Source organism: Cicer arietinum, chromosome 6 (assembly GCF_000331145.2).
Source record: "Cicer arietinum cultivar CDC Frontier isolate Library 1 chromosome 6, Cicar.CDCFrontier_v2.0, whole genome shotgun sequence".
NCBI classification, from domain to species: Eukaryota; Viridiplantae; Streptophyta; class Magnoliopsida; order Fabales; family Fabaceae; genus Cicer; species Cicer arietinum.
In genome coordinates this window covers 18,234,268-18,305,568 of record NC_021165.2, presented here as the reverse complement: position 1 = coordinate 18,305,568, position 71,301 = coordinate 18,234,268, and the positions used below count along the sequence as shown (strand labels likewise).

The following is a 71,301-nucleotide window of genomic DNA, read 5'->3' as shown; positions in this document are numbered from 1 at the left end:
ACACCTATTCTTCAAAATGGACCTTGTTTTCAACCAAACACTGTGAAAGATCACTGTAACTATGCTGTTAATAGCTATTACCAAAGAAAGGGTAATGTTCAAGGAAGTTGTGATTTTGCTGGAGCTGCAGCACCTTCTCAAACACCACCTAGTAACTATTCTCTTCTCTATATCCATCACACATTTTTTGTAGGCTTTTTTTCACTCTTCCAATTTATTTAATTTTTAATTTTTTTTTTCTACAGCTACATCATCTGGATGTGTTTACCCTTCAATTCCGGGGTATGTTTCTTGACAATGAATTTTGTTATAGAATTTTATGTTAATGTTGTTTTATTTTTTATGCATCCAATGAATTGAGTGAGTTATTTTGCAATTCAATTAATTTTGTGTCTTTTGAGTGTGAAATGAGAATGTTGTAGAAAATTACTATTTCTCATAAGCATTTTATAGATAGATGTAAAGGTGATTTCACCCAGTTTTTCTATTCTTGAAGTTTTTGTTAGGGTGATTGGAAGCATTGATTAGTTTTACCATGACGGTCTATTTATTTGCTTCATCTCAATTTTCAATTAGTATACTCTAAAAATGCATTGCTATAAACTTGGTTTTCTTAAATATATTTTAATACTATAGTCAAATGTAGCTCTGGAATTAGTTTACTTTGCACATTAGCCAAAAGCCCTTTTTTGGGTTCATGCATTCACCTTCATAAATCAGAATTCTGAACTACATTCTTGCAAATAAGTTATCTTTACCATCCATGTCATCTTTTTTCTTGAAATAAGAACTAGCATGCTATCAAAGTTTGACAATTATTTCCAAGGTTTATAACCAAGTGAAACGTATAATAATTAAGCTAGTTAATAAAAGTCTAGTTAAAGGTAAATCATTTGGAAGAACCCAAATTTGAATTTTAGCTCGAACAATCTTCATATCAGGACCCCTTTCCCTAGGAACGGAAAAACAATGAAATATGTTGATTATTATGCATCTTATATCACTTTAAGATCTATGCTGATATATTTATCTTGGCTCTTTTGCAGCAGTGCTGGAACAACACCATCCACCGGTTCACCAGGTTCAACTCCAGGAACCGGAACCGGCACCGGCACAGGAACAACTGCGGGTAGTCCTAATGTATTTGGAATGAGTCCAACATCTACAATTGGTGGAAATGGTGATCCTTCTTCAGCTAATATGAAAAGCACCAACACTATATTGCTATTGTCCCTTGTTCTTACCATGTGTTTAGCCTTCATGGTCTAAACTATAAGGTACAACAATGCTACTACTTGGAGGGTTTGATTTGTGGATGAGATTTTATCATAATGTTAATTTCACTTTATGAGAATCATCCACAACCAAACCCAAATTTTGTTTTCTTCCTCCCAAGTGGAAAATTAAAAGTAGAGAATTTGGTTCTTTGTTTATATGGGGTACAAGTATAACTTCATCGGTTTTCTTTTAGCTTTCTTTTTCTTTCTTATTTGTATATTTAAGAGTATGACTGGTACTATTTTTTTTAATTAACTTAATGGAATCTTGCTGCCCCATTAATTTATTATTATAATTCAATTTCATGCTAGCTGGCTGCTCTGTCTTTCTTGAACCGTTTTATTCCTCGGTTTGTCTTTGACATTCCTTGGAAATTCATAGGTGATTGATGCAATCTCAAAATAATTACTTAAAAATGGGTTAACTAAATTAAATCTATTAAACCTTAATAGATCCATTAAATCTATTTAGATATTATTCATTTCATAATTTGAGCTTTTTATATTTTCTTGGGTTAAATAAGATTTGTTTCTATAAAAATAATTGTCAACTTTTAGTCTTTTTATTTTTCATTTTATTTTTTGTCCCTGATTTTAAATCATCTCGTGTGTTTAAGAATTTTTGAATGATTTTTTGCTTTAGGATATTATCATATATTTCTCTCAAAAAAATTTAATTTTTTTTCACAAACGATAAATTAAATATGAATTTTAAGCGTCAAAGTTTGAAAATTTATATTTAATTCATTTTCTTATTAAAAATTCTAAATTTTTGGAAAAAAATTTGTTAAATATGTCATAAATATTACTGTAAAAAATTATTTAAAAATTTAAATGATACACGATAATTGATTTAAAATCTGGGATAAAAAAAAATTTAAAAATTAGAGATTAAAAATTAACTAGATTTTTTATAAAAACTAAAATCAAAATAGTAGGATTTTATAGAGAGAAAAAAAAAGCTTATTTAATTTTATTTTTAAAAAATAATTGCGTGGTTTTTTCTTTCTATTCTACTTTTCTTGAAAATTGTTATGAAACTGTAATAATCTGGAAGAAAAAAAATAGGAGAAGTGAATTAAGATACTCTTTTTAAAATTGGTTGAAAATATAGCACTAGAGGCAGAGCATGCTATTAATGAATAGTAAATGAAAAGTAAAAGTTGTTGAAAGGTCTCTTGGACGCAATACAAGACGAGAGCATTTGTGAATTTTCTTTCTGTTTTGGTGTTACTTTCATGCCATTGGAACAATTTTTCTCTTGGACGTAATTGCTCCTAGATGTCAATAACGACCCTGAATAATTTTGTTTGACATAATTTTGTGAATAAATATTTATTTGACATCATGACAGCATAGCCAAACAAATCTTAAATAAATAGTAATAGTAGATGCTTTTCACCAGCACTTTCGTAGTTGAAAACAGCCAAAATTGAGTTTTGTGATATACAAAATTATTTTCTCAACTTAATCCGTCAAATTAGTTCACCAGTTAATTGTATCAGTGAAGTGGTTAAATTGAATTTTGATGAGTTAAATTGTTGTTGTTTTATAATAATTTGGAGACTGTTTTAAGATATTTTTATAGTTTAAGGACTCATACGGTCACCTAACAAATGAATTAACTTAATGGATAGAGAAATAATTTTAGGAATATGTTTATTAGTTTTAATAATTTAAAAACTAAATTAGTGAAAGAATGTTAGTTTAGAGATTAAATTCTATTAAATTAGTTTAGAAAAGACAGTTTGAGTTGTTTTTACTAGAAGACAATTTGAGTTTTAATGTACTAGTTTTCTTTAAAAAGATTCGAAAAACTAAAAAAATGAGATTCTCGAGAGAAAAAAGAAATCTTAGAAAACTCATGATATAAGCTTTTTGGGCAAAATGTGTTTTATAAAGCTCAAGTTTTAGTTTATTTTTTTTCTGAAATAATATTTATACTACAGAAAATTAAAAAATCTGGAATTTTAAAAAAAACTTATTGGGAGATATATTTGGATTTGGTGAAAGGGTTAGACTTAAATCTTGATTTTAAATTTCAGTTAAGAGAATTATTTACCTCTAATGATGGACCTCAAATAACATTAACTCTAATGGAGAGAACATTTAAAAAATATACTTTTTCCCCCAAAGGATGTGTGCACAATTCCTTCAAATTTTCAACATGACAAGTCCATAAGATTTAATTTAGTTGACAAATGTTAAAATTATTAAATTCAACATCTTCAATCAAATATAAATTCAAAAATTTGCAGTTGTATTTATAAGTTTTCAATACTTGTCACTTCATCTACGGGTGTGAATTTTCAATTGTACTTATCACTTTGTCTAAGAAAGAACAAGAAGAAAAATAAATGCATGACATCAAGCCTGTCTTGCATTGCAGGCTTGCAGCGATTATTATTTTTTAAAACCATCACTAATCAATACTCATAATTGACAACATCACAAACATTATCAATGATGCATTGCTTTCAAATTGCATAAAACGTGGAAGTTTCGTCCACAACAAAATCTTGATGACGCTACTAACAAAATCACTAAACAATACATATATCTATGAACTGAAAATTGATGTTCAATATGACAAACTAAGATTTTCGTAACATTCAAAGGAAAGGACCAATGGATAAACGACAGAGGATTGGGCATTCAACTAACTTTATTAGGCTATCATCATCTTCTATAACTTCACTTACAAAGCTGTTAATAAATGCCAGCATAATTGGGTCTAGTGATTCCTTGTTCTCATTAACTGATAAATAATTATAACTGATGTTCTATATTAAAATCAATTAAAAAAGTAAGCTTGCGAATGTCAATTAAAAAGAATATGAATTTAAAATATATGATGTGGATTTTTTTAGTATGTTTAAAAATGAATTTTCACAAATTTATTTTTTTATCTTGTACTATATATTATATACTCAATGATTCCACGTAGGTGAACAGCAGCCCCAATAAATTTATAACCATTAAGAACTCTATCAATCACTACTGGCTCCTTTTTTTTTTTTTTTTTAAATGTCAAATGTTCTGTTTCTTTCTCTGTTAGAAAGGCAAAATGGTATTCAACCTTCATAATGATGGAACACATTGATTTACTGTCTTGGTATCCTTTTGAACAAATTCTTCAATCAATTTGACAACGGAATCCGGTCTTTCAACATGAGGAAGATGACCACAATCGGGTATTTGGCGTATAATTGACTCAGGTAATTCACAGTGCAGTCGCTGAAGAGTAAAAATCAAAAGTTAATTAGAGCAATAGTATTGGCAGGGAATATCATCTCCTAGCAGTGAAACTAACTGAAACAAAATTTAAAGGTGTTAATATATCGAGGTGTCTATATTATTTTTTCAATCCCTACTGGCTTCTTTTTTTTTTTTTTTTTAAATGTCAAATGTTCTGTTTCTTTCTCTGTTAGAAAGGCAAAATGGTATTCAACCTTCATAATGATGGAACACATTGATTTACTGTCTTGGTATCCTTTTGAACAAATTCTTCAATCAATTTGACAACGGAATCCGGTCTTTCAACATGAGGAAGATGACCACAATCGGGTATTTGGCGTATAATTGACTCAGGTAATTCACAGTGCAGTCGCTGAAGAGTAAAAATCAAAAGTTAATTAGAGCAATAGTATTGGCAGGGAATATCATCTCCTAGCAGTGAAACTAACTGAAACAAAATTTAAAGGTGTTAATATATCGAGGTGTCTATATTATATATCAAGACCGTGATTTTCCAGCTTGTCATATAATATAGAGGTGTACTAACTTACCACTGCAAGCTTATTGCTGATTATTTGGTCATTCTCCCCCCAAATTATGAGTGTTTTCTGCTTTACCTGTTAAACAAATTTGAATGCCACATCTTTTTAGTGAGTATGAAGTCAAGCTTCTGGAAATAAGATAATTGCTTCATTCAAGAATAAGAAACTATGAATAATTTTGTACTGATTTGAGGATCTTTTTCAACCATTACTTCAAACAAAAATAGAATATAACAAGTAACAATGATAAACTTGTAATGCTGGGAAATACCATTTTTATCTGGGAAGCAACATTGTAGCCACCACTAATCATAAAATTAACCGCGGCATCCTCCCACCAAGGCAATAAACAATGCAAGCGGCCAATCTATATAAGATTATATACAAATACCATGTTATCTAAATTTGTTTTGTAAAACAAAAAGATGACAAAGTATAAAATAATAAAAGTGTCAAATGTCAATTAGTATCATGTTGCTTAGGTGAATCCTTTGTCAGAAATTAGATGCTTAGGAAGGATGTTTGGATACTTGGCTATCATAAATAAGCAGACAATGCTTCAACCTGTAGTGTTGAGGTCTCAAAGTGTGCATGTTTCAAACTTCAAAGTATGGATGTGCCAAATGGTTCACTATGAACTAGAAAATATATACAATATATGTACATCATATCATCTTAACAACGTGGTAGTTTTAGGATCATGCAACTTACATTTGTCCAATCAAGGCTGGTGCTGAAAGATATGTTAGTGAATGACAAATAGTTTGCATATATGCGTATAGGGATGCTCTTTAATAAATATACCTGATTCAAAACAGAGCCAGTGGTGAGTATAACTTGCACATTCAAAACATTAACATACTCATCATCTCATTCTCATCTCTCCCTATGAATGTAAAAATTCTAGTGAAGAGATTAATCATGCATTACTGAATAAGATTATTGCAGGTATAGGGTCTAGGTAGGAAAAGGAATGGCATACACAAGATAAGTTCTAGCTGCACTGTTATAAAATAAAAATTCAACAAAACTGCTGAAAATACTCAGACAGAAGAGCTGGTTGGAACAATGCATGGCCAAGGAGGATAGACATCACTAGAAAGGTACATGGCGGTGATTCCTTGGTATGAAATAATGCACCGAAGGACTCAATCTTCACCAAAATCATATAAAAACAACAAACTTTGAAGCTTTATATTGTGAAAGTTCAAAGAACAACTTCACAGTTGAATCTAGGAGACCTAAAAACCTTGCAAATTACGGCTTCAATATGGCCCATATGCAAATGATTATGAGCTAGGAATCAGTAAGTAATTGCTCATTCCAAGAGGCCATGAGCCATCCAAGATAAATTCATTATATATTATGTAAGACTTCCAGGAAAAGACTAACTGATGTCAAAGAAACAGATGTGCTTTCCAAAATATTTATTGAGAATGTAGTTTCTTAAAGGTATCATGAAGAGGGCAGACCCAAAATAATGAAGAAAAAAATCATTTTAGTAGAGGAATCAATCCAGCTCCACCTAGGAAACGTTGCCATAGATATAGACAGCGTATGATATAACTTTCTAGATAATTGCCAGTGATGTGTGGCTGAGGGATCAAGACTTTTTTAATTTGGAGATATACTCACCCCAGCATAGGCTATCGCTCTTGGTAAGGTTGCTAGGTTTCCTGTTCCTTCAGCATATACACTAGCATCAATCAAAACAAGCTTTTCCACCTGAAAAAGGACCAGATAATGCCGGAGTCACTTGATAAAAGTTTCTTTTAATAAAGAATTTCCTCAAGAATTTGGTCATTGTAAATATTTAAAAGTTTAATTTTTTGATACACATACAGCTTCTGGATAATTGACTGCAAAGTCGATGGCAACAGCAGAACCAAGGCTTGGACCAACCAATATCATCGCCCTTTTGATGTAGGACTTCCAAAACTAGCAGAGAAACCAATTCACTCTCAACACAGAGTGAAACAAATGAAAGTAAAATAAATAGGTGCTGAAAGAAATTGGTCAATCTGTGAAGAAAAGCACTAAACATTTCTTCAGAAGGCTAATGAACAAGTTAAAGCTTAATGGCCTGTAATATATATGATTTCTTACTGCATTCCACATAATTGAATGAAAAGGGCTAAGAAACTCATAAGTATACTTTTTCAGAATTATAATTTGTATACAACTTAATAATGGACACTGCAACAACAAAGCTTTCAATGTTTCGTTACAAAATTCATGATCCAAGAGATGTATTAAATAACACACAAGTACCTGATAAAAGTGTTCACGCTTTGATACCACATCACATGAAGGAAGCTTCGCTGATGGATAGAAGAAAGCATGACTAAAATGAAGAGAGAAAGGAACACAAATAACACAGGAAATGTACTGATACAAACCTAGATCAGAGAAACCCCAACCAAGAATGTCAATGGCCCATGTCTCAAGACCAGCTTCCTCAAGCAATGGATACGTGTATCTCCATTCTAAGCATGAGCTGAACAATAAGGAGGAGTGAATCCAGGGGTTACTCGAGAAAGAAAATGCACAAACGAATACCGTCTCCTGCATATTTTGTGCACCTGTCAAAACCATGTAAAAGGACAACTGGATTTGCCTTGTTCTGCATCAGTGGCTTCACACAACTACTCATGATGGGATTTTCAGAGAACTTAACCTGATTGAATCAAATCATATGAAAATATGAAACTGATCAATACTTCATGAGCAATTAAACAAGAGTTACAGATTGAGTATTTACGAGGTACTGCTGAGTGACCTTAATCAAAGCCTACAGGATCAACATTATATTTCTCAAATACAATAACAACCTGATAGAATAGCAAATCCGATTCTAAAGTAAGAAGATAAGCACACAAGAACCCAACAATTGATTACAAAGTTCAGCCAATTGCACCTTTGTCTCCAAAAGGAGAGTGTCTTTCGCTACAATACTCTCTAGCGTCTAGTCACTTACCAGCAAATACGGGTACATATTGAACAATTTTCTTAAGTTAACCAGCTCGAATGACACAAAACCCTTACAGTTTGGTCAAGAATTTGAGAGAATTATATGTTTAAAAATCCACACACACACACACACACAAAAATAGAGAACCATTTCTGTACACATTAGTAAACAATATGTGAGTTGTATCCCATAAACTCCAAATTAGGAGGAAGAAAATTAGAAACACTGGATGAAATGAAAAGAAATAGACACCACAGTTTGCATCATATAAAATTATAATTATAAATAATAAAAATAAAGTAATAGCATTTGATTAATTCGTAACTATCCCTTTCCACCTAATTAAAGGTACCTTACACAACGCGTTGCATAGAAGAAAGGGAGAAGATGTTTATGAGTAAAAAAGAGTTGAGAAGAAAATGCAGAAATTACTTACGGATACGGGAAGTCTCTGAATCCGCGTAGCGAGGCTTCGAGCAAATGGGTCTTTGATTCTGTTGACGTCTTTGGGAAGAAAGGAAGGAAATGCGTCAGCTTCAGCGACGACCTTGAATTTCGGCAATGCCAGGGAAAACAAAGCAACCATTTTTTTTTTTTTTTTGAAGAGGAAACTAAGGTGCTAATAGCAACGGAAAGAACTGGAACTCAAGCGACGCAAATAACTGCCACTCAATCTTCATCCTCACTTTCACCAGCTCCCCTCGCGCGACTTTCGTCGCGTGAGCTTCACACGCTTCCTTTGCAAATTTAACTCATGTTATTTTATTTTATTTTATTTTTTAAGGATTTATTATAAAAAGATAATTTGAAATTAAATAATTACTACAATCTATCTTTTTTATACTTAAATAATAACTGCATTCTATCTAATATACAATTAGTATCAATAGTTAATTTAGAAGTTGAGATTTAAGAATTAGGAAGGAGTAGATGATGACATTGTACGTTCAATTTTACACTCAATAAAAATTAATAATATTAATTGTTTTCATTGATGTTGCAAAAGAAATAGAATGACTAGTCGCTATTTTAACCAACTTAGCAATCAAATGCTTCACGCATATTTTATCATTTGTCATTTTTCAAGATTTATATTTGTCACCTTCTAAAAATGTTTTATTTTCATATCTATTTTTCTATTTCATCTCAAAAAATCATTTCACATAACAAACATTATTGACGAAACAAAAATGAAAAACTTGTAAAGATGAGATATTATTATTTGCATGTTCATAGTTTGGAAAACACAATAATAAATAAAATTTATTAAATTGTCAGTACTAAATTTAAACGTTGAATCCATTAGTTTTGTACATTCGGGAATCGGGATTCACATTGCCGTTCATTGCATCAAAATTTTTTTGCTTGAAGTCCATATCCATTTACTACACGTTAACATTACTTTAAGTAATATCATCAAAATATGAAATTGATAAACTTAGATGAATTGAATTCATATGACTTAGGTAGATTGATTTCGAATGGAAACTTTAAATTATAGTAGACGTGAATTTAGTTTCTATAATTTATTTGATGTATATTTTGTGAGTTAATTTCATGTACATTAATGAACTGAATTTATATAAAATTCAAAAAAAAATTAAATTTATAGATAGTACGTGGACCAAATTAATAAGAGATTTGTGCATCTCTGCAGTTCCATTTTTTATTTCGAGTTATTTTTAGTGAATAAAATGATTATTAAATATCAAATGAACAATTTAGAATCATAAAGTGATTTGAGAATAAATTCATAGATTGAAATGATAAGAAAGGAGTAGTTTAGTAGGTTCAACTTTCTCTCTAACAAAAAAAAAACTAACAATTAACTATTAATATTAGATATTTAGACATTTATATATATATATATATATATATATATATATATATATATATATATATGAAGAATTATGATTATGATTTGTTATTTAAAATAATTGGTTGAATTAAATAATTACATAAAATATTATTATTTTTGTTTAAGTATTTTATATAAATATTAAAATAAATTATAAATGTGTATTTTTTTTAAGAATATAAATGTGTATTGTTAATAACTTATAATTGATATAATCAAAACATCATATTATAATAAATATTTGTCTTATTATTTTTTATATTTTATATATGATAAATATTTTTCTGTATTTTTTATATTTATCAGTAAAAAATATTTACCAAATTAATAAGAGATGATAAATATTTGTCTTATTAATTTGTTAATCTCTTATTGACAAATTAATAATATCTCTTATTGACAAATTAATAAGATATTTGTGCATATCTGCAGTTTCATTTTTTATTTCGAGTTGTTTTTAGTGAATAAAATAATTATTAAATATCAAATGAACAATTTAGAGTGATAAAGTGGTTTGAGAATAAATTCATAGATTGAAGTGATAAGAAAGCAGTAGTTTAGTAGGTTCAACTTTCTCTCTAACAAAAAAAAATTAACTAACAATTAACTATTAATATTGGATATTTAGAAATATATATATATATATATATATATATATGAATAATTATGATTATGATTTGCTATTTTAAATAGTTTTTGAACTAAATAATTATATAAAATATTACTTTTTTGTTTAAGTATTTTATATAAATATTAAAATAAATTATAAACCTCTATTTTTTTAAGAATATAAATGTGTAATGTTAATAGCTTATAATTGATATAATCAAAATATCATATTATGATAAATATTTGTCTCATTATTTTTTATATTTTATAGATGATAAATATTTATTCTGTGTTTTTTTATATTTATCAGTGAAAGATATTTATCAAGTGTTATTTTTATGTATCAATAATAAATATTTTTTTCAGTATATTTTTTATATTTATCAGTAACAGATATGTGTTCCGTATTTTTGGTATGTATCGATAAAAAAATATTTGTCAAGTGTTTTTTTATATCTATAAGCGATGAATTTTATCCAATGTTTTTTATATTTATCAATGACAAATGTGTGTTCCATGATTTTTTATGTACCAATATCTTATATTTGTCTCATTTTTTTATATTTATCAGTGATAAATATATATCTCGTATTTTTTTATATATATTTATCAGTAAAAATTTATATCTTGTATTTTTAATGTATCGATGATTAATATTTGTCCTATATTTTTTAATATTTATCAAAAATTTATTGTCGATGTATTATAATTATTCTTATTTGTATGTTGACGATATTGAAAAAAAATCACTATACTTACCTATTTTGGTTTTGGTATATATATATAATATATATTTGTCTCGTGAATTAAAATCACTATATTTACCTATTTATAATAAATTATATTAGTATATCATAATTATTCTCATGTTTTTAGAAGATATAAAAAAAAGTACAATTTTTAGATTTATAGATGAAGTGACAAACACAATATGAAAATTCACATGCGAATATCAATTTCAAACTCGTGTAGCGGTTGATGTCCAATCTAACAAAAATATATCTTATATATGAATACTACGTTCTAATAATTTTTTTAGTGATTTATTTATAAAAAAAATGTAAAATAATTGAAGTATGAAAAAATGATTGTTAGTATATTATATATATTTGTTCTCGTATTTATGTCAATAATATTTAAATAAAATAACGTTACCTAATTAGGGTGATATATAAACATTTGTTTAATATATATTTTTTCTAAAATAAATTATAATTAGTATATCATAATTATTCATATTTTTATTTTAAAGATATCAATAAAATAAGAAATTCAAGTAATTACATAGCTAAAAACATTTGTATTGTGCGTATTTTACGCTCCAATAGTTTTTTTAGTGGCTTATTTTCAGAAAAATAATCTAAATAAATTGGTGTGTAAAAAAATTATTCTTAATATATTATAAATTTTTTTATAATATAAAAAATTATATTTAATTAATTAGGCTGATATACAAATATTTATCTGGTGTATATTTTTACGATAAATTATAATTATTATATTATTGCTATTCTTATATTATAGAAGATATATCAAAATTAATAAATTTAATTAATTGATCAGTGATAAAATTTGTCTATAAATAAATTATACGCTGCAACAATTTTTGAATGATTAATTTTTAGAAAACAGCATAAAAACTTGTACGTGATCATAAAAGTCATGGTTAAGTATTATAATTATATTAATTTTATGTTGATAATATTAAAAAAAACATTAATTTTAATTATTTTTAGGAATAAATATTTATCTCCTATATGATTTTTATAATAATAAATTATATTATATAATTAATCTACACATTGGCAATTTCATCTTTTTGGTAAAATGACATGTGATTGTTATTAAAAAAAACAAATATATGAGTCATAAGATGTTTCTTTAATGAATTTGGAACATCATTCTCCCACTTAAATTTTATTAAGAAAAAAAAAACTTTATTTTTTTTATTGTGTCGATATGTTGACATTTAAAAGCTTCTATTTAATATAATAGATACGTGATTTTAGTAAAGCGGGTAACTTGTAGAATATGTGCTAAAAGTAAAGATTTAGCGGATAATAGAATATTGTTGTGATAATTTTTAAATATATCCTTAATAAGGATGATTTCTCAAATTGTTGACGTAGGTTAGTTGTAGACATATTTGAAATTGAAATTTGTAGGCAATATAACATTTCAATTTATAATGTTCAGATGCAGAAAAATAAATAATAAGCGCCGAGAACTAATAAAAAGATAATTTATTGATTAACTTTCCTGACAATTGAGTTTCTGTTACCATATAGTTTCCATTGGTATTTGGTACCACTTATTGGAGTTCTTTTCCTCTTATTTTCTCCCAAAATGGGGAGAAAAGTTATATCATATAATTCCCCATGAGAATAAGTTATTTTCACTAAACAAGGGAATTAATTATTTTTATATGTATGCTTTCCATCCCTGCAATTTCGGACATAACAACTCAATATTTAAATGAGGTTGAGTGGCTCTTGGATTTATTTTGGATTAGATCAATATAATTCTAAAAATATATAATCGAATGTAATATATTTGACTATATATTCTATACTTATAATTAATGCAATAGTTTCTAAATACACTCTTTACTATTTCACTATTATTATTTTATTGCACAACTCAAACATTGACAGCACGGTAGTTTATTCTTCTTCTTTTTTAATTTTATTTTATTTTCTTATTGCTTTTAGAAGTGCAATCATAATTATATTTAGTTAATTCAATCATTTTATTTAAAATATAAATATAAATTAAACAATATTATTATTTATGATTAATGTGCATTAGGGCAAATAGAAAATTGACAGACGGAGACACTAGTTTTAATAGAGTTAATTTTAATTTTTAAATCCATTATAATTTTAATCTAAAATTTGAAATCTTTACTTTGAAACATGGTTTAAATTAGAAATGTAATTAAATATAAATTACTTTATATTAACTTTAATTTTACACAACGAACGAATGAATTAATTAAAAATCAATATTCTATAGTACCGCATGATCAAAGAAATAAATAAGGAAACAAGGTGAAGTTGTTTTATACCAAACCCAAACTCAGAATCAACACACACAAAAGTTTTGTTCTACCGCCATGGATTCGCAGCAACAAACTCGAGCATCGCAACAACCCCGTGATTCCAATTCTTCAACTTCCATTGCAATTCCCTTCCTCTCTTTCATCGCCATTGCCGCTTTGGTAACTCTGTCTTTTTCTTTCCACAAATGCATTTATGAACCTTTCCAATCCTGTTTTTGTTTTTCTGTTGTCTATAATCGCCATTAAAATATCCATGTTTAGCAGTTGCACAACGAAAAACTTTATTAACTACATTGGAAGTAAAACAATCAAGCATCGGAAAGTAGTGAAATAGTACTAATCATGAAATTTGGAAATGCAATACACTCCTTAGGGCACTCGTGTGTGTAACACCTGCATGGATGATATAAACTTTCTTTTGAACCAAATATGATATGAGAATCGATTAATGCTTGGATTGGAATATCAACATTCAACTTAATCTTTTTCTATGAAGCATTTACACAAACAGGAACACCTTACACACACTAACATGTCGAAACCATAATAATAATTTGAGAAAATGAATTACTTCAATATCATATGTCGGTGTTGTGTTAGTGTCAAAAGCTTGAGTGATTGGACACATCTTCTTCGATCAGAAGTATTTTGCTATAGATTTGTTGCCTACATGTGCACTTTTTAGATAGAGGAAATCAAAATAATTTTAAATTACTAAACATTAGACGATGATAACGAATTGGCAATGGAATACGTTGTCTTAATTGTTTGTTGTTTTGACATTAATTAATCCTCGCTTGCTTTGATTTTGATAATAATGCATAATTGTTTATTTGATCTGTGGATGTAGTTGAATCACCGACCCAGGGATAAGATTTGGTTGTTGTTGTACTACTACTAAGTATTTACATCAATTGGAAATTGATTCAACTCAACATCTAATGCTTAAATATGCCTTACTGTCTACAGGTTTTGGTTCCTTCAGCATCACCGTCCTTCAAAAATACGCTGTCAATTATTCACCAAGTCCCTGAAGGCCATGTGGGGGTATATTGGATAGGAGGTGCGCTTCTGAAAACAATTACAGAGCCAGGTGCTAAACGCTTCTTCATTTTTTCAATGCTGTTCTTCAATGGTTGCTTGCACAAAGTTTTGGTTTGTGTTCTTAATATTAATTCTTCCAGGTTTCCATATGAAGATGCCATTCTTAACTCAATTTGAGCCTGTTCAAGTGACACTTCAAACAGATGAGGTAAATTCCTTAGAACAGTATTCGGAATTAGGGTTTCTGTTGACTCTATAATTTGAATTTTGATTCATGGTGACAATTTCAGGTGACAGATATACCGTGTGGTACTAAAGGAGGTGTTATGATCAGTTTTGGGAAGATTGAGGTAATAGAAAATATATTTCTTAAGTAATAACTGGTTTATAAGTTTCTACTCTTTTACACCTTTAATTGTATATGCAGTAATGTTCTTCTTTTAGGTTGTTAACAGACTGCGTAAGGAATCTGTCTATGAGACATTGCTCAACTATGGTGTACATTATGACAAGACATGGATATATGACAAGATTCATCATGAAATTAATCAGTTTTGCAGCTCTCATAGTCTTCAACAAGTATATATCGATGTGTTTGATCAGGTAATGTGATGTTTTAGAAGTATAATTTTACATCCATGGTTTATTTTATGCTGGTAACTTCCATTTATATTGTATATAGTTAATCAAACTAGCAGAATATGAAGGGTTGACATAATAGAAAATAGTTTGATCTTTGATGTATTTTTGTAAGTTGTAGCTTTTGTTGTCCTCCACTTAAAAGTAGTTGATGCAAGTCATATGTTGTTAGGATATAGATATAGGAGAACCAGTTAGTTAATTGGTTGAGGTTGTTATAAGGATAACTAGTTATTAGTTAGGCTATTCTGTTTTGTTAGTTAGGTGATTAGTAATTCTGTTTTCTTTTTATAATGGGTTAGTTGCCTTTGATCCTTTGCTCGTCTTATCCTAAGTGTACATGGAACCTATAAATAAAGGTTTCGTGCCCTTTGAAAGGATCTTTTGGCAAATCAGAGTTTCCTTAACTGATATTCTAGTTGAAGGGTGCATTTGCCCTTGAGGAACGTATTTGCTCTTGTGTATCTCGTTTTTAGAGAGATTCTCTCCTATTATTTCTTTTTTTCTTTCTTTCTAAATATTAGTGTTTTTCCTCTAAATTTGTGGAGTCCAATTCTTGGGTTCCTAAAATATGTTTTTTCCACCAAAAACTTGTGACTCTTTTGCTCCATTGTATCAGATGAGTTAAACCAAAATGTATTTGTTTTCTTCTGGCTTTTCTCCTTTCTTGTTATCTCATCTAAATATGTTAACAAGGCAATTCATTGGGGCACTTTTAGATTGACGAAAAAATGAAGGATGCCCTTCAAGTTGACTGTACCCGCTATGCTCCGGGCATTGAGATCATTGGTGTCCGTGTCACAAAGCCAAATATTCCAGAAAGCATAAGACGCAACTTTGAACAAATGGAAGAAGAGCGTACTAAGGTATATTTTACTAAAAAGAGCCTGTCATTTTCCTGTAAGTATGCCTGAAGCTAGACAGATGCAATGCTGAGTTGACAATCTCATTAAAAGAAAACAGGGTTAAACATGTGCAAAGCTCGCGTTATTTAACCTTATGATTGATTCATACTGTCATTATCTGAGATACATGTCTTGTAAATGCTTCTAGCAGGTTTTTATAAACTGGACTCTCCACCGTTCTATTTCAGTTTGAATTTTCTCTCTTCTAAATATTGATAAACACTGTGCTTTCGATGCTATTGGATAGGTCTTAATTGCCATTGAGAAACAGAAAGTTGCTGAGAAGGAGGCAGAGACTATGAAGAAGATGGCTATTAGTGAGGCTGAGAAGAACGCCAATGTTAGCAAGATCGTTATGGAACAGAAGTTGTTGGAAAAGGATAGTGCTAGAAAACAGGAAGAAATTGAAAATGAAATGTATCTAGCACGTGAAAAGAGCCTGGCAGATGCAGATTTCTACCGGTGAGATTTCCCTATCATTAATTCCTTCGATGAATGTTAAGAATATGATATTTCAATTTAGGGTATTTGAAAAAAGAAATGATCAATTTATTGTTTCTACAATTTTCAGTGTAATAAGGGAAGCTGAAGCAAACAAGTTGAAGCTTACCCCTGAGTTTCTTGAGCTAAAATTTATCGAATCCATCGCTAATAATACAAAGATTTTCTTTGGAGACAAGGTATTCCTCTCATCCCAGCTATTTTCTATTTTCGCATGTCCTTGTGCATAAGTTTGATCTTCTGGGTCTGTTTTGCAGATTCCAAATATGATTTTGGACCAAAGGCTGCTCGGAAACTTCCTTGCAGAAGAAGTTTCAAGAGGGGCCGGTACAAAAATGAAAGCAGATATATAAACTCTATCAGTGGGCTCTCTCATAGTTTTCTTCTACAGAATACAATGAAAAGAAGGATGCCATTTGTTTTAGGAACATTGTTTTTTAATGTGGAGGCAAGTAGATAATAGGTGGGCCTTTTTGATAAAGTGGAAACTAAAAAAATGGGCATATAGGAAGATTGTATCAAGTTCTCATTCTCAAGTCGTTGTTACATTTTGTCATCTTTATGTGCTGGTGTGTCAAGTTGTACTAAGTATTTTTAGGTATGAATTACAGAAGTTGTGTTCAGATTGAGAAATTTGAGGTCATGCATTTGACAGAAGTTGTGTGTTTTATTTATATATTGTCAAGGCCTCCCTATAAATAAAGTTCATTCGGAAGTTGTGTTTTTATTTTGTAAAAAACAAAATTATTTGTTTTTTGTTTTGCAAAAAACAAATCAAATTCAGTATATTTTTTATGGATCCTTTACTTTACTAGAATGGATTTGTGAGATTTTTTAGTTGATAATATATATACAATTCCTATTCAACGATCTCACCAAAATTTTGAGATTCTTTCAACAATCCTTCTCTTGCTTTCCACCATTTTTTGAATCTCTTACTTCATATGTAAGGTTTTTATTTTTCTTTCTCACCCTTACGTTGCTTTTGCATCTTGTTGGTTGTTTTTACGTTTTGATTATTTAGATTTTTGTTCTTCATCAATTTCTTTTATGTTGTTTTTGTAGGTTTTTATTATTATTTTTTTTTTGTTGTTTCTTCATCTCACATTAATACGTTTTTGTTGATTATTCATGTTATTATTGATTTTTGTTGACTTTAAGTTAATATCTTTTTTGTTGAATAAAAAAATTGATTTGAGTTCTTTATCCTGTCACATCAGTATTCCTCCTAATTAATATACTTTTTATGTTTTGACTTGTTTTAAAAGAAAAAAGAATTGATTTGTTTTGTTAAGTATGCAGTTGTCTTGTGTTATAATTTAAATAAAAAAATTAATTTGTTTTGAGGATTTAAGGTTTAGAGTTTGAGGTTATTATTTTGATTTTATTAGGACTAAAAATATTAATTTTTTTACAATTTTTATTTTAAAATAAACACTAAAACTAAATGAAAAATTATTTAGGAATTAAAATGTTAGAGAATTTTTTTAGGGGTTAAAAATAATATTTTAAAATTTTATAGGGACTAAAAGTTTATTTAACTTAGTAAAAAAAAATATTCAACCCTTATTATAATTTATTAGTAGTAGTAGGTTTTTGTTATTTTTATTATTAAATAGTTATTATTATTATTATTATTATTATTATTATTATTATTATTATTATTATTATTATTATTATTATTATTGTATTAATGATCAAATGAGAGATTTACAACAAGGAAATTCCGAAACTATTTTGTTGTTGAAAGATTTTAAAAACTGTATTAATTTTGTTTTTACTTATTCAACATTTATAATATATTTATTATATTTTGTCATTCATTATTATAAATTTATAAAATATTTCAAAATCTTGTGGTATAAATCTATTAAAGAGTTTTTAAAATCTTATAAAGAGTCTTTTAAAATCTACATATTTCTACAAAATCTTTTAAAATCTTCAAGATTTTTCCTCTCAAAATAGTCTTTTAAAATCTCAATTCTAATACACTACCCTAAAATTGGTAACCGAATATTTAGAAGGACCAAGTTTCGAAAAAAAGAATTAGAATGACTAAAAATAAAAATAGATATATTTAAAAAGATTAAAAATATATTTAATTCAATATTTTATTTCAAAAAAATGATATTTATCTTTGACATAACTACTAGTACTTGATAAAATGAGCATAATTTTTTCAGACAAATATCAATAAATTAGTGGTTGAATGAGAAGAGACATGTTGAATAACTCATATAATTCAACTACACTTCTTTATATAGATTATGAGTAATAGAAATACATATAACAATAAGGATACTTACCGATATTCTATTTATTTACATAATAATATTTTCTTTTCAATAGGTACATTAATTTTTTAAATTTGAATTAGAGATCTCTTTAAAACTTCTTCGGTGTCCATGCTCACCAACCAAACTATCATACACAAATAAGACTCACAAGAGTAATTATTTGTGATTTTCTCAAATTAGGCTACAATTCTATTTTATTATTTTTTATAAAAAAATTGTTAGATGTTAAAGCATCTACAATAATAAATTTTTCATTTAAGTATTCGAACGAGTTCTATCATTATACGTCACTCATTTATAAATTTTAATATTAATACTTAATTATATTCAACTCTTCGACTTAGTATCTTAATCATTTACTAAATGATCCTATCAAAAAATTTATATCATTGTATTTTAATAACAATTGTTTATTTATTTATTAAGATAGAATGTTAGCTGAACTGCTCCTAATAGCTACCCATTTTTAAAGACTCCTATAAGATACCTAATAAGTGTTGCAACCCCATTAGAGATGCCCTTATATGTTATATTAGTAGTTAGGGTTTGAACCTCAAACCTCTTTCTCAAACTCCTCTAAGTGTCTCTTCATAACCATTTGAGATTTTGTTCCATATTAATATGTTATCATTTGATTTTTGTTACACATATTCAGACAAATTGTAATTAATTTATCGTGTTGAAAAATATGATAGAATCATAAACCCAATAAGAAAAAGGAGAGAATAATTGAATTAACTAAAATTGATTTAATAGAAAAAAATTGATTACATTGAATGTATGATACACTATAAATATTAATTAAACTAACAAATCTTAATTAACTTATAGTCAATATTGATGAACTCCTAACAATATCTAACCAAAAGAGTAATGAAAATATTTTTCAGTTTCTTATTAAAAAAAAGTAATAAAAAAGCATAATAGAGTACAATGGATGTGGATTTAGAAGTGATGTGCATGTTACTAATTTGAATATAGAATTAGAACAAAATAGTTATCATTATATTAAAAACATAAAGCGATACATGTTTTAAAGCGTTTTTCTTTTGATGATATATAATACTACTTAATATAAGACGTAAATAGTATTTCATTATCTTGAAGTAGTTTCAAGTCTTCAACCCTAGCATATTGACTCACAAAAAGACATTGGCATTTTGTTACCTTTTGTTTGTTAGGAACAACGTTGTTGAGGTAAAAACATTTCTGAAGTATGCTTTAATAACAACAAACCTTATGGAATAAATGATTAAGTTTTATAAATAGTAGTCTACTAATGATTGCATTTGAATTTTGTTTAAGGAACATGAATTGCATAAGTGAACAAGCAAGAAGCCATTCATTTCATCAAAGTGCATAAGTATTCAATCAACAATGAAATAATCTTAAAAGGAATGTACCATATATCAATCATTCAAGAGAATGATTATTACATCTTCAAGATAACATCTTCATGAAGAAGATGGTCAAGTACATTCATACAACAATAATGATCATAAATTATACTATAAATCGGAAGCAAGATCATTTGAAAGAAGCAAGATCAAGTATGAGAAACGAAGAACATTCTTAACAACATTCTGAAAAACAAAGATTATTCATGACAGCATTCTGAAAATCCAAGAACATTCTTGTTTACAAAGAACAAGGTCTTCTTTAAATCAAGATTGATTTGGGCTACAAAAATATAACAATCTACATTGCAAATCACCAGTATTCGTTACACAGGAACATAATTATATTCTCAAGATCATTTTGGACAATTTTTTTCATAAGATCAAAGCAATGCATCAAGAATAAAAAGCAAGACTAATCCCCAAAATTGATGATTAAAGTAAGCAAGTACAAACTGGACATAAATGATAAAGTCATTGCATCACTGACACACGTACAAAACAGAAAAGTTAGGCATGCAATAGCTATCATAATTGTCAAAATCCAGCAATCACTCAAAAAAGAAAGGAAGAACGTTCTTCGTTTTCACAGCTTTAATCCAAGAAGGTTCTGGTTTGCAATGAGCAAAATATGTTGTAATTTAAAATCGATGTGGACTACAAAAATACATCTATCTACACTACAAAACATCAGTATTCATCACAGGTGAATATAATTATCTACACAAGATTGTTTTAGATAGATTTGATCAAAGAAGATCAACAAAGGCAAAGCAAAAAATCAAGATCAATCTCTAAATTGATGAGTTATGAGAAAGGACAACCATGATAGCAAATACACTCTTGTTGGGCCTTTTTGGAGAAAGCACATTATGTTTCTGAGACAAATGACTGATACACAACAGTTGCCAAAATCCAACACTCATACAAAATAGAAAACGAAGAATGTTCTTGTTTTACAAAAGAAAATTCAGGTTTTAATTCTCTTTTAAAGACAAAATGAAAACTGATAATTTTCCACAGTATAAACCACATATTAAAGAGTATCAAGACTGCTCAAATCATTGGTGAAGTCAAGAACTCGAGATCAATTATCAAAGGTGGAAAACAACCTCAAGATTGATCTCCAAAATTGATGAGTTGTGAGCAAGGACACAAGTACATTGTACTTACAATATTCTGTACAAAGTTCTACATAAACCTAACTCAAAACAATGTCAACTAACATGTGACAACTCATTCACTCACTCATTTACGTTTTCCATGAGACCCAAAAGCAAGAATGTTCTCAGTTTGTCAAGAACGTTCTAGACAGCCAATAAACACATGTTTAATTGCTTTAAAATATATCTAACACTTGGGAAGTGTGTCCAACGAATATACATTTTAAAATGAATATTCAAATTCTTTTAACATATATAAATTGAAGATCAATTGGAAGATGAAGGCAAAAGTTCAATTTACAAATCTACCAACACTTGTTCAAGTAACAAGTCAAAAAACTCTTTAAACAAACTCCAACTCTATTCACTATATATTTGGATCATTATTTACTGAGTTTGTCTTTCATTTATCTCAAACAAGTGTTGAGAAGTTTCAAGATCCCAAACACTTTTGTCATACACATTATTTGTAACTCAAGTCTTCTTTTATGTTAGATTGAGAGTGTTTGTAAAAATTATTTCAAGACTGAAAGGTGATTGTAAAAATCATTCTATGTTGAAAAGTGAAGATTGTAATAGATTAAGGTTGATCTGGACTAGTGGTGTAAAAACAAAAGAACGTTCTCCATTTTGAAAATCTCACAGTTGTGAGGACTTGAGATAACCCAAGTTGGATGAAACAAGATATATCTTTGTGTGATATCTCTTCCCTTATCTCTATTTATTTCTAATTTTTTTATTATCAAATTAAATAGATAAATTAAATTGTGTGTTTTTCACTAACCAAAAACATTCTCTATTTTCTATTTTTATAACCAAGATTAATCTTGAGTTAAATTATTTAAATTTAACAGAAAATTTTAAAAATGTGAAATTACAATTCAAACACCTTTTTCTTGTGATTGACATTGCTACTTCAGACGTTACAATTAATCGTGTTGTAAGATGGCTAGCATGATGTTGAAAACAATCTAATCTGAATTAGTTTGCCGTCAACATCAAGCGCTGCCTTCCAGGCATGTTGATATCGGCATCAAATGAAGGTCTAACCCCTTCACACGTGGTACCAAATGGTCCATATCAGTTCGCATAGAACCAAAAGGTTTAGATCTCTACCAACCGTCTTTTTAGTTTATGATCAAATATTTTATTGATGTTTTTAGATTAATTTTCATGTGGTTAATTACTTTCCCATTTGAATTATTGTTGCAAAATACTATTTTACTCTTACGAACCGGTTGCTTGTAGAACCGGTTGCTTACATGTGAATGAAACTGTCTAAGAATGAATTTTTATACTTCATAAGCAACTCCAATTTGCTGCAAGTAGCTTAGTATTTTCGTAGTATAAATTTGCTTGTAAGTTGTAATAATAAACAAACGCCCAGAAACATTATAATTTTAACAAAAATGGTATATAACTGGCCAATTCCAAAACAATCATACCAGAAAGTTAGATACAGTAGGTAACAAAATTGGAAGAGATTAAAGAAAAAAGAGGATGTAAGTAAGAAGAAACACTTTTAACCAAAGAACTCTGACTCAAAAAGATCACAGAAACTACAAAGAAAAAAGGACTCTAATCCAATTGCAAACAAAAACCGCTAGATGCCGCTATCTATTAAGAATCTCCTGTTGCCACTCAATTACCAACAAAAAGAAGCACTTTATTGAACTTTCACCGGTTGACGAGTGACTTTTCCACCATTCTGATAACTCCTAGGTGCAGCATCCCCATTGCTTCGCCCATTGTTATTGCCATTGTTATTGCCACCTCGAGGCCTGCCAGAGAACTCACCTCGCTTCTCAAAATCGTTCCTGCCGTTAAAGCCACCACCGCGGCCGCCACCAAAGTTGCCACGGCCCCTGAAGTTGTCAGTTCGGAATCCACCCCGTCCTGATGAATATCGCACCCTATCATTATTAGCTGCAGTGAACAATATACAAGTAATAGAGTGGCAGTAATATCAGCACAAACTTCTACATAATGCAATGTTTAAGAGCATCATGAGAAAGTATTATCCTTAATATCACACAGGAACTGAGCACACGATTATACTGCATATATTGATTTATTTTTGGCTTAATTGCAATATTGATCTCCTATTTTCACCAATTCACAAAACTAATCCTTCTATTTTAAAATCCAACAGTTTAGGTCCCTCTGTCAGATTTTCTAACTAAACAATGGTGATGTGACATATTTTAAACGGTGTCATATGCTACAATGTTTTGAATGATTAATACTCATAAAATTGCAATAAAATAGTCTAAAAACTTCAGTTTCAACTTCTAAAATTATTAAATTTATAATTTAATTAATAACATAAAATAATTAATGCATCTAAATAGTTATACATCATTATATCAAATTAAGACATTTAAAACAAATCACTTTTTGTTGTTAAAAAATTTAAGGGAGGGACCAAGACTGAAGTATTTAGCAATAGGAGGGACTAATTCTACGAATTGGTGAAAATAGAAGAACTAAAAGTAAAAACTGCAATTGAACCTTTATTGTTTTGAAAATTATTATACAGCATATTTAGAGCTTAAATTAGTGAAAGAGAAGGCAGTCATGGGAGAGGATCAACAAAATCTGCCAAAAGAATATTCAAATATTCAAATTTTGACAAGAGAAATAAATATGGCACACTTGCCTCGCCTTTCTTCAATTGAAAGTCTACGGTTGTCCAACATAACAGGAGGAGAGGCCTGAAATAATACATAAATTTTTTCAGATATTGCTAGCAAAAGGCATCATAACAGTTATCACGCTTTAGAAAATATATAGTTAGACATTTAAAATTTTAATAAAAAAATGCAAGAAATTTCCCCTTGAAAAATTTGAAAAAAAATTCAATTCCTGACCTTGCTGATAATGACTATTAATGAAAATACTCTATACCTCTAGGGCACTTTGCATTGAAGCAGCAGATTCAAATTCCACAAAACCAAAACATGATCCCTGTTGCTAAAGGAACAGATGTTGTATCAGTATGTGTTGTGATTGTGGGTTCAGTAAACTAGGTGTTGTAAATGTTAACAAACCTTGTTGCTTCTAACTTGAATACCATTGGGTTTAATGGGGCCAAATTTCTTGAAAACCCGATCCAATTGCTCTACTGTTGCATTCATAGGCAAATTTGCAACAAAAATTGCATGAGCCTTACCTGGAGAAGGCAAATTACAGAAGTTATGACAGAACATCCCATTTGAATGAGACTATTTATACTGAATTATATACATAATTAACCATATGAGTCATACAAAGGATAAAACAAAATCACCTGCATTCTCATTATTCTTTTCTAATGGACTGTCCGTGTTAGGGGCTGGTGCTTCAGGAGCAGGCGCACTAATAACACGGGGTTGTTGCACAGCAGGTTTTGCAGGAGAAGTCCTCAAATGGAAGGGTTTAGAGTTATCTTTCAAAGCATTCACCTGGAACAAATGATTGCCAAAATGTTATTGTCAGATACTAAAAAATAAAGATGTGGAAAGGTAAATAAATAAAACTCACAATGGATGCAAAAGACTTTTTTGGAGTATCCTCCTGTGTATTAGAAGCAACTTTCTCAGTGCTTGAGGGTTGTTCCTGATGAATTGTCTCTTTAACATGATTAACAGGAATCACATTTTCAGTAACTGATAATTTTCCATTCTCCAGCGGTAGGCTCACTTCTTTGCTGATGTTAGTGTCAGTATCAGCAACAACAGATTGTCTGGGTGGAATGTCTTCAGGAACATGATTAGGCTCTATAGTCACAATCAAAAGCAAAATTTTAAAGCCCAAACTTCCAACAATAAAAAAAAACTCCTATTAGAGGAAGAAAAAATACAATTACATTAATTGAAAGAATACATTTAGCAGTAAATAGCATAAGGAATCAATATTTAAATGCATGTATCTGTAGATTCGAGCATACAGGTTGAAGAATCCTTAAACATCATCCGGTAAATATAAGCTGTAATTATTAATCTTGTGTCTGGTTAATAAATATTAACATTATTAAGGCAATTAACTCGAGCAATTCTAAACTTTCTGCTCTAAAAAACCTCAAAATCTTTCTCTAATTACTTATAACCATAAGATGTGGATAGGAAATTTACCAGGCTCTGGAGTAAAAGCTTCCGATGGAGCACTTTCATCAGCATCATTAGATGGTACAGACTCAATATCAACCGACTTATACTCCTCAACATATCTAAACACATCATTCAAAACATAGAAGCCCTTGTCCTGTGGGGCTAGGAAAAATGACTGAGCAAACTTGCGTTTGACATTGTCAGTTCCAGTCAAGCAGCCAGTCACTACAACCATTACCCCATTATTATATGAAGGCTGAGCATCAGCACTCAAAACCTCAACTCTAAAGCTTGTGTAATCATGAGATTTTATCTTTTTATCAATTTCCTGCATCAAAATCAAGATCATTGAAGTCAGACAATGCTAAATAATGTGTCACAATGCACCATAATCATACTCAAAAGCAATTAAAATAGAACGCCCATACTTAAATTAGTGCACACAATTAAACTCGAGCTTGAACAGTAAAAAGGGAATAGTGCATTCATGATGAAATTCACAAATATCAGTCACCAACTCACGCTATAAATTATGATAACTTTAAATACTTTTTTGCTTCACAGAGAACAAAAATTATTGATAGCCAACCAAGATGATAATAAGTGATTTGTTCAGATCACGAGAAATGGCATAGATAAAATGATAATTAAGGATCAAAACTGCTAATCGTGAGGTAAATCTGCACTAATATATTTCCTGGTTAATACGGATGTAAGTCGATCGTTTGAACTTACTGCAGTGGTAGTGACAGTTATCATGGTACCATCTTCCTCAGGTCGACTCATGACACTTGAATCGTGGTAAAACCTATGAACCTGATCGGGGTTTTGGTGCAGAATAGAATAATACTGCTCCACAAAAGCATTGCCAACCATCTGAGGGGTTGGGGTTTGGGGTGCTTCAGATACAGCCATCTCTACGAAACGACAACAAACATATGTTATTTACAAATAACTACCTTCATTTCAAAACCCAAAACAACTGAATTCAACAATACACGACAAAAATTCAATCATCAACCTACTGATAAAAACAAATGTATCCAATTGAAACAATAACAATAAATCCATTCAATTACAAAATCCGTAACTTTTACAATTAAAAATAAATGAAAAACTATGACTTTAAAAAAAAATTAAAAGCCCTAAATCTCGGATAGCAGGTTGACAACGAAACCCTAATAATTAATTATAAAAAAAAAAAGATAGAAAAACGAATTAAGTGAGTTGAATCGTTGATCGATAAAAAGAGAAACCTGGAATAATAGAGAAGAGAGTACCTCCTATAGTTTGATGGAGAGATCAAAGAGAAGAAGGAGAAATGGGTTGAGTGCGGCTGATAGAGCAAGTAGAGAGTGCGATCTGTCTGCGTGCAAGGGCAACAAATATTAAATATTTATACCACTGGTTTTTTATTATTTAATAATAATAATAATAATGAATTTTTTATTATTTAATAATAATAATAATAATAATGAATGGGTTTTTTATTTTATTTTGAGCCAACACAACAACCCGGTTTACTTTGTTGACACTTGGGACCGGGACCGGGCTGGGACCAAGCCCAATGTTTTGGCTTTTTTTGTTATTCTCGTCTTGCTTGGTTCGGTTCCTTCTTTCCTCCTCTTTCTTGTTTCTCTGTGTCTACGTATGGGACCCGGCTGGAAGAAATGTCCGTTATATCAGCGTGCATTTTTTGGATTTAAAACGCACATTTATATGGCTTTGTGGTGTGATTTTATTTACTAATTTCTTTTTAATGAAGATTTGATGTACTAATTTATTGATGATTGCGTTATTTGATCTCTACATGACGTCAGTCCTTCAGACTTTCTAGACATGTTTTTTTTTGTTTAACCATCAAATTTTGAGGGGAATAGGGTAATGTATTAATATAACTATTAAAATGAGTTTCACAATGTCTTGGTGATTTGACCCACATTTTAGTACAGTTTAGTACAAGTTGGTTTTGAAAAAAATAAAATAAAAAAATAAATGAGTTTTTTTTATTTGATCCATTTGACCGATTTAAAAAATGGTTGGCCCGGTCCAGTCTAAAGGGAAGTGGATTAACCCTCTATATCTAAGAAATGGAGATAATATTTAAAAATGATTAGAGGCAAAATTGACTTAACTTAAATAATTATCTTTTTTTGTACTTGTTATATGTTATAAATTTATTTTATTATTTCTATTGTGGTAGTGGTGATTGAAAATGCTTCAGTGTTATATTTTTGTTTTAATTTTTATTAATTAAAATTAAAAAAAAATATCGGAAGAATAACATGTTCGAACTGGACCATTGGCCTAAATACCTTATATCAATTCCCGTGAATAGGACTCCGATCATAACACAACCGACAAATCTAAGACGGATTTCTATATACATATATCATCTGCTACTACGCGACCAATTAATTTTTGTATCAAAAATTATTATGGCATCATCATTCCATTCCAGGTATTTACATAAATCCCGTGAATGGTACCACAATTTGTTCGACGTACAACAATGTATTAAACCACTTCAACAAGTCTACGCGTAAGATATCCAACAGTTGATGTACGTACAACAGTATCTACAACTTTTACGGGCTCTTGGCACATGAATAGCCATTTGATCTCCATAAAAGTTTGCATTGAATCCCTTACAAACTAATGGATGTAAACAAATAGCACATTATTCTATTAAAATGGGTTTGAATGCATGTATGCCTAATCTATGCAAAGTAGGCGCTTTATTCAACAATATGGGATGTTCCTGCATAACTTCTTGAAGTATTTCCCATACAATGGGTTCTTTTCCCGAATTTTACTCTTAGTAACTCCAATGTTTGAAGCAAAATGTTTTCGAATTAACCCACGAATTAGAAATGTCACATAATGGATGTAGGGCTCCTAAAAAAAGACGCGTGTAAAAATGAAAATAGACATTAAAGAAAGATATTTCAAGAGAAATAAATTGGGGGTCCCCGTGAATTGCAACTCATTCATGTAATCGGGTCATTTAGGTCAAAGCAAGTCGGAGTAGTTCAAGCCATATGACAACTCTAGCTATTAGTAATATGAAATTTGGTAGGAAACATATAAAAAAGTTTAACCAACAATTCTTTCAATCATGATTTAAACTCGAATTATTCTAAATAATTTGTTATTAACTGAAATTCATTAATTATATGAGCTCAATAAATTAATATTCATGCATGTATGCTTAAGTGGCATCGTGAGAAAATATTTGTTTGTCAAAAGAAAAATGAGGTATAAGTGTTAGAAACTTAAAACTTTTAAATATGCATTGTTGGATAAGTTGTATCGGAGGGTGAGGAATGAAATAGAGCATTGTGGTTTAAAATATATTCCACTAAATATAGATTGATGTTTCGATGTCTCATAGGGGTATGGTAGAAAAACGGTTAGATAGAAAGATTTATCTTATGTTTAAGAATAGATAGGGAGTGAGGTTGGTAATTGGTTTGATAGAAATTTTCATAGGGTACTTAGAAATGGAACTCTCTTTTCTAGACTAAGTCTTGGTTGGAGGGTGGTGCTATTAGTAAGTGTTTTAGTAGTCTTTATAAATTTGTTGTTGATAAGGAGTTTTTTGCAACTGAAATGTATAGGCTTCAGGTTGGTGTCATGGTGACCGGTGGAGGAGAAAGTTGGTTCGTTTGGATGAGGAATTGGTGTTGGAATGTAGAGTTTTTTTCTTCTAATATTGTCTAGCACGAGAATGTCTCTTATTCTTAAGCATGGTTTAATTGCCACACTGGAGGTTATTTCGTCAAATAAACTTACATTTTGTTAAGACGAAATGATGATGTCACAATGTTTCATTCGTATGGCATTATTTGGAATATGATGATACCGGTGAAGATTTTTTTGTGTGACTTATATTGCGTAATATATTGTCTACCAAGGACAATGTGACTCGGTGAGGTATTATTATTGTTAAACATCAATTGTGTATAAGTGGTTGTGCCATGCAATAATTCGGTACAATATTTTATTTATTGAATGCCCTCGTTTTTTAGTGCAAGAATCGTTATAACGTTATTCTAGTTGGTTAAATGTTGTATGGTAGTTGTGAAATAATGTTATACTTAGAGCATTTCCAACGGTGAACTCAATATGGGTTCATTGAATGGGGTCCACCATGCCACATCATATTGAAATAATCTATTCATTTTTTACTCCAACGTGAACTCATATGTTCATTAAAAATGGTCCACCACTACCAAAATATTTATTTATTATTATTCATAAATTAATACAAATAAAAGGTAACCGTATCAAAGTACCGTTCCTTCGTGAGAGAACGGTGATGACAACTGTAAGACCCTTAATTTTAAATTTTAATTTATGTATTTTGGAGAATTTTGTGTTGAATTTCTGAGGCTTTTTAGCCAATTTTATGGTATTTTGTATGTTAAATGCCAAAAATATCTTTTTAGAGACCCGATTAAAATTATTCGTCGATGAATAATTTTATTTAATTACGGTGAATCTTTTGTCGAAGAAAAAATTTTCTGAGATGCAACATTTTTCAGAAAAATTCATCTGTCCATTGAATTACGGCGAGAGTAGATATTTTTCTGAAAAACAATGGTTTGTGATGTGATGTGAGGTGACACGCGTAATGATGATTTTTATAAAAATATCTAGATATTTGTTTAGATCTATTATTATTATTATTATTATTATTATTATATATATATATATATATGTATATATATATATATATATGATAGAGAAAGCAAGGCAAGGCTAGAATGCTTTAACAAAGAGAAAGCAAACTCACGGTCTTCTTCTCCTTCTTTCCTTTGTTTTCCAAAACTAAAACCATAAAACACAAACCCCCATTTATTTACTAGATCTAAGCTTTCATTCGAGAAGTGACAGAAGAGGAAGTTGCTCATTGCCACGCTGCGGTGCTAGTGAGCTAGTTTTCGATGCGAAGTCACGAACTTAAATTTTACCGGAATTAATTACGGTACTGTAATCGCGCGTTAGAGTTATCGTTAAGGTAAGGGCTCCTTCCAAACTTTTAGTTTGCATTTAGGACATTATTTTTGATTTTGTGGAAAAGAAATTTGATGTATTTGAGTTGTGATTTTGTGAAAAATTAATTTAATGTGATTATGTGTATTTTAGTGGAATTTAAATTTGAGGTGTGGTTTGTGGTGATTCAAGTTTGGTGTGATTTATATGTTCATAATTATTATTATGAATTTTTGAGATGTGATTTATTTGTGGATTTTGTAGAAAATGAATTGATGAAATTTGGTGGTTTATGTGTAAAAATGTGGAGTTTTGAAATTGATTGAGTTGTGTTTGAATTGTTGAAATTTGATTGAGGTGTTATATGTGTGTTGTGGAATTGAATTGATTGTTGTCGGTGTGAATTGGCGATAATTAAATTTGATGAGTTTGAGTTACGTAATTAGTTATTTTCAAATAAATGAGTTTGAACTGAAATTGAAATTTTACAAAAAATTAGCGTTGTTAAAGTTGTGAAAAAGTTCAAATTTTAACTAAGTTAAATAGTTTAAGCAAAAAGATAGATTGAAATTAAAAATGGTTAGAGTTTAAAATGTTACTCTTTAAATTACTTTTGGATTGAGTTTAAAAAGAAAAAAAGTTTAGAGTATTTTATTGACTCAAAAATTTTGGTGTTTTAATAGTCGAGTGTGTGTATGGAAAATTTTGACGATATTTGTTTTATTTAGTTTTAAGTAAATAATATAGATTATTTGGTTTTAAAACTTTGGTGTGTGAGAAAGATTTAATTTTGGAAATTTTGGAAATTTTGTTGTGTTTGGATTAGTTTTATTGTGAACAAGTTGTTATAAATATTCATGTTTATGTAGTTAGCTCATTGAGTCTCGAAAAGGAATCGAGACTGTTGGCACCGAGTTAGCGGTGGGGAGAACTCTAATATATTAATGTTGTTGTGTTGATTTATGGTTAAAAATTTCAGAGATTGAATATGGTTATTAATGTTTGGAAATTTTGGTGATTTATGTTAGGTGAAATTGATGTGTTCATAATTAATATTATGAATTTTTTAGATGAAATTTATGTGTGACTTGGTGGAAAATGAATTTAATTCAATTTAGGTGTGGATGAAATTTGGAGATGTGATTTATATGTGGTTGTGGAAATTTAAATTGGTGTGAATAAATATGTTTGAGTATGCTCTGTGTGGTGTTTGAAAAATCATTAGTGTTAAATGAGTATTAAAAATGGGGAATCTTTTAATAACTGCATTTACTTAATGATTGTGGTGAAAAAAGTCAGAGTATGCTCATGCATTTCATAGTACATGGTGACCGCGATGGGGCCATGGTGATAGTGGTGACTGTGATGGGCCACAGGATGATGCCATGTGAATTGTTGGTTCATCTTATCCTTGCGGGGATTGTCGCGTCGTGCTGATCTGTGAGAGATTGCACTCTAGAATGTGCTGATCTGTGAGCGATTGCACTCTAGAAAATTGTGTTGGTCTGTGAGCGACTGCACTCTTGTATGTCGTGCTGGTTTGTGAGAGACTGCACGCTAGTAAATCGTGCTGATCCGTGAGAGATTGCACATCGGTAATTAGTACTAGTCTGTGAGAGGCTGTACAATTATGATTTACGCCCCTCGAGGAGGGTTTTGGTTTGGAATTTCGAAATGATGCATTTTGGCATATACGCATTGCATTATGGTGCTTGGCACGCGAGTCATGTTTGTTATACTTTGATAATTGTATATACATATTCGGTTGTTGTTGTGATTTGTCGTAATTACTTTGAGGTGTGAAGTTAGGTTGATCAAGTTTTGATGTATTTATGTGTTCATAATTGATGTAATGAATATTCGATTTGTGATTGAGGTGTGAATTTGTGGAGATTAATTTGGTGTTAATTATGTGTTCATAGTTGATAACATTAATGTTTGAAGTGTTGATTGATTCAGAGCCATTTTAGAATTGAAAATCTGCCTTTTCTCAATTGTATTCGGCCACGACAATGCAGTTTGTCAAAACTTCATTTTTCAACATTGTTTATGCATTTTTGGACATATGAAAATCCTTTCGAGGAGTATGCTAAGACGAAAGGTTCTTTTGAGCATTTGAAAATATAAGAATTTTGTTATGTGATGTTTGTTAATTTCGGTTGGTGACCTTTACAATTATTGTGGAAATCTGGGTTTTGCCCTCAAATAAGAACCAGGATCATCCTACCGGTTAGTACCATGGAGATGAGAAAGTAGTTAGTCATACTTGACCAAAGCTGTGTCAGGAGGATCTTGCGGGGCGCGTGGAGATCACCAGGGTGGTGTAGTTTTGTAGCATGATCAGATTAGGTGGTTGTATAAGGACTAGATGTCTTTCTCTTGGGATTGTATTTATTTCATTTTGGAAGATTGTATCTATGCTTAAACTGTCTGATGACTTTTTCTTTTAATGGGTCCATGTTCCACATTTTGATGTGATGTGGGGAAAGTAGAGATTCTTGGGGTAGTGCTTTTATGCAGGTGTCTGCCGAGAATACTCCAAGGGTATGAGCTATGTCTGATGGGTCTCATAGCCCCGTTGTATTTTTCTATTTAAATACTTTGGATTTTGTTTCAAAAACTATTTCCGCTGTTTGTAAATATTGTTGACTTTTGTCGTTGTGTTACGACTTAAATATTTATCCAAAAGTATTTTCTTCTTTAGTTCTTCATTTTTATGAATTTGTTTTAAATAATAATAATACACTCGTGGTGTTAAAAATCGGGGTGTTACAACAACTTGGCACATCTCCAACAGTGAACTTGCCAAAAACTGACGGTTACGTAATTACACCTGGCGGACGAACTCATTTTAGCTACCGTTGAAGATGCTCTTAGACCACAAGAATTCAACGTTAGTAAAGTACTTGAAAATATTTAATTTTTCTTTGTATAATAATTTAAACGTAAAGTTAAAATATTTAATTAAGGTTTGCACCGTATATTTTTGCAACCTTTAATTTTTTTAGGGATTGATTAAGTGTCTATTCTATTGGTGTAATTTTATGAGATCACAAATTACATTAGAAGATACTTTTTTTTGTGTATTATTTTTTTACTATAAACATATACGGATATTAGTCTATCTATACAAACATATACATCTTTTTTGTTTTTCTTTTTAAGAAAAAAATGGTGTGATTTATGTATATTTTTTAGCTGAGCTATTTAAATGTAAAAAGTTGATAACAATTAAATTTCGATTATAAATATGTCGATAAAGGATCTTAAAAAAAAAGTGGAGACTGATTCATGAGCTGGCAAGGGCAGGCTTGGCTTGGGTTCCTTCCACCTCTAAGTCTAATATTAAGTTATTATTATATATACATACAAATATTTATATTATATTATAGTATTAACATTTTATATTAAAAAATATTTATTAATATTACACCATTTAATTTTTTCAATTGAATTTTGTGTAATATTCATTTATAACCTTTTTAGCATGAATTGACTTAAAAACAGATACATAAAATGAAAAATAGAAAAAAATTTAAGATTAAAATGATGAGAATTTTTAATAAGGATTTCAAATAAAATGTTGAAACTTTATAATGACTATAAATTTATTTAATCATAGTTTTTAAATAGTGGATGAATATTAATTTGAACACCTAAAAATTGTGGTTAATTGCGTTCATTAGATGGTTAATAAGTTGCGACATTAAATCATTAAACTTTTTATTATCTCTCTTTATTGTTTTAAACATTTTAGCCATTACAAGTCTCATGCTTTAAAGGATGTGAAATGTAAAAACATAATATTAGAGGCTCACACCAAAATCCACTTTTATATGAGTTTGAACCTATTTCCAGTATATGACTCATTTATGTTTTACACAGTTCATTTTATATATCCTAAAAACAAGGTCGTTGTACTGATATGGAGTAAGACCTAAAGAAGAAAGTAAGACCCAAAGGATTTGGAGAAAACCCTAGTTGAGCTACAAAAGGGAATTTTTTGAAACCCACCATACATAGGGGACATTCACGAGGTTAAATAGAGAAAATGACTTAAAATAGTGAATATGATTCATCTTGACTTTAAAAAAACACAAATCTTAAGCACGACACATAGTTAAGGAAGATTCGAGATATTCCACCCTAAAATAGACATCCTATTGTATTCATTAATCATACAAAGAACATAATTAGCCATATTTTTAAACTATATCAATCATCCATTTTTAATGCTGATATTTATTGTGAAATTTGCGTGTCAAAATATCATTTATCTATTTATGGTGTCTAATGTTTGTTGAACGTGAATTTTCCAAATAGTATAAGGGGGTTCACATGCGTTGATACATCGATTGGCCTTAGAAAAATATTTATGTATGAAACTGAATAACTATTATCCCCTATAAATATTTATGTATGAAACTGAATAACTATTATCCCCTATCATTTGTTGACTCCCCTTTAACGTTGTCATCACATAATCTAGCTGCAATATACTACTTTCAACTAACATTGATTGCACTAGTGTTTTTTAAATTTTGGAAAGCCAACAAAAGTAGCACTTGCTCTTCGTCTCTCATATTTTTATTTAATTCAAAAGTACATATATCAACTCATTGAACTTATTACTATGGTTAAACACAACTAACCCCTATATTCAACAAGTACAAGTTCATTTTCATCATCAATTGATTGGTTAGTGATTTTGACGCGAACTTAATTCCATTCCATGAGTCCCACAATTTTTTTTGAGAAATTTCTTTCAACACATTGACTTTAATTAATGAAGCAAATGTTAATCAAATTGTTATCACGGCTTTCTATGTATTGTACTTCACCATGAAATATTCATTTATTTGGTTTTTTTTCTTTCCAAAATGCTATAAAGACCCATTTGACTAAATAGTTTAGGATTGTGCATTGCAATAAAGAGAACTTCATATTTCCATTTAACAAAGTAACATTCCACATCATAGTACATATCTTAAAAGCATAAATAAGATGAGAGCCAATCTCTTCTCAAATGAATGACATGACACATTGTTTCTCTACCTCCCTATATAAAAGACTCAACTCCAATGTCAATTATTGAGAAACCAACAAGAGAAAAGTCATCACACAAGCGGAAACGTACCCACAATACAACAAAAAATAAATAAATAATAACAAAATACCACTCACAAATTCAACACTCAATACCTAACCTAAACCACAATCTCACATTCGAATATTTTATTATGCAACGTGTAATTTTTACAAGGAAAAAAACTGTAAATTCTTTCACATATTTTACCAACGAATTATAGTTATCTCAAAAATACACAATTACATAAACATTCAACACATATAAATGACTATGATTGTTGGGATAAACAAAAATTCAACCTCACTCTCTATATTTATAATAACTCTCTACTTCTTATAAAAGATATAATTCATTATCTATTGTCTTGTGATTATTTGTATAAATATTTCAATAGAAATGATGACTCTCACTCTTAGTATTTTTTTTTTATGACGGTCGTACTTACTAGTACTATCATAGCTTTGTTGGTAATGTTGAGGCAATATCAAATCAAATATTTTGAAGATAAACAAATAAGTTTATTAATTTATAATCATGATTTTGATTGTGTTGTATTTAATTTGTATTTTTGAGATTCAAAGATAGGTGATCAAATACATTCATACAACAATCAACAATTTCACCTGAATAAAAATCAAATAACATCATACCTTAATTGAACTGGAAATTGATTACAAGATCATTTTGGGTAATCAAGATCATTATAGTTATTTCATTTAAAGGACAAAAGTAAAATGAATCATTCTTCATAGTCTAAATCTTAAGATAACATAATAACAAGACTACTCAAAACTATAATCAAGTCAAAAATTCAAATTGATGGTCCAAATAAGCTAGACAGTCTTCAAATTAATATCAAATCAATTTCCAGATCGATGAGTTGCAAAGCAAGTAGAACAAATACATTATTTTTGCACTTTTTGTAGAAAGCTCAGCAGACCTTTGAGACAAATGATTTACACTAGACAACTACTAAATCACTCATTCATGTTTTCCATACAACACATAACAAGAACATTTTGGTTTCAAAGAAAAATATTATAGGTTAAATATCACGCGTGTCTAATAAATCTCACTCTAAATAGACGTTTTTCCTTATGATTAGTACCAACCTTAATAAGTATTTCCTAACATTCTCCATGCCTATAAGAATAACATAACGGCGAAGACATTGTCAAGAGCTTTTAGTGCAATAATTCCAATACTCAAACAATCATACTCAAGCAAGCAAAACTCTTCAATCAAGCAAAAACTCCATATTTCTCTTACTATATTCAATGATCTCTTTATCGAGTTATTACTGACAATCAATCTCAAATCAATGTTGAGCAGATTATGAACCTAAAACTTTTTATCATACAGGTAATTTGAAACTCAAATCTATCTTTTAAGATTGAGTATGTTGTAAAAATTCTTTAGGATTAAAAGGTAACTTGTAAAAATCATTTTTAAACTGAAAGGTAATTGTAAAAATTCATTACAGGTTGAAAGGTGAATTATGTAACTAATCAAAAGTGATCAAGAAAATTAGTGTGAAATCTAGAATGTTCTTGTGCCAAACACATTAGTGGAGAAACTCATAGTGAGTACTGGACGTAGCACACCTCAAGTGAACCAGAATACATCATTGTGTGATATTCTTATCTATATCCTTATTTATTTCTCACTCAGTATAACATATCACCTATAAATAATTTGCTTTATTTGTTTTTAACTTACCTAGAAAGTTATAGATTTTTATTTGTAACCAACATTGATTTAAGTTAATTTAAATTAAAAACAGGAATTAATATTTTTAAAAAGGATCACAATTTGAAACCCATTCATTGTGATTGATATTGCTACTTCAAGTATAATGTTGCTAACTTTATATATTAATTTCAACTTAGAATTTTTATGTTAATTTTACATATAAATAAATAAATTTATACTGTCATGCCACAAAGTCCGTGTCCTTGTCATGTCTGATGTTTGTATCATATATATAGTAGAGCTATACTGGGTGCGTTTGTTTCAGATTTTTCTATTAAAAAATCTATTTTTTTCAAGCTAAAAAGTATTTTTTTTAGTGTTTGAACGATGTTTGCTTCAGATTTTTTGAAAATAATTTTTGAATAAAAATGAAAAGTTAAAAATAGTAGTTTGTCATATTTACCTAGTGCGGTGTATGAGAGAGAAAAAAACCACAAAATTCAAAAACACCGAACTTAACTCATTAACGAGAGAAAATTAAGCAATTACCTTTACTCTTTTAAAAAATATGAAATTGCCCTTATCTGCCTTTTCTCCCTCACGCACTCAACTTCACATGTCATTCCCTGCATTGTCTTTTTGTCTTGTTCGCTTTTTTGTCTTCCATGTGACTGTGATCTAGGTTCTCATGAAAGTAAGTTTACTTCTCGTTTTCGATTTCTCCACATCATTTTTGTTGTTGTTTTCTATTTGAATCATTTATCTTTATAGGGGTATTCATATGTTGATACCAATTTTTTTTTGCTTGTGTTTTATTTATTGTTTTTTATATTGTACGAGAATTTGATGAGTATTTTAGGATTTGAATCGCGTCTAATAAATAGATTAACACAATAATAATAAATTTTGAAGTACCAATTAAGATTTGAAAAATTTCATTTGTTCTATTATAGTAAATTTCACAATATTTGCAATAATTTTGGTTTTCATGGCACCTATCAAAGATTTCCCTAATTACTAAACTATCAAACTAAATGCATTATCACCACATTTACTCTAAATATTACTGACTTAAATATCAATTAAAATGACAATTAAAAACATATGTGAAGAGTTATGAGAGTGATGGAAGAATTGTTGCAATATGAGATGACAGTAAAATAAAATAATTTTAAAAATTTGCAAACATGTTGTCTTAAAATTCATTTTTATTGTGTCTTTTATGGTAATTATGTAGATTAAAAAAATCAATTTTACAAAATTGTATACAAACACGTTAAAAATCATTTTTATAGTAGAAAAACAAACAAAAATTAAAAAATCATTTTTAAAAAAATCTAAAAAATAATTTAAAACAAAAATCATTTCTATGCACCCACTATATATAGCAAAATATCATTTTTTGTAAATAATAATTTAAAGTGATACACAAATAAATAAAAATATTTCAGATTGATAAATCTTAAATTAATAAAAAATAAACATTAAATTTAAATAACCACTTTTAAAATATTGGTTTAATTGAAGTTTTGGTCCCACTATTTTAGCTGAATCACAAAAGTGGTCCTCCCATTTTATTTCTCTCCAATTTTAGTCCCCCAAATATAATTTTAATCCAAAACTTGATGACGTGATATTTTTTAAAGTCGCGGTATACTATTTATGATCATAGATTTCAAGTACAATTGTTGCACAACGAGATCTTGAGGCATGATATCACTTAAATAAATGCAAAAACATGAAATTTAATCAAGTTTTGGACTAAAATTCTGATTTAGGGACTAAAACTGGGGATAAATAAAATGAGGGGACTACTTTCGCGATTCAGCTAATATAGAGGGACAAAAACTGCAATTAAGCCTAAAATATTTTAAACACTAATTGATAAAGTTTATGTTTAATTAAAAATGTTATTTTATACCATTTTACATTTTAAGTTAATTGAACCGTTAATTTTATCAAACACTTCAATTAATTTAAAAACATCCCTTGTCCATTACCTAAATTCCCCTAAAGCTCTGAGAGTGCAATAATTTTTTTTTTTTTTTGATAAGATAGTGCTATATAGGGGTGTATGTGGATTGAGTTGGGCCGATTTCGACAAAATTCGATATCCGACCCAATCAATTATCTTTGGATTGAGTTAAGTTATAAACTTGTATTTTTTCATTTAACCCAAACCGAACCGTCCCGATCAAGAACGAGTTGAGTTGGGTTGACGGGTTATACATAAATATTAACTTGTTTTTTATTTTACGGGAAAATATATCGAATGAAAATATATTTAACACTTGAATGTGTCATAATTTAAAGTGATACACAAATAAATAAAAATATTTCAGATTGATAAATCTTAAATTAATAAAAAATAAACATTAAATTTAAATAACCACTTTTAAAATATTGGTTTAATTGAAGTTTTGGTCCCACTATTTTAGCTGAATCACAAAAGTGGTCCTCCCATTTTATTTCTCTCCAATTTTAGTCCCCCAAATATAATTTTAATCCAAAACTTGATGACGTGATATTTTTTAAAGTCGCGGTATACTATTTATGATCATAGATTTCAAGTACAATTGTTGCACAACGAGATCTTGAGGCATGATATCACTTAAATAAATGCAAAAACATGAAATTTAATCAAGTTTTGGACTAAAATTCTGATTTAGGGACTAAAACTGGGGATAAATAAAATGAGGGGACTACTTTCGCGATTCAGCTAATATAGAGGGACAAAAACTGCAATTAAGCCTAAAATATTTTAAACACTAATTGATAAAGTTTATGTTTAATTAAAAATGTTATTTTATACCATTTTACATTTTAAGTTAATTGAACCGTTAATTTTATCAAACACTTCAATTAATTTAAAAACATCCCTTGTCCATTACCTAAATTCCCCTAAAGCTCTGAGAGTGCAATAATTTTTTTTTTTTTTTGATAAGATAGTGCTATATAGGGGTGTATGTGGATTGAGTTGGGCCGATTTCGACAAAATTCGATATCCGACCCAATCAATTATCTTTGGATTGAGTTAAGTTATAAACTTGTATTTTTTCATTTAACCCAAACCGAACCGTCCCGATCAAGAACGAGTTGAGTTGGGTTGACGGGTTATACATAAATATTAACTTGTTTTTTATTTTACGGGAAAATATATCGAATGAAAATATATTTAACACTTGAATGTGTCAAAAACTATAAAATTTCAATCACATCATTCAATTCTTTAAAAAATTCATCAACCTTTCACAAAAAAATAAAAATAAAAAATCAAACAATCTTCAAATACATAAATAAATTTAACAATATTAAATAAATAAAATATGAAAATTCATCAATTATAACAAGTTCCTCAAAGTATGGATGGAAATAATTGATAATCTGCAAAAATAAATATTAATAATAAAAGTGAAGAGATAAAGAAAAATAAATAATAAATAAGTAAAATATGCGTTAAACAAAGCAATAACAAGTAACTTAAGATGTAGTAGTGACTGTGTTAAGCTTCACCATAACATCAATTGAAACTAATTTAGACAACTCTAAAATTTTAAATACAATACTAAAAAAAATGTTTAATAGATTTAAATGTAAAAAATTTAAACTAAATTTATCATAAAATTTTGCATAAGCATCATTTTTATTCATAAATAGTATTTAACTCAAATGAATAATATTTAACTAAAAAATTTGTATTTAACAATGTAAAAAATTTAAACTAAATTCATTATAAACATATGCATAAACTTTTCGTTCAACCTTTATTATGTAAAACTATAACATTTAAATAAATAGTATTTAACTCAAAAATTAAATTGCTATTTCGAAATAGACAATTCAAAAATTAGATACGAATTGTATGAGTAGAGATTTACGAGATTATAAGGACAAAACAAATAAAATGCTAACCTGCGAGAAAAATTAAGTATTTAGACTAGACACATGAACACTTTGCATCAACATTCATATAAAAATTAGGTATGAGCACTTGCGTAACAAAAGAATAAGGTGGACAACGATGCGACTTCCAGACGTCTAGAAGAAGGTGGGTGCATAAACTGAAAATTTAAAGAAGAAGAGTAATGAAACGTTATTGGATTGTTGGGGCTGCCTATATATATAGTTATAGTTATCGGATCAGGTCTACGTGTTCAAATTGTTATACTCATTACCCGAATCAAAATAAGTGGGTTTCAACGGGTTGAGTTGGGTTGGGTCAGACCGAATACAAGTAAAAATCAGGTTGGAAGGTCGGGTTGGCATCTGCACGCATGTACACCCCTAGTGCTATATTATTTAATAGGCTTAATTGCAGTTTTGATCCCCTATTTTAGCTGAATTGCAAAAGTAGTCCCCCTATTTCATTTATCCTCAGTTTTGGTCCTCAAACAGAATTTTGGTCCAAAACTTGATAAAGTTTCATTTTTTTTAAGTCACACCACACCATTTATAATCATAGATTTTAGATACAATTGTTGCACCACGAGATCTTGAGCTATGATGTGACTTGAATAAACGCAAAAAAATGAAACTTCATAAAATTTCGGACCAAAATTCTGTTTGGGGGACCAAAACTGGAAAAAAATAAAATGGGAAGACTACTTTTACGATTAAGCTAAAATAGGTGGACCAAAACTACAATTAAGTCTATTTAATAACACATTAACGAGACTTTATACCCGAACACATTACCAAACAGGTTTATTATGTGGATTACATTTTGAACAATGGCAATAGGGTGCCATGCTAAGATTTTTGATTTACTAAAAAAATATTTAATCATTAAAAAACTTACACAGATTAACAATTATACAAGTTAAAGTTACTCAAACCACAAATGATAAATTTACAAATAAACTCATTATATTCAAATTAATAGTATAAAACGACATATTGTTTATAAAATATGACCAAATCTACAAATACGATAACATTGAAATGTTCAAAATACTGATTCTCTCATTTATTATGCACTTGATGAAAATTAATCTTTTAATTTAAATAAAATGAACACCACAATAAGACAAAAAAATCAAAACAACGTCACACCAAAATGAAAAGAAAAAGAAATAACTTATCCTCTTTAGTGAAGAAAAGCAAGAGATCATCTAAAATAAAACTATCTCACAAGAAAAAACTCTCAACTTAAAGGATCAAATATGTTTGTTTTATCCTCTTTAGTACCCAAATGATTTTTATCCACTTAAATAATTTTTTGTTCTTAATTGTAATTTTGATCATTTATTTTTATCAATTTATGAAATTGATCTTTATTTTAAAAGTCCACACTTTAGTTTTCTCTATATGATTTTGAAACTATAAAATGACGATTTGATATATTAAATGATGTGACATACAATTTTATAATATAAAATCATCCAAACATATTAATTATTCTTATGCCATTAATTTAATTATAAAAATTAAAAAAACATGAAATTAAAAATTAAGTTTTGAAATAATTTTATTCTAATTTTATAAATGTTAATTATTCTACGTCATTGTATTATATACCAAATTCAAGACTTTTTATTTTCCGTAAAAAAGAGAAGTCACGTTGATATCGATATGATTTACGTGGCATACAAAACTAGAAGTGTCGAAGTTACTTCTTGACGTGATTATGGAGGGCAACATGATAATTACGCTAATTGCTGTCAATTTAGAGTCACTTTTCATCTGTCTGGTTTATATGTAGCAGTTTACTGAGGCTAGATTTCGGCCCATAAAAGAGGATTGCAGAAGTGGAAACTGTGCAAAATATTAAAAGAAGCTCCCAGCGAGGATCGAACTCGCGACCTTTCGCTTACGAAGCGAACGCACTACCACTATGCTATGGAAGCTCCTACGTGAAAGAAATTAAATTGTAGTTTTAAAAAGGAATATAACCAGGGAGCAAACTCTCAAATAAAAAACCCTACGAAAACCACATTCCCTCCCTGCCACTGCCCCGAAGCTGAGAAGCAGTGAGAGAGAGAGAGAGATGTGTGGAATCGCGTTGACTGTCTCAGGCATTCGAATTCACATCTCATCTACACCATTCGTTTCAACATCCTCACATCGCCAATCCGAAAATGTAACCACCTAATTTCATAAACTCCAACCTTACAAATTAGTTACAACTAACACCATTTTTCTCTTTTATTTAGTTATTTTTTACTTTGTGATTTGGTGCAGTTGTTGCTCTGTTTAGATGAACTGAAAGCAGCACTGCGGAGAAGGGGTCCTGATAGCTTAGGTGTCAAGAAAGTTATCCTGCAACACAACGTTTCATGTGAATACCAAATTTCATCCTTCATACAACACCATGATGATGATACGTTATTATGTTCTGAAAACAAAGACGCTGACGGCGAACTTCAATTCATCGGCGCAACTCTGCAGCTTAGGGGAACTGTTCCGCTTGTTCAGCCCTTAGTGGATGCTTCTCGAAACATTCTAGTTTATAATGGTTTGTGCTTAATTCAATTGCCTCTGATTTTAGATTTTTAGTGTTTTATTGTTTTGGCCATGTTAAAACACGATATCAATATTTAACAATGGGCATAGGTTTGTCATGAGTGCTTCATGTTTGCGCTATTTAACTTCAGTTTGGATTGATATATTTGAGCTTATCTACATTCTACCGATATAAGCACTTGTGAGACTTTTTGAGATGAAACTAACTTATGTCCATAAGTTGTTTTAAGCTTATTTCTATAAGGTTTCCAAAATAGCTTATGGAAACAGCTTATAGCTTATATGATAATAGCTTGATTTTATTTTAGCTTGTGTTATAGAAATAGCTTATACATAAGTATTTATATGATAAAGGGCTTAATTAAGTTGTTTACAAAAAAAGGGTCGAAATGTGTGAATTTGTCTATCTCTTTGTGTGAATGATTTACAATAAGATGTTTTAGATTTTAATTTTGTTTGTTTTTGTTTTGCTCTTTAGGTGAGATTTTTGGAGGACTTGAACTTGCTAGTGATTGCAACGATGCCGAGTTTCTGATGAAGACACTTGAAGGTTGTTGCTCATGTGGTTCTTGTTTGACCGGTTACTGTGTTAAATGTGGGAAAGGTTCTATTACAGATGTTCTGAGTACAATTAAAGGACCATGGGCTATCGTCTATTGGCAGGTAACTCCGAGTGGTAAGTTTCCGTGTGTCCAACTTTAGTGTAGTGTGTTTGCTTTCTTTGTGGGGTCATTGGTGGTAGTGCTTCTTTCCTTTTCTATTGCAGGAAAGTTCAAGGACCCTTTGGTTTGGACGAGATGCATTTGGTAGGCGGAGCCTCCTTGTTCACTGGCCTACAGAAAACGATTCAACATTTGTTCTTTCTTCTGTGTCGCCAGTTTCTCCAGCTCAGCAGGCCCCTGGTATGTAATACATGAAACAACTACCGTTGCCTTGCTCTTGTGGTTAAATTTCTGTGAGCTAGAGTGATCTGAATAGAACCTATTGCCATTTAGTAAACAACTTACAGTTATTCTAATTCAGTGCTAGCCAGAATGTACCGTAAACTATGTACTCATTATCATTTTGACATTGGTGGGTATGTTGTTATGAGTAAAGAACAGGAAAGTGTATAACTGTTTTTAGGAGATTTCATGCCTTCTTAGTTGACGCTGCTTATCTCCACAATTTAATTGGCCTAAAAAATTTGCATTGATTAGCCACCAAAATTTCTCTCTGTCAAAATTTGGAATCATCTTCAAATTGCAATACCCATACATAGCTCCAAGATAATAGCTCTGCAACTGCAGCTGCAACTAGTTGATGAGAACTTGGTATATTAAATCTTATTAAAAGAATAAAGAAGTTCCTTGATTACGGAACAACGTTGCATATTTTTGGGGGCTGGCTCCTCCCTGCCCTAAGGCTGCAATACTTTCTTATATCATTAGATAGTCTCCCTCTATCCTTTCCTATAATTTATATACAGCATAGCCTACCTCTATAACCATCTCATTCACGACTAGTCCTATCTTACTCATTCGAATTCCCTCAATGATTAGACATACAATTATAACAATTGGACTTAATAATATTAATCTGCTGCAGAAAATGAAGCTCATAATGGAATTGAATTTCGTAGTTACTGGGAAGAGCTACCATGTGGAATATATAGTATGCACATGGATGCTTCAAATTCAAACGGATATCTGGTCGGCGATGTTCAGATACATGAATATACAAACTCAATATTAAAGGAACTTATCAAGTGGGAGAGATTTTCCATTGAACCTAGCTCTGAAAACTTGCAAACATCCAACCATAAGTTTTCTAGGAGGCAACAAGATGTACATTCAGCTTCTTTAGAGACAGTTCAATATGAAGCAGGTGATTACCACATGATAGTGCCATAATGCTCCATTTATTTATTCAAATACTTAATTGCAATTCCCGTACATTCTAGTGCCTTTAGCATTATTTGACAATTCTGTTGTAGCTTTTAAGTTTCAGAGGCTGTAACAATTTTGTCTTCATTACACAGACTCAACTCAAACTGCAATTCCAATGCGAGCACATATGTTGCTAAATGTTTTAAAGGAATCTGTCATACGGCGTACATCATTGTATACTATTTATCAGGTATGCAACTCAATTGAAACTGGATGACAAATCTTGTATTTGTATGCTGCGGTTAAGATGAATACCTCTTATAATTTATGGCTAACATCAAAGGTATTATGTGTCGTCATCGGTTTGTATGATGTTGATAAGATATTTTCAACTTTGGGATGTCAAACAGTTTTGGGCTGAATAATTCAAGTCTTATATTAAATTCTTTACTAGCTTCATGATTCCACTACTCAAACTTGTGAGTCTGTTACCTTTTAGTCACAAGACAACAACTTCAACTGTTGTGTCTTTATGTTGTCAATCTCGTTGCAATCCCGCTATCCTGGTGCAGTGGAGGGGCTGACTGCGACGCCAACGACTGGGAAAATGCGTTTCATGGTAGCGGCGCTCCCCGTCACGATCCCGCTATCACTGCAACCCGCTATCCTAGCCTGACTTGCTATCAGACCCACTCTAGGGCTTTTTAAAAAATGCAGGCTTTTTTAATTTTTGTATTCTTCATTAAGGGTGTCTGGGTCATTTCACACCCACTTAAGCTCTAATTTTTTATTATTATAAACCCACGAAGGGGTTGGTTCAGCATCGTGAAAAAGAAACCGTTTTCGTTCTTCCTCTGTTTCATTTTTGCTATGCCGCCATCTTTCTTGCTCTGTAATTTTCGTTATTTTCTTGCTCCGTTCAACATTGTTCTGTTCCGTTTTGGCTCTGTTCAGCATCGTTATGTTCTTGCTGTGTTGTTTTCGTTCTATCTGTTACTCTGTTTTGCAGTGGCGGAGCTTGACCGATAAACTTGGGGTGACCGACATAAAAATATCCGAACCTTATATGCAACATAAAACACTTATCTAAGTTAGTCAATTCTTTTACTCTTCTTCATTCTCACAAACTTATCTAAATCAATCAATTTAAGAAATATAAAACAATTTATTTGCAAAAAAAAAACTAAAACACTCTATATGGACACAAAAACTCAAACAAAAATGCAACAAAACTCAAACACCTTCTATGCAACAAAAAAACTCACACTTTATATATACATAAAATCAAACACTTTATTTGCAACAAAAAAACTCAAACACTTTATATAAACATAAAATCAACACAGCTTATGTGCAACACAAAAACTCTAAACAAAAATCAGCACTAACTTCTAATTAAAACTCTAAATCAAAACTCCAAATCAAAGCTCCAAACTCAACACTAACAAAATAAACTTTAAATTTCATCCTAATTGAACAACATTAGCAAAAAGCTGCACTAACAAAATCAAAACTAACAAAATAGAAATCCGAATTCCAAATAAAAACTGACTAACAAAAATCAGAACTGACAAAATAGAGAGGCGAACAGAGAGGTGAGAGCGACGGACGACCACCGCCACAGAGACAATCAGGCAGAGGCGGCCGCAGGCCCGCGGCGGGCAGAGGAGCGATTCGTGATTCGTAATCTGGCAGAGTGGCCGCGCGTTTTTCGTCGTGAATCTGATTATGGAGGAGGGAGAGAGGAAGGTTGCTGATTATGGAGGAGGGAGAGAGGAAGGTTGTAACTTGTAAGCAAAAGGGAGAGAGAAATGCGGCTGGATGAGAGAGGAAGAAAGAGAAAACTGAATTAGGTTTAGGTAGTGTTGTAATTTTTTAGATTTAATCAGGACATTATAGTCACTTTACCTATATTTTTTTTTGGGTGGCCGCAGCCCCCCTATGTCCCTACTATGCTCCGCTCCTGCTGTTTTGTCTACTCTATTTCTTCTGCTTTGTTCTCTCTTTTGTTGATTACTATTACTATTATAACATGATTTTAATTACTATTAGAACTTGATTTTGATGTTGGATTTAAGTATGATTACCCCTTTTAACTTTTTGTATTTTGCTATTTGTTTTAGTATTTTTGTATACTCTTTGTATTTTATGTTTAGTTTATGTACTGTTTTTTGGCCCTCACAATAGCAGTCATCCCGCTATCCCATTTTTAGGGTTAGGCGCTCCACGCCGCTATATGAGATGGACAACATAGTGGTTGTATATGTATAGAAGTAAATATAAAACCTAAGAGAACGTGATACAGATCAATGATATAGATGGCTAAAAGATAAGACAATGGGGTATTGAACAGGAATAATGGGAAGTGGAGGGGAAAAAGCAAGAATTTTATTATCTAATGAAGCTGCATTTTACTTTTACCTTTATAATCATCTTGTCAAGTTATAACTCATCTTATTTTTTATTTATCTAAAAAACATTGTAATGAATGTGTTTCTAGAAATATTTAAAAACAAAAGGTGAAATTTTGAAAGTTTCCATATTTTTGTTACTAGAGATAATGCTTATTCAAGTATGCTCAACCAAATATTTCAAGACTGCCACAGTACTAAGTTTTGAAACAAATTATCATAACTTCATGTGTTTACTTTTACCTTCATAATCATATTGTCAAGTTATAGCTCATCTTATTTTTTATTTATCTAAAAAACATTGTAATGAATGTGTTTCTTGAAATTTTTAAAAACAAAAGGTGAAAATTTGAAAGTTTGCAGCTTTTTGTTACTAGAGATAATGCTTATTCAAGTATGCTCAACTAAATATTTCAAGACTGCCACAGTACTAAGTTCTGAAACAAATTATCATAACTTCATGTGTTTTCCCAAATTTTTGCACATGACTGAAAGCACATGAATGTTTATATACTCATTGGCTTCTATCTCTTCAGCAAGAACTTATTCTAGACCTGACCTTGTTTTCTTTCAGTCATTGTCATTTATATTTGTCATGACTCATGATTGAACTATTTGGATTTGATTGCTTAGGAAGTGATATCTGGTATCAGACACGAGAAATTTGTTCCTGTTGCAATTCTTTTCTCTGGTGGGCTGGATTCTATGATACTTGCAGCATTATTGGATCAATGCCTGGACCCCAGTTGTGAGTACTCCCGAATAAGTTTAAGTTACCTTCTTATATGTTGATTATATTACACAATCTTAAATAGTTATGTCACGAACCAACTATACTAGAACTTTAAGCTGTTGGATGAAAGCACATGAATGTTTTATACCTAATATGCCCCCTTACGAAGAGCCCTTTGGAATTGAAGCAGAGACAATGCACATGCTGAACCTTAAATCTTTATTTAGAAGAATGGGAGTAAGAAGGGTCAACTTCTAGATTGTGTGGTCAATTGGTCAGAGTATTTGGTACCATGTCACAAATCAACTATCCCATCCCAAAAATGTTTAAGTCATTTCCATTGATTAAATCATATGAATAGTATTATTATGTAACAAATTCCTTGTTTGGTGTTGAATAACCTAAAGTAGGACTGGTTGAGTTCGTATAGTTTATATGATTTATTTTAGGAACCTTCAGATGAGCTGAATGTCTAACCTTTTTTAAATTGGCAGATGAAATTGATCTACTTAATGTAAGCTTTGATGGTGAATTAGCTCCTGATAGAAAATCTGCCAAGGCAGGGTTGAAAGAACTGAAAAGAGTTGCACCATCCAGAAGGTACGCAGTCCATGTTTACCTCATATATTTCTTGTTGCTTTGTAAAAAAAACCTTTTCTTAAATGTCAAATTTGACTACTTTTTGGTTAGCTTTTCAATATTAAATTGTTGTATACGAAAACGAAGTCTATAAGAAAGTGCATATTGAGTAATTATAAATTTACGCCATATGATATTGAATTTTATTTATTTTTGGATGAAGTATTGAAAAAGAGAGGAAATATTTCATTTATTATCAGATTGGAATATTGGATATTTCTGTGATAAACTTTTCCTGCAGAATTATTAGTTGCATGTCTTTTCCATTGTTAGCTCTTTATATATATCATTTGCCAATCTGCTTGAGTCTTTTGTAATTATATTGTTGTGACCATGCATCTATTGCACATGATTTATGTCAAAAGTGCAGGTGGAGACTTGTGGAGATTGATGCTTACTTGTCAGACTTGGGGTTTGAAACTAGTCATGTTATGTCACTCATAAATCCTGCAAGCACCTACATGGTACTAATTAATCCTCTGGACCATTAATTTACTGTTTTAGTTCTGTCACTTGCATGAACATATCTGATTTAGTAAGTTGATTTGAATAACCAACCCACTGCAGATGTCACTGTTAGAAAAGCATATCTTTCTATTGATTAGAATCATCTTCAGTTTAGTGCTAGATCCACTGAAATTTCTGACTGAAAAGCCTATAGCTAAGTTTACAAACACCTTTAGGTAATTTGATGATTGGTTTGCACATATGATACAACCACTGGAATTAACAAAGAAAGGGAATTGAACAATGAATCAATCAACCTAATCAGAATCAGAGTGATTCTGCTAGGAAGAACAAAAAGAATTTTATTGAATTGAATAGAAGAAGAATGGTTACAATAGGTCCCACGACCTTGCTGGTTCCACAACCAGAAATTCCGTTATCACCCAAAAACTCCTCAATTTCTAACAACTATTCCTTCTTATAGTTCATTTATTCACTAACTGCCTAACTAACTTTTAGACACGTGTTACATTAGGAAGTTTTCAACCACTAACTGCCTAACTAACTTTTAGACATGTGTTACATTAGGAAGTTTTCAACCAAACTCTCCTATTTCCCCTCTGATATACATTTCTAATAGTAGGCTTAGGGCTATTAGTCTTATCACTACCCCCCCCTAAAAGAACTAACTTGTCCTCAAGTTGGAAATCAGGAAAATTCTCTTGAATGTTTGCTGCCAATTCCCAGGTACACTCATGCTGAGGAAGATCTTTCCATTTAACTAGCACCTCTAAGTAACCCTGCTTGTCCTCTCTGCTATCCAATATGGCTTCTGGGGTCACTTCCAACTCTAATTCTTCATTTAACATAGGTGGAAGTGGTTGAGGCTGCTGGTGTGGCTTCAATGCTTTCTTCAACAAAGATACATGAAAGACCGGGTGAATTTTAGCATGACTAGGGAGGATTAACTTGTAAGCCACTGGGCCAATCTTGCTACTAATTTGATAAGGGCCATAGAAGCGGGGGGACAACTTAGCATAAGGTCTATTGGCCAACGATTTGAACTTATAGGGCTGTAATTTGAGATAGACCCAATCATCTATCTGAAATTCAACAACCCTTCTGTGCTTGTCTGCATTCTGTTTCATTTGGTTTTGGGCTTTAGTCAAGTTCAACTTCAATTCTTCAAGAATAGCATCCCTCTGAAACATTAATCTGTTGACTTCTTCTACTTTAGAAGGTATAGCTCCAGCCTTTAGTAAACTAGGAGGGTCTCTACCATATAAGGCACGAAAAGGAGTCATCCCAGCTGAACTATTGTAATTGGAATTAAACCAAAATTCTGCCCAGTGCAACCCATCTAACCACTTCTTAGGCTTAGGACCTACAAAGCATCGCAGATAAGTTTCTAGACATCTATTTGTTACCTCAGTTTGCCCATCTGACTGAGGATGATAGGAAGTACTCATTTTTAATTGAGTTCCAGCCAGCTTGAACAACTCTTTCCAGAAATGGCTCAAGAACAAGGGGTCTCTGTCAGAAACAATGGTGGTTGGAAACCCATGCAGCTTCACTATTTCTCTCACAAACACCGCAGCTACATCCTTGGCTGAGTAAGGATGTCCCAAAGCAAAAAAATGGGCATACTTAGTGAGCCTATCTACCACTACTAGAATGGTATCCCTTCCTCTAACTTTAGGTAATCCACCAATAAAGTCTAATGAAATATCCATCCAAACTTGCTGAGGAATAGGGAGCGGTTGTAATAATCCTGCAGGAGTGAGTGTCGAGTACTTATTTCTGTGGCAAACTTCACACTTATCAACAAAGCTCTTAATATCTGCCCTCATGCCTTCCCAGTACAGAAATGTAGCAACTTTTTTGTAAGTTCTGAAGTATCCAGAGTGGCCTCCCATAGGTGTTTCATGGCATTCAGCAATGATAATAGGGATTCTGTTAGACAGCCTAGAAAGAACTAGTCGTCCTTTGTAATAAAGCACTCCTTTTCTCAACTCAAAGTTCTGATGTGCCGTAGGGTTAATGATCAGATCTTGCATCATTTGCATCCACTTAGATTCTTGTTGTAATTCCTGAATCCAAGTATCTTTTTCATCCACAGATAAAACTGAAATCACTGAATACATCATCTTTCTTGAAAGAGCATCTGCCGCCGAATTTTCAGCCCCTGGCTTGTACTGAATTTCAAAATCTAACCCTATAAGCTTGACTGCCCATTTGAATTGTTCATCTGAAAATAATCTCTGCTCAGTGAGAAACTTAAGACTTTTCTGGTCTGTCTTTACAATGAAGTGTCTTCCCATCAAATAGTGTCTCCACTTCTGAATGGCTTGAACCAGCGCCATTAATTCTCTTTCATACACGGACTTTTGTTGAGATCTAGTAGACAATCCTTTACACCAAAAAGCTAGAGGTCACCCTTCTTGCATTAGTACAGCTCCCAACCCCTTGCTGGAAGCATCTGTTTCAATTATAAATTGCTTATTGAAATCAGGTACAGCCAGCATAGGTAAGTTCACCATAGCAGTCTTCAATTCCTCAAAAGCATAACTAGCTTCAGGTGACCAAACAAATGCATCTTTTTTTAGTAAATCAGTGAGCGGTTTGGCTTTTCTACCATAGTTTTGCACAAATCTTCTGTAGTAACCAGTCAGCCCTAAGAAACCCCTTAGGCTTTTGATGTTGGTAGGTGTAGGCCAAGACTTCATATCTTCAACCTTGGAATTATCAGCTGCCACTCCTTCTCCTGAGATGATATGGCCCAAGTATTCTAAACTGGACTGCCCAAAACTACATTTTTTTAGATTGGCTTTTAGATCATTCTGTTTCAATATGTCCAGAACTAGTTGCAAATGTTGTGCATGAGCCTTCATATCAGTGCTGTAGACTAGTATGTCATCAAAGAACACCAATGTGAATTTTCTCAAATAAGGTTTTAGGATGTCATTCATCAAGGCTTGAAAAGTAGATGGAGCATTAGTTAATCCAAAGGGCATTACAAGGAACTCATAGTGTCCCTCATGAGTCCTAAATGCTGTTTTTTCAACATCCTCTGTTTTCATCCTGATTTGGTGATACCCTGATTTGAGATCCAACTTAGAAAACACCTGTGCCCCCCCTAATTCATCTAATAACTCTTCAATAATAGGAATGGGGAATTTGTTAGGAATGGTAATTTTGTTAAGAGCCCTATAGTCTACACAAAATCTCCAACCTCCATCCTTCTTTTTCACTAAAAGGATAGGACTAGAATAGGGACTTATACTCGGTCTAATCACTCCAGCGTCGAGCATTTCCAATACTAACTTCTCTATTTCAGTTTTCTGGTAGTGTGGACATTTGTAAGGCCTTAAGTTTGGAATTTCAGTACCTTCTTTCAGATGGATGGCGTGATCATGCCTTCTAGAGGGAGGTAGCCCTTGAGGATTCTGAAAAACTTCCTGAAACTGCTGTAGTATTTCCTCAATCATCTCTGGAATTTGGTGTTGTTGCTGCCGCCTGCCTTGATCATTATCACACTGCAACAATAATCCTTCACCCTCCTTCAACAATACTTGCATAAGGGCACCATAAGATAGTTCAGTTTTGGTCAAAGCTGGATCCCCTGCGATAGTGATCACTGAATTCCCTTTTTTCACGGTCAACTCCATCTTACCAAAATCTGCCTTCACCTCTCCCAACCCAGCCAACCAATCTAGCCCAAGAACTAAGTCTACTCCTTTCAAACTGAAAAGATAGAAATCTTGAATTACCTCTAATTTTTGCATGCAGAATTTTAGCTTCGCACATTTCCCTTTGCCCTTTACTTTATGTCCATCTCCCACTTCAACCATATACACTGGAGTTTCTGCTACTTGTAGTTGTAACCTCTCCACTAACTGCTTGGAAATAAAGTTGTGGGAAGCTCCACAGTCAATGAGAATGACTACAGGTATCTCTTCTATGTTTCCCCTCACCTTCCAAGACTTAGTAGATGTCAACCCAGTCATGGAATACATGGATAACTGTAATGAGTTGGAAGAGTCCACCTGACTCAAGTCTTATTTTCTGGTTCTTCATCTTCCTCTTCAGCTAAAAGCAACATCCTCAGCTGTTTATTTTTGCACACATGTTCTCTACTGAAGGGTTCATCACATCTAAAGCACAACCCTTTTTCTCTTTTTTCTTTCATCTCAACACTGGACAGTTTTTTATAATCTCCTCTTGTTCTAGAACTTTCCGCATCTAAGTTTGGTCTGATGGTATTATTCACACTGCCCATGGAAGAGCCCTCTCTCTGTTTATTTACTGCAGTCTGGGGTTCCAGGGTCACCATCTTACTATAAGAATTTGGTTTATATGAGCTATAGGATCTAGATTATGTTCCACTATTCTTCTTTAATAACACCAGATTCTTCTGTTCCACTAATATAGCTTTTTGAATTAATTCTGACAGAGTAGCCAAATCATACAATTTCACTTCAGCAAGTTGGATTAGGGTTGCAACCTTCCCACCATTGATACCAACTAAGAGCTTTGCCCTCCAAGGAAATGATTGTGGCTTGCATCTTCTCCTCTGCTGTCACGCCTCTAATTGCAAAGTACCGCTCCAATTTCTGGGTCCACCCGTACGCGTCGTCCCCAAAAAAAATAGGGATTTCCAATCTTCTCCAACAATTTGGATTCAAACTCCGCTGATGACTCTCTCCTTCATTCTCACTTTCGCTTCCACCCTCCCGCGAGTGTCCATTTCCGTTTATCCCCAATTTGTTGGCTATCGCCGATAACAGCTCTTCGGTTTTCTGCATTCGAGCTTCGTTAAGCTCCAATCGCAATCTCATTCTCTCGCGATCTTGCTTCAGCTCCTCCATCTCTTGAGTCCAACTCTCATCGTTTCGTGCCATTCTTCTGGTAGAGACCATAGACGATTGCGGCAGCGATTGGTTGGTGGTGGATCCACTCCCTCAGGCACTAGAAACGGTGCTCTGATACCAGTGATACAACCACTGGAATTAACAAAGAAAGGGAATTGAACAATGAATCAATCAACCTAATCAGAATCAGAGTGATTCTGCTAGGAAGAACAAAAAGAATTTTATTGAATTGAATAGAAGAAGAATGGTTACAATAGGTCCCACGACCTTGCTGGTTCCACAACCAGAAATTCCGTTATCACCCAAAAACTCCTCAATTTCTAACAACTATTCCTTCTTATAGTTCATTTATTCACTAACTGCCTAACTAACTTTTAGACACGTGTTACATTAGGAAGTTTTCAACCACTAACTGCCTAACTAACTTTTAGACATGTGTTACATTAGGAAGTTTTCAACCAAACTCTCCTATTTCCCCTCTGATATACATTTCTAGTAGTAGGCTTAGGGCTATTAGTCTTATCACTACCTTTAGGTAATTTGATGATTGGTTTGCACATATCTTTCCAGGACCTTAATATTGGAATAGCTTTATGGCTCGCATCTGGTGGTGATGGATGGGTGTTTGATGAAGATGATAATAATGGCATTCATGCACGGATTAAGTATAAGTCCAATGCAAGGATTCTCCTTGTTGGTTCTGGCGCTGATGAACAGTGTGCTGGTTATGGGAGGCATAGAACAAGTTTTAGACGAGGAAGGTATTGTTACTATGGTAATGTTTAATCATATTTTATTGTTATACATATATTTAACAACTTACAAGCGATAATATTCTGCTCTTTCTTTGTTGAGTTGAATAAAACTTTATTTTCGTTTTCCACATTAGCTTGGGTCTTATAATTGTCAAGTTGTATGTATACATATGTCAGTGTAATTTCTTTCTTTCATCTTTTCTTTAGTGTTGACCGATTAAATTTTAGAAGACGTGGATATAAATGCTAATCAATGTACCTTTCCGCAGGAAAGAAACATATGGCGCAAATAAAACTATGATATGAACCATACTGCACAATCTGTGGCTTTAATTAAATTACCTCGGCTCTGAAATATTATTCAGCTCACTGTATTTTTAAAACTATCGATAAACCCCTCATTCGTCCTCCAAAGATACATGCATTATTACTTTCATCCTAATTCTTTTAATCATCATTTCAGTTTCTTAATTATTCAAAATGTCATAGTCTTTCTTTGTTGGATTAGAGGAATGAATGTAATGGAATCCTAATTTAGGGACTAGTTTGATGAGAGTTGGCTTGATTGAGGGGCTAAAATTTATGAATCTTTACATTAGAGAGAGACTAAATTGATAACTAGAGTATTTTAAGGACCCGATTGACAGCACTTGTATCTTTGACCAACAAAAATTAATAGGGGTTTTGGTTCTAAAATACTTATCTGACTAAGTTTTTGATTGACAATTTGGTCGTTGTATTTTATGTGGTAGTTTGATATACTTTGACTTAGAGGAGGAGCATTCCAAAATGCTTAGGTTATCCGGGTGTTAACTTAATAGTACTGATTTCTGAACTATGAGTCTATGAGTGCATGTGCATTATCTTTTAATACATTCTGATGGTATAATATACCTTAATCAGTTGGCTGGGGCTACATGAGGAAATGAAACTCGACATGCAAAGAATTTGGAAAAGAAATTTAGGGAGAGATGATAGATGTATTGCTGATAATGGAAAGGAGGTAATGTTCAAATTATAGCAAGAGTTGGTATTGATCCCAAATTTGTTAATCTTATAGTTACTTATCATTCTTTTGGTTTGTATTTTTCTTTAGGCTAGATTTCCATTCTTGGATGAAGATGTTATAAGGGTTTTACTCGACATTCCATTGTGGGAGGTTGCCAACCTTGATCAACCTAGTGGCATTGGTGATAAAAAGATTTTAAGAGAGGTAATGTTGTTGACATTTGAGTGGTTTTCTTTACTTGTTTTCTACTGCGATAAATTTTTTAATGTATAATTTACAGCTTGTCTGACCATTTATTGGCTGACTCAGCAATACTTTCTCAAGACTTTTTTCAAGGATGAGAGGTCAAACTTTGGTGAAAGAGAAAATAGTAACATGACAACTAATATACTCCAATCTGTCTCATAATATAAGCAAAAATAGATCAAAGAAAGTGGATATGGTTTAAAATTTGAACGACATACATCTACTTTCTTTGATTTATTTTTGCTTATATTATGGGACGGAGGGAATACTATCATTTACCAATAAAAAATCTTTACACCTTAACTCAGCTGATTCAAACTAGTAATTTGAGTTTTGGTAATACATGCTTATATATCTTAGGAGTCATGAATATAAGGACTTGAAGAAACTGGTACTGTTGCCTGAAATGAATTCATGCCATGTGAGTTTGAAGTTCCATTGGAAAGAGCTAGATTTTATGGTGGGTTCTATGGTGGACCAACACTTGAAAATCAATTGAAATACCATCAATAACTGATGTTGCTCTTTGGAAGTAGAAACACACTATCCTCGTTAGGATGTGGAGGACTGTGTGCTTCTACTTCTGACAGGTACCGTGAATCGTCGTTGGAGTTTTAGGGGATTTTTAAGTGTTATACTATCGCGGACCATCTATTAAAGTGATTCACCGTAGAATTTGCAATATTTTATACATCTTTTATTTGACCAAAATTAACTCCTTTTCTGTCTCAAGATCTAACATATAAAAAGGATTCATAAACTCAAATCTCATGGTTAATATATTTTTTGCAGGTTGCAGAATTGCTTGGATTATATGAAGCAGCAGTTCTTCCCAAACGCGCAATCCAGGTGTGCCCTGAGACTTTACACTTCAGAATTTTGCTTAATGTGAAATGAACAGTAAAGTTCGAAATCCATCCGTTTCTATGATATCTTTATTTTATTTTTTAATATTGCCTTTTCACGTGCATACCGAGAACACGGTGTAAACAGAAGATTATTCATTGACTATCTTATGTTTGTATGAGACATGTTGGCATGGCCACAGACTCATTGATACACTATTATGGAGAGTAGGTTTAGATCATTGAAGGAGACTCATTCACCCAATAATAAAGGATTTAGCAGCAAGAGTTTGAGAAAAAGTGTTGCTAGTGATTCTTGGGATACCGATAGAACTTTAAGAGTGCTGGACTGCCTATATAATAGTGTAGTGAAAATAAGTTACATTTTTCTTACAAAGTTGTTTATAAGGAGATAATTCCTAGAGGATGTAACGCCACTGGCAAATAACCGTCTATAATTTATTTAAAAGTGGGCACATTTATTTAGCTTGCAGCCTAATTACAATTTACAACTCTTTTGCATAGTGATTGATTTGTCTTTGTATTAATAGTATATATATGTATGAATTGGTGTAGTTTGGTTCAAGAATTGCGAGGGAATCAAATCGGAAGAATTTTGGAAGTAATCGAGCAGCAAATCAGGCGTCTGCAGGCAGTGTAAGGATTTGTAGGAAATCCAATTTTGGTTGATTCTTTATTTTCTCTGGGCACTAGGGGCGCATCTGTTTGGTATGAACATGAATGTGACTATATCTTTGATACATGAATTGGATTGTATCTTGGAATATTATGCCTGGTGCTACTACTACTTCTGTCGGAAGGGAGTTTATTGTTCAAGGAAATTTAGCCCAGAGAGGTTTCGACAATGCTAACCTTCTTATGAATTTATCTCCAAAATAAAATACAAATAAAAGAGTATTTGAAAAATTGATATATTCCTATATGAGAATGAGAAAGTATCAATTTTTTAAATATTTTATTTATTTATATTTTATTCTAGAGGAAGAAATTGATAATAATTGATAATGAATCCAGGTTATAGTATTTTTTTTTTTAATAATAAACTTTGTTTATAATTTATTCCTTTAAATTACAGGTTACTCTTTTAAAGATTTAGATATAGCATTTTAACTTTAACCTAAACAAAAAAGATGGAACTATTACTGACATATCCTGTAACTGTATTATATATTGGAAATAAGTTAGTTGTATTTTTTGGGGTGCTTTTCTATGGCTTTTAACATAAAATACACTTTTTATGATTATAATAAACTTTGAGAAAATCTAAATTTGAAAAAATTATAGTTAGATTAAGTAAAGAATCATAAAAAAATCATATAAAGAAATGCAATTAAGTGTTCTCCTTATAGTGGTGTCTATTGTAATAATAGATGTGGTGTTTGACCAAATCTGTAGTGAATTTTTCTTTAAACTTATAGTCAAACCTGCATAGAAAAAGATGAAAGTTTTTTTTTTCTTCAGTTTTTTAAAAATTTCAAAATTTTATCTGAATTAGTTAATTCAAAGGTGTATTTTATACGATAACAATATAAATATATATTTTTATGCATTTTTAAAAACACAGGAGATCGAAGAAGAAACACTTAAAAAAAAATAGTAAAATTACTTTTACCGACCAAAACACGTAAGGATATTGATTCCGTTGTGTGTGTGTTCGGGAAAACGTGGTAAAATGAAACTTATACATGTTATTGAATACTACATCCTTCTATGTTCCTAAATATTGAACACTATTGATAGACTCTTTTCACTTTTTCAAAATTATTAAATATTTTTTTATTAATCTATGTTTAATTTTTTTCTCTATAATAGGAAATAAATACTACAGTAAAATTATAAATTATCTCTCTCTTTGAGAATAAACCAACAAAATAATCTAAATTAATAACAAATTGAATTTTATAGTTAACTTTCTTAATTTTTGTAATTTAAAAATATGTCTAATATAAATCAATGTTATATTTAAAAGATTGAATACCCTGCTTTTCAACGCAATATTTTTATATTTGTTCATTTAACTGATGCATTAAACGATACTCATTATAACTTTTTTTTTTTTTTTTTTTTTTATGGAATTGTGGTTTTTTTTTTGAACAACACTATTTTCTTTTGAAATTACTAAAATTTGAATATTTAGTAGTTAAATACAAAAAATAAATATATTGTAACACTATATCTAATCAGGGACGGAGCTGTGTTCTGCTAGTGAAGGCAACACCCCAACTTGATTTGGGGATTTTTTTATTTAAAATATTAAATTATATTACATATAAAATAAACATCACACATAGAAGCTTATAAATATTTTTTCTATATATATAAATGAGAAGTGTTGGACATAAGCTTACAAATATTTCGGTATCTTTTCCAGCAAAACCAAACCCAATTTTATTTTTTGAATTAAATCCAATTTCCTTTTTTGAATAAAACTTTAGACTTCAATTATATCTTCTTTAATTTTTTTTTTGAAGAAATTATATATTCTTTAATAATAAGATTAAATTATAAGAAACCATGTATATCCTCTCAAAAAAAAAAAAGGAACCATTTCTATGAATATTTATGAAAAATCAATAATAGATAAAAGGAAAGGAGTACAACTTTATGGATAAAATTGTAGGATTAAGACACCAACTGAAAGTACAAAAATGTAATGGAATACCTAAAAAGTTGATCCAAATTGATCAACAACATGATTCTAATAATGCTTCAAAAAGTCCTAGTTATTCTCGACTTCACCCTGTTACAAAATTCCTAGCTCAACTTTAGCTTAGGGACTTTTCAGGGGAATGCTAGTTACATGTTACAAATATAACTTAAAAAAGAATTAAGCAATGAATTAAATTAGACATATGATGGAGGCTTTGGCAGACCCTTAACAAGTCCACAGAGCAAGCTATTCTCAGGAATGTTGTACTCATCCCTAAGTGAACGTTCTGGTGTTATCACACTTATGTACAATTGTTGTCCCAAGTAACGATTCTCAGCAAGCTCTGACCTCAAATTCCATACTCCAACGTTGTCAAATGTCAACATTATTGCAGCCCATGATTTTGGAAACACTTGAACTGTGTGTCTGCTCACTGCATCAAGCAAGTTGTAGCACTTTCTTTTCTCCGGTGTCCACGTCCCTGGCTCAATGCTGTGTGCCACATAAAATAAAATGTAACATTAGTTTAATTCATTGCATAAAATAAAATGTAACATTAATTAATAAAATAATACTATATACTCACGCTACTTTAAAGAATGAGTATCCATTCAAATTAAAAGACTGAACACTTTTCTCATGGTTCTCAAAAATGATCTCAATGAAAGTGCGGTGCTTGAAATTAAGAACATTGGGTTGCAACGTAACACTGCTTGGAACGCTTTGTGGCATATCAGGAATACTGTCGTATTTGAAGACCTTTTCAGCAATTCCGAAATATTCAGCGAGTTTAAGTGGGGTTTCGGGGTCCACGTGGGAGATTCCGTTAAGTGCATAACGGAGTTTACTATTATCTCTGCTAACACTGTTAATGAGTTTAACGGTTCGGGTAATGTTGATCTGTCCGTAATGGTAAGAACCTTGTGGGTTAGGCCTTGCAGCACTAGCGGTCAAGTTCCAATGGAAAGAACGGAATTGGTTCAAAGACCAAGCCCAGCCCACTGGAGCTTCGGGTAGTTCAGGTGAAGCTGGGCCTTTACCGTTAGTATAACGGATAATACCTTTACCAGTGACAATTGATTTAGTGAAACGGGTTGAAGCAACCATGTAATAATCTTTAGGATCTTTATCAGCAGTTACGAGAACACCAAAACATTGGCCCAAGTGGACATCAAGTGAATCGTAACTGTTTTGAACGGTGTGGGACCCTTCAAATTCAACTAACTTCATTGGATGACCTTGGATTCTGAAGTTGAGAGAGTTTTTAAGACCAACATTGCAGATTCTGTATTTGTAGGTTTTTCCTGGCTTCATTGTGAAGAGTGGTTTGTCGGAACCATCACCTTTAGCGACTTGGCCGTTCACAAGAACAGCTTGTGGTCTTCCGAGGGAACGCCCGCTGTCGAGTAATTTTGCGAGGGCGGTGTGGCTTTTGGTGTACCAGTCACCGATTAAGACGGTGTAATCGTCTTCGGGATCGGCGTATGGTACGGGAATGAGTAACCTGCTGTTTACGCGGAGGCCTCCGAAACCACCGGCTGCTCTGTGCATACCTAAGCTGGGGTAGTAGAAGTAACTACCGATTTGATCCTTCACTTGAAAATGGTATGTGAAGTTTGATCCTACTGGGATGGGACAGTTTGTTCCTGCTACACCATCTTGCCATGAGTTCTTCCTTTGCTGAATTCCAGCCCTGTAAATTCATTATTCATACATTTGTTATATTTTATTTATTAATCTATCTGATTTTTAAAAGTTTGAAAAATTACTAGTAGGTACCATGTGAAAAGGAATGGCTCATCGAGGTTGTTGAAGACATTAACTACGATGTTATTGTTACTAGTGGAGTTGATGTTGGGTCCAGGAAATTCGTTGTTGATAAGAATAACCTGTTGAGGAACACCTGCAGGGGAGATTGTACCATAGGTGATATTCCATGTGAAATAGAAGTAAGGGTCTTCACCCTTAACCGTTGACATCGTACCAGCCAAGAGACATAGCAAAAGCAAAAACGTTGCCCTCTCCATATTTTCCTTTTTTCGAATTTCTTTCCTTTTTTTCTTCTTTTTAAATTACTATACCTTATATTATTTTTGTAAGTGGAATGAGTTAAGATGAGAACACTACCCCCATTGCTTATCTTTTTGGGTTGTTATATACATTTGGGTTAGTGTTATTAACCATTCAAACTCCCCCGTTAACATCTCTCACTTATCTTTCCTTACAATGCGTGCTTCCTCTTACGTATTCCCATGACTATAGTTAGAATGTTGACATTTTATTTACACACAAAAAACTACCCGGTAGATCCATGCATCTCATACCAACAATAAGTCCCTAAACTTTCATCATCAAAGAAATTGACTCCATCAATGCTTTCAATATTTATTGACCAAATAGATTTTCTTGTTGTGCATTTATTTTTGTTTTTATTATTATTATTATTATTATTATTATTATTATTATTATTATTATTATTATTATTATTTATTAACTCCAGAGAAAAAAATATGAGGGAGTTCTTAACAAAATAGAATTAAGTTGTTATTTTATTTCTACCGATTTGATCCTTCACTTGAAAATGGTATGTGAAGTTTGATCCTACTGGGATGGGACAGTTTGTTCCTGCTACACCATCTTGCCATGAGTTCTTCCTTTGCTGAATTCCAGCCCTGTAAATTCATTATTCATACATTTGTTATATTTTATTTATTAATCTATCTGATTTTTAAAAGTTTGAAAAATTACTAGTAGGTACCATGTGAAAAGGAATGGCTCATCGAGGTTGTTGAAGACATTAACTACGATGTTATTGTTACTAGTGGAGTTGATGTTGGGTCCAGGAAATTCGTTGTTGATAAGAATAACCTGTTGAGGAACACCTGCAGGGGAGATTGTACCATAGGTGATATTCCATGTGAAATAGAAGTAAGGGTCTTCACCCTTAACCGTTGACATCGTACCAGCCAAGAGACATAGCAAAAGCAAAAACGTTGCCCTCTCCATATTTTCCTTTTTTCGAATTTCTTTCCTTTTTTTCTTCTTTTTAAATTACTATACCTTATATTATTTTTGTAAGTGGAATGAGTTAAGATGAGAACACTACCCCCATTGCTTATCTTTTTGGGTTGTTATATACATTTGGGTTAGTGTTATTAACCATTCAAACTCCCCCGTTAACATCTCTCACTTATCTTTCCTTACAATGCGTGCTTCCTCTTACGTATTCCCATGACTATAGTTAGAATGTTGACATTTTATTTACACACAAAAAACTACCCGGTAGATCCATGCATCTCATACCAACAATAAGTCCCTAAACTTTCATCATCAAAGAAATTGACTCCATCAATGCTTTCAATATTTATTGACCAAATAGATTTTCTTGTTGTGCATTTATTTTTGTTTTTATTATTATTATTATTATTATTATTATTATTATTATTATTATTATTATTATTATTATTATTATTATTATTATTATTATTATTATTATTATTATTTATTAACTCCAGAGAAAAAAATATGAGGGAGTTCTTAACAAAATAGAATTAAGTTGTTATTTTATTTGCAAAATACGATAGAGTTGTTAAAATAATATAATTTTATCTATAAAATAGGAGATAATTGTTAAAATAACATATATTTATTTCTAAAATAGGAGGGAGTTGGTAAAATAACATAGATTTTTTTAAGGAAAAAGTTGTTAAAATAATATAGATTTATCTCCAAAATAGAATTGAGGTGTTAAAACAACACAACACGTTATTTATTTTGTCACATCATTAATTTTTTTCCTTCTATTAAATGTATTTTATTAATAAAATTTTGTTTTTTTAACTTTTTATTTATTAAATTAACAGTTATTCCTTTAAAAAATAAAAAGAAAATTAGAAGATAACATATGGTTGCATTCCAGTGTGTACATAAAAAAATCATCATTCATATAGTCGTCATCATCATTCATGTGGTGCGGGGATGCAAGCTTATTATAGGCATTTTTATATACAAATATCAACGTGAGATATGTTGATTAGTTTTTTTAAAAAGATGATATACATGTAAAAAAATCCAACAACTGTGTGCTATATAATTATGTTTAAATGGTAAAATCTGTTAAGATCTATAATTATTTTTATATTACAATCTAAATTTTTCACTTGTTAAAAACTTCTTTTCTCTTATAAAAAATGTGAGAAATATATTTTAGCTATTTTTTTTACTTCGTCATATTTGTAGTGTTAGATATGATATTAACATAGTTTTTCGTTTTACTAAATGAGAGAATTATTTTTTATCTTTGAGAATTGTGTGAATAGTTGTAGTATCCAACAAAACACATATCTTCATTATTAATGTTAATGTCAACACTCATTCCTAAACCAAAGAAGAAGAAAAAAATCAAAAATATAAAAATAACTATTTTTTAAATATGATAGGATAATTATACAAACATAAAACTTTATGATCATCAGAAATTCAAAGTACACTTGAAGATAAAACTGAATTTCTGATGATCATAAAATTTCTGCTATTAATTGTTAGATTTGTTTTTGTTTTAATTTATTTTGATTTAGATTTATTTAAAAAATATAAAATCATTGTATTTGTCCGGATGTATTTGTAGCAAGTCATCTTTTATATATGTATACGTGTATACATACTTAAGGGACAATTTAGTCAATTTGGTAGTTTTCTACATACTTAAAGGACAATTTAGTCATTTTGATAGTTCTGTTTCTATTCATCGAAAACCCTTTCTCTCCTTCTTAAATGATTCTCTATCTTCTTCTCCACCGAGAGCCTGAATGTTTCTCCATCTTGTTAAGATTCGCACAAAAAAATATACCTATGTATAAAAATAAGGATTTGCACAAGAAAGATTGATCATACATAGAAGAGTGAGAGGTAAGTTTAGATATTGTTGACACATTATTTTTTTCTTTATTGTAAATATATAACAATTAACATTTTTTTTTAATGTTAATAATAAAATATTTAAAATTGTAAATGATCACATGCACAATGTCATACATTCAAATTCAAGACATGCGTAAACTTTAATGGTAGTTATATTATCTCGTTTATAGACAACAACAAAAATAATGCGTAAATTTTTTACCCAAAAAACATTAGCAATTATAGTATATCTCTTTAAAACAATGAAGAGTATCCCTACTCTAAATATACCAGTATACATTATCCATAATTTTAATAGCATTTGATCTTAAAAGATGTTTAGGTTTTAAAATTTGAATTACGAGTAATTTTTGCATGAAAAGAGAAAGATAAAGAGAGATACAAAATGAATAGGAAGGAGATAAAATTTTACATTTATAACTTTTTGTGTGTACATATTGTAGGTACATGGTTGTACATACTACATAGGAAAGGGTTGGTTGATACATCAGCTAGTATGCAAGAAGATGAAAATAAAATTGTAAGGCTCTTAAGTGTACTTAATTGCAGGCCTTGGCAAGTCCTTGACAATGCCACAAACAAGCTGAGTATCTGGAAGGTTGTACTCATCCCTGTTGGAGAATTCAGGAGACAAGACACTAATATATAACTGTTGGCCAAGGTACTTGTTCTCAGTGTTTTCTGACCTCAAGTTCCACATACCAGCATTGTCAAAAGTCAACATGATTGCGGCCCATGACTTGGGGAACACTTGGATTGTGTGTCTGCTCACTCCATCCAAAAGGTTGTAGTTCTTTCTCTTCTCTGGTGTCCATTTACCTGGCTCAACACTACAGAAACAAACACCCAATATTTAAGAATTAAGAGCAAATTAAAGGTAGTAATAAATAAGAAAATGAAATGAAATACTTACGCGACGGCGAAGAAAGAGTAACCATCTAGGTTGTAAGATTGAATGGTCTTAGTGGGGTTCTCGAGGATGATTTCAATGAAGGTACGGAAAGTGGCGTTGATGACATTAGGAGCCAAGGTGATGTCAGTGATGACAGTAGGGGGATCATCAGAGATGATGTCGTATTTGAAAACCTTGTCAGCAACACCGTAGTATTCAGCGAGCTTGAGTGGGGTTTCAGAGTCAACATGAGAAACACCGTTAATAGCATAACGAAGTTTTCCATTAACCCTGGAAGCAGTGTTAACAAGCTTGATGGTACGGGTAATGTTGATCTGACCGTAATGGTAAGAACCTTGTGGGTTGGGCCTAGCAGCACTAGCGGTCAAGTTCCAACGGAATGAACGAAGTTGGTTCAAAGACCAAGCCCAGCCCACAGGTGCAGGTGGGATGATAGGGGAAGCAGGGCCCACACCGTTAGAGTAACGGATAACAGCTGTGGTAGTTAAAACATTTTTGGTGAAACGTGTGGAAGCAACCAAGTAATAATCCTTGGGTTCCTTATCAGCAGTTACGAGAACAGAGTAGCATTGTCCGACGTGGACATCAAGGGAATCATACATGTTTTGAACGGTGTGGGACCCTTCCATTTCAACTAATTTCATTGAGTGACCTTGGATCCTGAAGTTAAGTGTGTCCTTAAGACCAACGTTACAGATTCTGTATTTGTATGTCTTACCTGACTCCATGGTGTAGAGTGGTTCAACACTGTTAGATTTACCCATTATGTGGACCCCATCAGGTCTACCCATGGATCTACCACTGTCAAGGAATTTCTTCAATGTGGTGTGGCTTTTACCGAACCAATCACCAATGAGGACCCAATATTCATCAGCGGGATCAGCATATGGAACGGGAATCAACAAACGGCTGTAGACTCTAATACCACCGATACCACCGGCTGCTCTTTGGAGACCTGTGGTTGGGTAGTAAAAGTAACTACCAATTTGATCCTTAACTTGGAATTTGTACGTGTAGTTGCTTCCTGGTGCAATGGGACATTGGGTTCCCAATGTACCATCTTGCCATGAGTTTTTCCTTTGTTGAATACCACTCCATGTGAACAGAAGTGGCTCGTCGAGGTTGTTGAAAACATTAACAACAATGTTGTTGTTGCTTGTTCCGTTAATCTCTGGTCCGGGGAATTGACCGTTTATCAGAATTCCCTGTTGAGGAGTACCCAAAGGAGCAATGGTACCATATGTAACGTTCCATGTGTAGTAGACATAAGGGTCTTCACCCATCACAGCTGTTGCCATGAGGCAAACCATCAAACCTAAAATAGCCCCACGAGCCATTATTTATTTATTTTTTGTGTTTTTTTCCTTAGACCAACAGTTTTTTTTTTATATTTTTTTTAATGAATATATATGTTGAAATTATATTCAACCCTTTCCTATCTCCTTCCTTTATCTTTTTTATGGGAAGAAGATAGATTTTTATTCTTCTACTTCTTCTGCTTTTCACCTGCAAATGGCTTGCCTTTATATATGCAATTCTCACAGCTTTTTTTGGATCATAAATAGTTTGTTTCGCCGAATTTGTCTCTCATCCGCAACTTCTATTGTGGTGCACCTTATGTATCTCTCCTCCACGTGTTTTTCTCTTTGACTTTCTATTTTTTAGAATTTTTCTTTCGGGGTTGTTTGTTATTTTATGTTGGAATTAAGAAAACCCAACTAAAAAAATATTCGCATGCTTTATTTAGCTCGCTACATTTATAAACTCACTTCCGGTCGGACTTTTAATAGGTCTACAACCATATCGAGAAAACAAACTACTGGTATCATGAAAATGTTATTTTAAATTGAAATGAAATTCCCATATATTATTATTATCATTATTATTGTTGTTATTATTAACCTAGCTACTTTTTACATATTCTCAATCATCTAACATTACACTCCCAAACGATTGGTACTTCCAAATAAATAAAAATCAATATATAATTAGTCTAATAATTAATATTTTAAAAACTGACTTGGACATCAGTCATTGATCGAATTGAATTATTGAATCTGTAGAATCATTAGTCCAATCACATGATTGAATTAAATTAAATTGAATGATTATGCGACTCAATTTTTGACATTTATAAATATAACAAAATAATTAATAAAAATATATAATTTTAATCAAAATATATTAAAATTATGAATTTTATTAAGTTACATGTGTATTTCTATCACAAGTGGTACGACATCCATTCTCCGTATTGATTAGCTAAATAAAAATTAATAATTTATATAAATGTTGGAAAGAAAAATTTACTATGGAAGTAAAGTAAAATTTCACTCTAATAATTAATTGACAGATTTAGATATGTCAAGATAAGTTGTGTCGCTGCAAATATGTTGTAACAAAATATTGATTACATTATATCATTATATTATTGTGACATTATTGACTTTAAAAAAAACTAATCAAATTAATTATTTACAAAAGATACCGTCACAATGACATTAAAGGAGAATATTAATTTGTACGATTATAATACTATTAGTACATCAGATTTTATAAATAGAGCTCGTCAACCAACATGAACATGATTTGGTTCGGGAAAAAAGAAACCAATATATTTTGAGTATAGCTAAAGGAGCTAGTACCTCATAATGCAATGAACTACATTTTAAATTTTGGTTGAAAATAGTGTCTACAAAATGTTTGAAAACAAAACGCAACAAGAGTATAGTTCATGGACATGATAAGAGATTAAGAGACATGATAGTAATAAGTCAACGTATTACGCTTGAATTTAGTGTTTGATGTATTAACAGAATATGATAAATTAATTTAAAAATTTATCATATTTTATCTCTTTAGTTGAAATTTCTATCTTAAATATAAGTTGGATTAAAAATCACAAGTATAGGATAAGAACAGTAATTTGTTCAATTACCCTTATAAAATATAATTTTAAAATATAAAATTAAAACATAAAAAAATATAAATATAAATACAATTTATAAAACATAATCTAAAATATAAAAATAATTAATAGAATTTGATCTTAAATTTAAAAATGAAATATTAATAATTAATTTAAAAAATATTTAAGATTTTATTACAAGGATAGTTTTGTCTTTTTATATAATTTAATAAATATATAATTTTATCGTTTCAAAATAAATATAATTTACTTACAAGGATATTTCTGCCATTTGTATATAATATATATCATGTCTTTATTTATATTCTAACAAATAAAATAGAATATTTTAGTTATTCGTGATGTTTTTAAAAAATTTAAATTGCTTATTTACTTTTTTCTATGAATAATTTTAAATATAATATTATTTTATTATTTATTTAAAATTTTAGTTTCTTAATTTATATTATTTAAAATATAATAAGTTAATTTTTTAAAAATCTAATATGTAATTATTCACATCAAACAGATCTTTAGTGTATAAGAAGCAAAAATGAATAATATATATATATATATATATATATATTTAAAGTAGACAAGAAATAATATTTAGTTAAATGACTCTAATATAAATAAAATTCCTAAGTTAGTCATTTTTTTAATTATTTTTTTATTTCTACTTTTAAGTTTATTTGTATTTAACTTTTATATGCATATATCAAGGGAAGCAATTCTAGTAGCTTTATTTTTTTCTAATGAAAATTCATACCATAGTGTGACAAGAACCATTGGACATGTGTATGATACAACTTTTCTTTAAAAAGTTGTGTGCACATATCAAATGGAGGAAAATCACCAACACATATCAACTTTTATGTACACTGCCTTTCCTAAAAAAGAAATTTGTTATGCCCACTTCCATAAACACACATATGATGAATGTAAATAGGTCCTCTACTTTTAGGAAGAAAAATGTAGAGTAACTTTAGTGTATTGTGTGTATAAAGGAGAGAGAATAATAATTAAAATATTGAAGAAAATATACGAGATAAGTATGAATTAAGAAAGAGATAGAGAGAAAGTCACTGTACCTTTCCCTTAATTAATCTCATGCATGTAAATTAATGAGTTGTCTCAACTCATTGTTGTAAAGTTTTTATGATCAAAACTCATTGTAAAGCTTGATTATTGATGCAAGTTATATCATTTATGTTTTCTCAAATTTAAATTATTTTACTTAAATACATAGAGGTTAAATAAGTTTTTCGTCATTATAAGTTTGGTCATCAATTTTTCTATCTCTCTTTTGTCTTCATCTTCTTCATCATAAAAGATAGGTGAGTTATGATCATTTGTTGATATAAAATCACATATGCATCATTTTCTCTCTATCATTTTTTCTAAATAAGTGATTTTTACTTAAATTGATTTTTTTTCTTCTTATTTATCTGTTACATCACAAACTAAGTGCGACATTAGGTTTTTCCTTCTCGTTGTGGTGTTCATAGTTTCAGATTTCAACTGGCAAATGTTGATATTGTTAGGTTGGACACTTTGTCCCGTATTTGAACTCGGGTCACACAGTTGTGTGAGTTAATTATGATATAATTTATCATCTCTTCTAAAAAAAAAAACATAGATGCTATGAACTTGTTTGCAGATTCATCATTCCTTTTCGTTTTTAGCGAATTTGCATGTGTTGTTTTCGATCGATGTACTTTTTTAATTTGAATGAATGAATATGATTTTTATGTCAAAAAAAAATTTAGTCCTTATAAATTTTCAATTTTTATTTGATTTCTATAAAAAAAAAATCTTCAACTTTTAGTGTCTAAAAATATTCTGTCTTAATTTTTTATTTGTGATATCCTTTGAATTTTTGAACAATTTTTTTACGGAAAAATATATAAAACATTATAAGAATATTTTTCAAATTCCCGATAATAATTTGAATAAAATATAAATTTTTAAACATACTTAATAATTTATATTTAATTCATCATTTTCTAAAAATTATAAATTATTGTAAGAGAGGTATTTATAATATCATAAATATTAATGTAAAAAATATAAAGCGATTTTCTATGCTCCCGAAATAGTTCTATACAGTTTTGTTCTAAAAAGCAAATTAATTGAAGAAATAAAAAAACGTAAAAAAAAAACTTTTTTGCATGTTTTCAATTAATTGATGCTTTAAATTTATTGAATGTTCATACTAATATGTTCTTAAGATTT

At 30.9% G+C, this 71,301-nt stretch overlaps 7 protein-coding genes, 1 long non-coding RNA gene and 1 other non-coding gene across 16 annotated transcripts in view; 4 read left to right on the top strand and 5 right to left on the bottom strand.

Moving 5' to 3' along the window:
- LOC101489444 (PLASMODESMATA CALLOSE-BINDING PROTEIN 1) overlaps positions 1–1,588 on the top strand; it is a 2,253-nt gene extending 665 nt beyond the window's left edge. Inside the window, exons 2-4 of one of the 2 annotated variants that reach the window (XM_004505307.4) lie at positions 1–151; positions 246–282; positions 1,050–1,588. The exon at positions 1–151 is cut by the window's left edge and continues 89 nt beyond it. In XM_004505307.4, the coding sequence (XP_004505364.1) occupies positions 1–151; positions 246–282; positions 1,050–1,269 (408 nt within the window). In that variant the 3' untranslated portion in view covers positions 1,270–1,588. Of the gene's footprint in view, positions 152–245; positions 283–1,046 lie in introns of both variants that reach the window. The other variant, XM_004505306.4, reaches the window with a different exon arrangement.
- Positions 1,589–4,655: 3,067 nt separating this feature from the next.
- On the bottom strand, positions 4,656–8,743 carry LOC101489108 (alpha/beta hydrolase domain-containing protein VTE7). The gene is made up of 10 exons (XM_004505305.4): positions 8,464–8,743; positions 7,639–7,733; positions 7,456–7,553; positions 7,328–7,377; positions 6,899–6,994; positions 6,692–6,781; positions 5,768–5,860; positions 5,328–5,423; positions 5,066–5,131; positions 4,656–4,887 (listed from the first exon to the last, which is right to left on the bottom strand). Exons 1-10 carry the CDS (start codon positions 8,611–8,613, stop codon positions 4,732–4,734), a joined length of 990 nt encoding a protein of 329 aa, XP_004505362.1. The 5' UTR covers positions 8,614–8,743; the 3' UTR covers positions 4,656–4,731.
- A 4,793-nt stretch (positions 8,744–13,536) lies between these two features.
- LOC101488780 (uncharacterized) lies at positions 13,537–17,371 on the top strand. Its single transcript, XM_004505304.4, has 9 exons — positions 13,537–13,714; positions 14,525–14,648; positions 14,740–14,807; positions 14,890–14,949; positions 15,044–15,202; positions 15,958–16,104; positions 16,391–16,605; positions 16,715–16,823; positions 16,902–17,371. Exons 1-9 carry the CDS (start codon positions 13,610–13,612, stop codon positions 16,995–16,997), a joined length of 1,083 nt encoding a protein of 360 aa, XP_004505361.1. The 5' UTR covers positions 13,537–13,609; the 3' UTR covers positions 16,998–17,371.
- A 5,522-nt stretch (positions 17,372–22,893) lies between these two features.
- LOC101515355 (nuclear transport factor 2) lies at positions 22,894–26,988 on the bottom strand. 6 transcript variants are annotated; one of them, XM_004505300.4, is made up of 9 exons: positions 26,870–26,988; positions 26,325–26,506; positions 25,614–25,917; positions 25,024–25,259; positions 24,791–24,944; positions 24,552–24,673; positions 24,409–24,474; positions 24,161–24,215; positions 22,894–23,427 (listed from the first exon to the last, which is right to left on the bottom strand). In XM_004505300.4, the coding sequence occupies exons 2-9, from the start codon at positions 26,502–26,504 to the stop codon at positions 23,168–23,170; spliced, it is 1,377 nt and encodes a 458-aa protein (XP_004505357.1). In that variant the 5' UTR covers positions 26,505–26,506; positions 26,870–26,988; the 3' UTR covers positions 22,894–23,167. The 6 variants fall into 6 exon arrangements, with proteins under 6 accessions (XP_004505357.1, XP_004505359.1, XP_004505358.1 ...); XM_004505302.4 differs by having other exon boundaries at positions 22,894–23,397; XM_004505301.4 differs by having other exon boundaries at positions 24,409–24,468.
- Positions 26,989–30,352: 3,364 nt separating this feature from the next.
- Positions 30,353–33,290, top strand: LOC140920894 (uncharacterized). Its single transcript, XR_012163522.1, has 2 exons — positions 30,353–30,612; positions 32,798–33,290. It is a non-coding gene; the product is annotated as an uncharacterized lncRNA (long non-coding RNA).
- Positions 33,291–43,142: 9,852 nt separating this feature from the next.
- On the bottom strand, positions 43,143–43,214 carry TRNAT-CGU (transfer RNA threonine (anticodon CGU)). The gene has a single exon. It is a non-coding gene; the product is annotated as a tRNA-Thr (tRNA).
- A 69-nt stretch (positions 43,215–43,283) lies between these two features.
- Positions 43,284–58,520, top strand: LOC101515034 (uncharacterized). 2 transcript variants are annotated; one of them, XM_004505299.4, is made up of 14 exons: positions 43,288–43,447; positions 43,549–43,822; positions 44,309–44,493; positions 44,597–44,732; positions 45,418–45,696; positions 45,851–45,948; positions 48,743–48,857; positions 49,337–49,442; positions 49,852–49,945; positions 55,370–55,560; positions 56,458–56,557; positions 56,651–56,767; positions 57,602–57,658; positions 58,231–58,520. In XM_004505299.4, the coding sequence occupies exons 1-14, from the start codon at positions 43,355–43,357 to the stop codon at positions 58,342–58,344; spliced, it is 1,959 nt and encodes a 652-aa protein (XP_004505356.1). In that variant the 5' UTR covers positions 43,288–43,354; the 3' UTR covers positions 58,345–58,520. The 2 variants fall into 2 exon arrangements, 1 of the variants encoding a protein (XP_004505356.1); XR_001144124.3 differs by lacking the exons at positions 57,602–57,658; positions 58,231–58,520 and having other exon boundaries at positions 43,284–43,447; positions 55,370–55,574.
- A 1,756-nt stretch (positions 58,521–60,276) lies between these two features.
- On the bottom strand, positions 60,277–62,464 carry LOC101514709 (L-ascorbate oxidase homolog). Its single transcript, XM_004505298.4, has 3 exons — positions 62,105–62,464; positions 60,912–62,018; positions 60,277–60,817 (listed from the first exon to the last, which is right to left on the bottom strand). Exons 1-3 carry the CDS (start codon positions 62,350–62,352, stop codon positions 60,520–60,522), a joined length of 1,653 nt encoding a protein of 550 aa, XP_004505355.1. The 5' UTR covers positions 62,353–62,464; the 3' UTR covers positions 60,277–60,519.
- A 3,167-nt stretch (positions 62,465–65,631) lies between these two features.
- LOC101514053 (L-ascorbate oxidase homolog) lies at positions 65,632–67,655 on the bottom strand. Its single transcript, XM_004505296.4, has 2 exons — positions 66,159–67,655; positions 65,632–66,075 (listed from the first exon to the last, which is right to left on the bottom strand). The coding sequence occupies exons 1-2, from the start codon at positions 67,493–67,495 to the stop codon at positions 65,775–65,777; spliced, it is 1,638 nt and encodes a 545-aa protein (XP_004505353.1). The 5' UTR covers positions 67,496–67,655; the 3' UTR covers positions 65,632–65,774.
- Between the last annotated feature and the right edge of the window lie 3,646 nt (positions 67,656–71,301).

Excerpts from the sequence above, each read along its gene's own strand:
- LOC101489108 (XM_004505305.4), bottom strand. The coding sequence starts at position 8,613 with ATGGTTGCTTTGTTTTCCCTGGCATTGCCGAAATTCAAGGTCGTCGCT. Across the intron at positions 7,734-8,463 it reads TTCAGAGACTTCCCGTATCC|GTTAAGTTCTCTGAAAATCC; the intron begins GTAAGTAATTTC and ends TGATTCAATCAG. Across the intron at positions 7,554-7,638 it reads CTTTTACATGGTTTTGACAG|CTCATGCTTAGAATGGAGAT; the intron begins GTGCACAAAATA and ends CTTATTGTTCAG.
- LOC101488780 (XM_004505304.4), top strand. The coding sequence starts at position 13,610 with ATGGATTCGCAGCAACAAACTCGAGCATCGCAACAACCCCGTGATTCC. Across the intron at positions 14,649-14,739 it reads GAAAACAATTACAGAGCCAG|GTTTCCATATGAAGATGCCA; the intron begins GTGCTAAACGCT and ends TAATTCTTCCAG. Across the intron at positions 16,606-16,714 it reads GCAGATGCAGATTTCTACCG|TGTAATAAGGGAAGCTGAAG; the intron begins GTGAGATTTCCC and ends TACAATTTTCAG.
- LOC101515355 (XM_004505300.4), bottom strand. The coding sequence starts at position 26,504 with ATGGCTGTATCTGAAGCACCCCAAACCCCAACCCCTCAGATGGTTGGC. Across the intron at positions 24,945-25,023 it reads AAAAGTCTTTTGCATCCATT|GTGAATGCTTTGAAAGATAA; the intron begins GTGAGTTTTATT and ends CATTTGTTCCAG. Across the intron at positions 23,428-24,160 it reads TTCAATTGAAGAAAGGCGAG|CTAATAATGATAGGGTGCGA; the intron begins GCAAGTGTGCCA and ends TGTTCACTGCAG.
- LOC101515034 (XM_004505299.4), top strand. The coding sequence starts at position 43,355 with ATGTGTGGAATCGCGTTGACTGTCTCAGGCATTCGAATTCACATCTCA. Across the intron at positions 45,949-48,742 it reads CATTGTATACTATTTATCAG|GAAGTGATATCTGGTATCAG; the intron begins GTATGCAACTCA and ends TTGATTGCTTAG. Across the intron at positions 55,561-56,457 it reads ACAAGTTTTAGACGAGGAAG|TTGGCTGGGGCTACATGAGG; the intron begins GTATTGTTACTA and ends TACCTTAATCAG.
- LOC101514709 (XM_004505298.4), bottom strand. The coding sequence starts at position 62,352 with ATGGAGAGGGCAACGTTTTTGCTTTTGCTATGTCTCTTGGCTGGTACG. Across the intron at positions 62,019-62,104 it reads GAGCCATTCCTTTTCACATG|GGCTGGAATTCAGCAAAGGA; the intron begins GTACCTACTAGT and ends ATGAATTTACAG. Across the intron at positions 60,818-60,911 it reads TACTCATTCTTTAAAGTAGC|CATTGAGCCAGGGACGTGGA; the intron begins GTGAGTATATAG and ends TGTGGCACACAG.
- LOC101514053 (XM_004505296.4), bottom strand. The coding sequence starts at position 67,495 with ATGGCTCGTGGGGCTATTTTAGGTTTGATGGTTTGCCTCATGGCAACA. Across the intron at positions 66,076-66,158 it reads TACTCTTTCTTCGCCGTCGC|TGTTGAGCCAGGTAAATGGA; the intron begins GTAAGTATTTCA and ends TTGTTTCTGTAG.